The sequence below is a fragment of the Pseudophryne corroboree genome, chromosome 1 (genome assembly GCF_028390025.1).
Source record: "Pseudophryne corroboree isolate aPseCor3 chromosome 1, aPseCor3.hap2, whole genome shotgun sequence".
Classification (NCBI taxonomy): domain Eukaryota; kingdom Metazoa; phylum Chordata; class Amphibia; order Anura; family Myobatrachidae; genus Pseudophryne; species Pseudophryne corroboree.
In genome coordinates this window covers 777,993,882-778,065,970 of record NC_086444.1, presented here as the reverse complement: position 1 = coordinate 778,065,970, position 72,089 = coordinate 777,993,882, and positions in this window count along the sequence as shown.

Below are 72,089 nucleotides of genomic sequence, written 5' to 3'. Positions count from 1 at the left end.
AGACTGTAAACACTGGCCCTGGAGACAGGCCAATGGGGCTAGAACGGTCTATGCTGCCCAACAGGTTGATAATCTTGTGGTTAAATGTTTTAGGTGTGGTATGCCAGGTCATGTTATTGCCAATTGCCCAGTCACGCAAGAACCCATGCAATGTGATGCTGCCTTTGAATGTCGCAGAATGTCTTTCTTTGCTAGGTTAGCCTGTACTGTGGTACCATCACCTGAGCTGGAAAAACAAATGTGTGATGTGTTCTTAGAGGGTAACTGGGTAGAGGCCTTGCTAGATTCAGGAAGTTTAGTTACCCTCGTGAAAGCTGGGTTAGTGAACCCCTTAAAGGTCCAACAAATACCTATTGGGGTAACTTGCATACATGGGGATACCCAACATTATGTCACTGCTGAAGTGAATATAGAAACTTGTTGTGGGTCAGCAATGGTTAAAGTGGGACTGGTCCCCACCTTGGTGCATGAGGCCATAATAGGGAGGGATTTTCCTCATTTTTGGAAACTGTGAGAATCACGTTTATCAACAGATGTGAGAAGTAAAGGGCCAGTTTATAATACCGGTGATTTTATGGATGTACGTGTGTCTTCTGAACTTTCTGACCCTTTGCCTTTTGCTAGTTTGGCTGGGGAAGTGACAGATGGGGAGTCCAGTGAGGACCCTCTTGCTGGGAACAGAGACATAGTAGTTAGAACTGAAAGCGTGCCTGACCTGGAGGTAAAGAAGGATCTGTTTGCGTCTGAAAAGTTAAATGATCCTACCTTGATAAAGGCTAGAGAGAATGTTAAGATTGTTAATGGGGAACCTGTGGTATCAGGTGACAGGGTTACGTATCCCCACATAGCCATCTGTAATGAGCTCTTGTACCACATTGTCAAAAAGGGTGAGGATGTGGTGGAACAGCTGGTAGTTCCCCAGCCTTATCAGAGAACGGTACTAGATTTAGCTCATAGTCACGTTACAGCAGGACATTTAGGGGCAGAAAAAACCACTGAAAGAGTTTTAAAAAGGATGTTTTGGCCAGGGGTTTATAAAGAAGTGTCTGAATATTGTTCTTCCTGTCCTGAATGCCAGTATCATGCCCCTAGACCCCATTTCAGGAACCCACTAGTTCCAATGCCTATTATAGAGGTCCCGTTTGACAGAATAGCCATGGATCTCGTGGGGCCCTTGTTAAAGTCCGCTCGGGGCCATCAGTATATCCTGGTAATTATGGACTATGCCACTCGATATCCTGAGGCTGTCCCTTTATGCACTATCACAACCAAGGCGATAGCTAGGGAGCTGGTGCAGGTTTTTAGTAGAGTAGGATTACCAAAAGAAATTTTGACTGACCAAGGTACTCAATTTATGTCAAGGATCATGAAATAATTGTGCAAATTATTTAAGGTCACTCACCTCAGGACATCCATCTACCATCCCCAAACTGATGGGTTGGTGGAAAGGTTCAATAAAACATTAAAAAGTATGTTAAAAAAGGTTGTTGATAGATATGGGAAAAACTGTGATTGTTTGTTGCCCTACTTGTTAATGGCCATCAGAGAAGTTCCTCAGTCCTCTACAGGGTTTTCTCCATTTGATTTGTCGTATGGTAGACACCCCAGAGGGCTGTTGGACATTGCCAAAGAGATGTGGGAAGGACAGCCCACTCCTTATAGAAGCATTATTGAACATGTAACACAAATGCAGGATAGGATTGCAGCTGTGGTACCTATTGTCAGAGAGCACATGGAACAGGCACAAAGTGCTCAACAGAGGGTATATAACTGGAGTGCCAAGATACGGGAATTTGCTCCCGGAGATAGAGTTCTTGTTTTGGTACCCACTGTGGAAAGCAAGTTCTTAGCTAAATGGCAGGGTCCATTTGAGATTAGGGAAAAAGTGAATGAGGTTAATTACAAAGTATACCAACCGGGAAAGAGAAACCCCAAACAAATCTACCATGTTAACTTAATCAAACTCTGGAAAGATAGGTTGTCTCTGTCAGCGGAGCCTTGCCCTTCGGTGTCTTCACCTCGGTTGCTTCCCGCAGTAAAGGTGTCAGAGACATTATCAGCTGATCAGAACAATCAAGTTAAAGAATTTCTCATCCAAAATAGGGAGATATTTTCAGAGCTGCCTGGCCGAACGACCATAATAAAACATGACATTGTCACAGAACCAGGGGTCAGGGTCCATTTAAAGTCATATAGGATTCCTGAAGCTCAGCGAGAAGCTGTTTCTAAAGTTAAACCTTGTTAGAACTTGGAGTCATAGAGGAATCTAACAGTGAGTGGTCCAGTCCCATAGTTCTCATCCCGAAGCCAGACGGTAGCATACACTTCTGTAATGACTTTCGTAAGTTAAATGAGGTGTCCAAATTTGACGCATACCCCATGCCACGTGTGGATGAGCTTATAGTAAGGCTGGGAACAGTTAGGTTTCTCACCACGTTGGACCTGACCAAAGGGTACTGGCAAATACCTTTAACTGATAACGCAAAAGAAAAAACAGCCTTTTTGGTTACGGAGGGGCTATACCAGTATAAGATGTTACCCTTTGGGTTGCATGGGGCTCCAGCAACCTTTCAACGGGCGATGGATAAAATTTTGAGGCCCCATAGAAAATATGCAGCTGCCTAGTTGGATGATGTGGTAATTCACAGTACAGACTGGGGGTCCCATTTGGTTAAAGTGCAAGCAGTACTGGACTCAATCAGAGAGGCAGGGTTAACTGCTAACCCAAAGAAGTGCTGCCTCGCAATGGAGGAGGTCAAATACTTGGGCTTCACCATAGGCAGAGGTCTGATTAGGCCACAGTTGAATAAAATTGATGCTATTCAAAACTGGCCTCGTCCAGTGAATAAAAAACAGGTAAGGGCTTTTTTGGGAATAACTGGGTACTATAGATGGTTTATTCCCAATTTTGCGACCACAGCAGTGCCGTTGTCAGACCTTACCAAAGGGAAGCAGTCAAATATGGTGAAATGGAACCCTGATGCAGAAAAAGCATTCCAAACATTAAAAGTGGCTTTGTGTTCACAACCGGTATTGATGACACCAGATTTTTCGAAAGAATTTGTTGTACAGACAGATGCCTCAGAGGTAGGGATAGGGGCTGTGTTGTCCCAAACCAGAGATGGGGACGAACACCCTATCATTTATTTGAGTAGGAAACTCATTGAGCAGGAAAAAAGGTATGCCATTGTGGAAAAGGAGGCTTTGGCCATTAAGTGGGCACTAGATACCTTGAGATATTACCTCCTGGGTAGACAATTCAGACTAGTGACAGATCACGCCCCTTTAAAATGGATGTATGTAAATAGAGGTCAGAATGCTCGGGTAACTAGGTGGTTTCTAGCATTGCAGGATTTTAAGTTTACTATTGAACATAGACCGGGTACACAATTGGCCAACGCAGATGCATTGTCCCGCATCTTCTGTTAGGGGGCTACAAGTGTTCCGGCCCCTAGGTCGAAACAGGGGAGGGGGATATGTGACAAGAACACTGGAATAGTGTTTGAGGGCAGGTATGTTTGTCCCAGGTTCTTGTCTTACCTGTATTAGAAAAATGAAAACTTCTAGAAAAATGTTTAGTTTTGTCAGAACCTTTTCAGTTTATTGGAAAAGCTGGATAAGGGCCCTGAAAGAAAGATAGGGCAAGTTCCAGACATTGGGCCCAGTTCGGGTCTTTGGCCTCACAGAGGGCTAATCAGGGTTTCAGCTGTGTAAGTGGGTTATAGGGCTGCTAGCCTGATTAGTGTGTGCAGACTGCCTGGGAAGACTGCAGGATCTCTGTGAGAGAAATATGCTTCCTTATACAAGTGAGCCATACAGTGTTGACTGGAAAACTCTGTGGTTTTTTTGTTTAGAGACAGTTAGGAACGTCTTGTGTTTAGTTAGTGCCGGACAGGCAAGGTATTTTCTTTTGATGTTTGTTTTGTTTTCTGCTTAATAAAACTGGTCGTGGCCAGTTGCACCACACATTGGACTTGTGTGATTCCTCAGCTGCTGCTTGCTGCCATTTACGCCACGAAACGGCACCTTGTTCCCTTACAGTGTTACAATATATATATATATATATATATTTATATATATGCGCCCCCACCTTCTACTAGTCCCCCTGGTACCAGTACAGTGTTGGTTCAGTGGCCACTGTGGAGGAGCAGCATCAGTATGCAGCCAGTAATAACAGCAGCAGGAAATGGTGCCTTCCAGCCGCTGGTCCCGCTCTCTGGGAAACCCCACCCCCTGAATGGCGTGCGGTCCCTATCAATTATACTGGTTTGTACTGTGTGTAAAAAGCAAAGGTAATGTAAAAAAAACCAGAGAGAACAACACCCTGTTTCCTTAGCCAGTGTGGGTCCGTGACGGGCACCGCAGCTCGTGGCCCATGACCGCCGCGCCCTTATTCCACCATTGTAACCGGGACCCCGATGTAACACTCACCACACCACGTCTGTCTTTGGCATCTGTTAGGGGTGGCAGCATGCTGCCAGTGTGGGCTCACACTCTGGGAGTGTGAGACACAGCACCCCAGGAGCTTACTGTCCTGTCAGCGGGGATACGAACCATTAACTCTATATTAAGTTGCTTCGGTTTCCCCCCTAAGTTCCTCAATGCAGGCAGACTAGTTGCCAACCAGTGCTGCCTTAAATAATCAAACTAAATCAAATTCTGAAGAAAAACTGTGAAACTCCAGAGAAATGCCCCCGGCTCCTTGGGCACATTTTCTAAACTGAGTCTGCTAGGAGGGGCATAGAGGGGAAGAACCAGCACACACTAATTCATTCTTAAAATGCCTGGTTGAAGTCCTATCCATTCCACACCAATCAGTGGCGGAACTAGCAAGCGGTGGGCCCAGGTGCGACAAAATGCTTTGGGCCCCCCCCCCCACATCCCCCGCCACACACATCCCATCCAAGTCCACCCCCTCACCCCTGGAGAGGATCTGGTGAGGGGGACCTGCTCAGGGCCAGAGAAATGGATACCTAGCAACAGTGCCGTAACTAGACATTTTAGCACTGTGTGCAAGAAACGGCATCGGAGCCCCACCCCTGTATGCTAAACGGGCAGTGTGCGCCGTAGGCGCGCGCAAAAATACATAGTGGCGTGGCTTCGTGGGGAAGGGGTGTGGCCACAAAATAATACCAATTCATAAAACGGTACACTGTAGTCTCCATTATTCAAATTACGCCGCACAGTAGCACCACTACACCAGGTAGAGACCCTTTTACACCTTACAGCGGACAGATTCCTCTTTTTACACATTACAGCAGACAGCGTGCACTTTTTACAAATAACGGCAGACAGCGTGCCCTTTTTACACATAACGGCAGACAGCGTGCCATTTTTACACATAACGGCAGACAGCGTGCCATTTTTACACATAACGGCAGACAGCGTGCCCTTTTTACACATAACGGCAGACCGCGTGCCCTTGTTACACATAGCGGCAGACAGCGTACACTTTATACACATAACGGCAGACAGCGTGCCCTTGTTACACATTACGGCAGACAGCATCCCCTTTTTACACATAACGGCAGACAGCGTCCCCTTTTTACACATTACGGCAGACAGCGTGCCCTTGTTACACATTACGGCAGACAGCGTCCCCATTTTTACACATTACGGCAGGCAGATTCCCCATTTTTACACATTGCGGCAGGCATATTACCCCTTTTTACACATAGCGGCAGGCAGATTACCCCTTTTTACACATAGCGGCAGGCAGTCCCCCATTTTTACACATTGCGGCAGGCTGATTCCCCCTTTTTACACATTACGTCAGGCAGTCCCCCCTTTTTACACATTGCGGCAGGCTGATTCCCCCTTTTTACACATTACGTCAGGCAGTCCCCCCTTTTTACACATTGCGGCAGGCTGATTCCCCTTTTTACACATAGCGGCAGGCAGTCCCCCATTTTTACACATAGCGGCAGGCAGGCCCAAGAAAGAAAGAGAAAGAAAGAAAAAGAGAAAAAGAAAGAAAGAAGAATTATACTTACCCTCTCCGCCGGCTCAGGCTCCTCGGTGCAGCCGCGTCAGACGATTCCCGGGCAGTAGAGGAGGTGGAGGACGGAGGTGAAGAAGGGAGCCGCAGCAGCGGGATCCGGTCAAGATTGGAGGCGCTGCTGCCCCTCTGCTTCCCTATAGGCTGTTCTCGGAAGACAGCCTATAGTGAAGCAGAGGGGCAGCAGCAGCAGCGCCTCCACCAGTAACAAAGCGCTGCTGCGGCTCCCTCCTTCACCTCCCTCCTCCTCCTTCCCCCGTCAGTGCCGCTGCTCCTCTCCTCTCCGGGCGGCTGCGGGCAGCGGTTGCCCGCAGCGCACAGCGGCATGTAATGAGTCAGTTTGACTCATTACATGCTTGGGCCCCTGGACAGAGGCGGGCCCCAGTGCAACGCACTGCTTGCACTGCCGGTAGTTCCGCCTCTGACACCAATATAGAAGTGGAGATGAAAGCCTGTGTCTTGTTCCTGATTACGTGTGCCTCTCTAATTTTTAATCACCTTTTTCACACTGTCCTCTCCCTCTTGCCTCTTCTCATAATGTGAAAAGTCATTCAACATGGAGGTGGTATGTTTGAAGCTAGCTATGATTCGGAGAACTTGGCAAACTTTTTCCAGGGGGATCACCTGTCGCTGAAATGATGGGTTTATTAAACTGGCATGTCCTGTTTAAACAACATAAGGGTGGGTGGGAGGGTCCCCGTCTTGCACCTCTTATTTCTCTATCGTCCTAAGTGGATGCTGGGGTTCCTGAAAGGACCATGGGGAATAGCGGCTCCGCAGGAGACAGGGCACAAAAAAGTAAAGCTTTACTAGGTCAGGTGGTGTGCACTGGCTCCTCCCCCTATGACCCTCCTCCAGACTCCAGTTAGATTTTGTGCCCGAACGAGAAGGGTGCAATCTAGGTGGCTCTCCTAAAGAGCTGCTTAGAGAAAGTTTAGTTTAGGTTTTTTTTCTTTACAGTGAGTCCTGCTGGCAACAGGATCACTGCAACGTGGGACTTAGGGGGAAAGTAGTAAACTCACCTGCATGCAGAGTGGATTTGCTGCTTGGCTACTGGACACCATTAGCTCCAGAGGGATCGAACACAGGCCCAGCCGTGGAGTCCGGTCCCGGAGCCGCGCCGCCGACCCCCTTGCAGATGCTGAAGCGTGAAGAGGTCCGGAAACCGGCGGCTGAAGACTCCTCAGTCTTCATAAGGTAGCGCACAGCACTGCAGCTGTGCGCCATTTTCCTCTCAGCACACTTCACTGGGCAGTCACTGAGGGTGCAGAGCGCTGGGGGGGGGGCGCTCTGAGAGGCAAATATAAACCTTATACAAGGCTAAAAATACCTCACATATAGCCCATAGGGGCTATATGGAGATATTTAACCCCTGCCTGACTGGAAAAATAGCGGGAGAAGAACCCGCCGAAAAAGGGGCGGGGCCTATCTCCTCAGCACACGGCGCCATTTTCTGTCACAGCTCCGCTGGTCAGAACGGCTCCCAGGTCTCTCCCCTGCACTGCACTACAGAAACAGGGTAAAACAGAGAGGGGGGGCACATTAATGGCTATATATATATATATTAAAGCAGCTATAAGGGAGCACTTAATATAAGGATATCCCTTGTATATATAGCGCTTTGTGGTGTGTGCTGGCAGACTCTCCCTCTGTCTCCCCAAAAGGGCTAGTGGGTCCTGTCTTCATTAGAGCATTCCCTGTGAGTTTGCGGTGTGTGTCGGTACGTGGTGTCGACATGTATGAGGACGATATTGGTGTGGAGGCGGAGCAATTGCCAAATATGCAGATGTCACCCCCCAGGGGGTCGACACCAGAATGGATGCCTTTATTTGTGGAATTACGTGATGGTTTATCTTCCCTTAAACAGTCAGTTGAGGACATGAGGCGGCCGGACAATCAATTAATGCCTGTCCAGGCGCCTCAAACACCGTCAGGGGCTGTAAAACGCCCTTTGCCTCAGTCGGTCGACACAGACCCAGACACGGGCACTGATTCCAGTGACGACGGTAGAAATTCAAACGTATTTTCCAGTAGGGCCACACGTTATATGATTTTGGCAATGAAGGAGACGTTACATTTAGCTGATACTACAGATACCGTAAAACAGGGTATTATGTATGGTGTGAAAAAACTACAAACAGTTTTTCCTGAATCAGAAGAATTAAATGACGTGTGTGATGAAGCGTGGGTTGCTCCTGATAAAAAGTTGATAATTTCAAAAAAGTTATTGGCATTATACCCTTTCCCGCCAGAGGTTAGGGCGCGCTGGGAAACACCCCCTAAGGTGGACAAGGCGCTCACACGCTTATCCAAACAAGTGGCGTTACCCTCTCCTGAGACGGCCGCACTTAAGGATCCATCAGATAGAAAGATGGAAGTTATTCAAAAGAATATATACACACATGCAGGTGTTATACTACGACCAGCTATAGCAACTGCCTGGATGTGCAGTGCTGGAGTAGTTTGGTCAGAATCCCTGATTGAAAATATTGATACCCTAGATAGGGACAATGTTTTACTGTCGTTAGAACAAATAAAGGATGCATTTATCTATATGCGTGATGCACAGAGGGATATTTGCACACTGGCATCTCGGGTGAGTGCTATGTCCATTTCAGCCAGAAGAGCCTTATGGACACGACAGTGGACAGGCGATGCGGATTCAAAACGTCACATGGAGGTTTTGCCGTATAAAGGGGAGGAGTTATTTGGAGTTGGTCTATCAGACTTGGTGGCCACGGCTACTGCCGGGAAATCCACTTTTTTACCTCAAGTCACTCCCCAACAGAGAAAGGCACCGACCTTTCAACCGCAGCCTTTTCGCTCCTACAAAAATAAGAGAGCAAAGGGCTTGTCGTACCTGCCACGAGGCAGAGGAAGAGGGAAGAGACACCAACAGGCAGCTCCTTCCCAGGAACAGAAGCCCTCCCCGGCTCCTGCAAAAACCTCAGCATGACGCTGGGGCCTCTCAAGCGGACTCGGGGACAGTGGGGGGCCGTCTCAAAAATTACAGCGCGCAGTGGGCTCACTCGCAGGTAGACCCCTGGATCCTGCAGATAATATCTCAGGGGTACAGGTTGGAATTAGAGACGGATCCTCCTCATCGTTCCCTGAAGTCTGCCTTACCAACCGTCTCTTCCGAAAGGGAGAGGGTGTTGGAAGCCATTCACAAGCTGTACGCTCAGCAGGTGATAGTCAAAGTACCCCTATTACAACAAGGAAAGGGGTATTATTCCACTCTATTTGTGGTACCGAAGCCGGATGGCTCGGTAAGGCCTATTCTAAATCTGAAGTCCTTGAACCTCTACATAAAAAAGTTCAAGTTCAAGATGGAGTCACTCAGAGCAGTGATAGCGAACCTGGAAGAAGGGGACTTTATGGTATCCTTGGACATCAAGGATGCGTATCTACACGTTCCGATTTACCCCGCACACCAGGGGTACCTCAGGTTCATTGTTCAAAACTGTCACTATCAGTTTCAGACGCTGCCGTTCGGATTGTCCACGGCGCCTCGGGTCTTTACCAAGGTAATGGCCGAGATGATGATTCTTCTTCGAAGAAAAGGCGTATTAGTTATCCCATACTTGGACGATCTCCTAATAAGGGCAAGGTCCAGAGAACAGCTGGAGACAGCTTTAGCACTATCTCAAGAGGTGCTAAGACAACACGGGTGGATTCTGAATATTCCAAAATCCCATTTAATCCCGACAACTCGTCTGCTGTTCCTAGGAATGATTCTGGACACGGTTCAGAAAAAGGTTTTCCTTCCAGAGGAAAAAGCCAAGGAGTTATCCGATCTGGTCAGGAACCTCCTAAAACCAGGAAACAAGAGTCCTGGGAAAAATGGTGGCTTCTTACGAAGCAATTCCATTCGGCAGATTCCATGCAAGAATATTCCAAAGGGATCTGTTGGACAAATGGTCAGGGTCGCATCTGCAGATGCACCTGCGAATAACCCTGTCACCAAAGACAAGGGTGTCACTTCTGTGGTGGTTGCAGAAGGCTCACCTATTAGAAGGCCGCAGATTCGGCATTCAGGATTGGATCCTGGTGACCACGGACGCCAGCCTGAGAGGCTGGGGAGCAGTCACACAAGGAAGAAACTTCCAGGGAGTATGGACGAGTCTGGAAAAGTCTCTTCACATAAACATTCTGGAACTAAGAGCAATCTACAATGCTCTAAGCCAGGCGGAACTTCTCCTGCAAGGAAAGCCGGTGTTGATTCAGTCGGACAACATCACGGCGGTCGCCCATGTAAACAGGCAGGGCGGCACAAGAAGCAGGAGTGCAATGGCAGAAGCTGCCAAGATTCTTCGCTGGGCGGAGAATCACGTGATAGCACTGTCAGCAGTGTTCATCCCGGGCGTGGACAACTGGGAAGCAGACTTCCTCAGCAGACACGATCTTCATCCGGGAGAGTGGGGTCTACATCCAGAAGTCTTCAACATGTTAATAGACCGTTGGGAAAGACCAATTGTAGACATGATGGCGTCTCGCCTCAACAAGAAACTGGACAAATATTGCGCCAGGTCAAGAGATCCACAGGCAATAGCTGTGGACGCACTGGTAACTCCTTGGGTGTACCAGTCAGTGTATGTGTTTCCTCCTCTGCCGCTCATACCAAAGGTATTGAAGATCATACGGCAAAGAAGAGTAAGAACAATACTAGTGGTTCCGGATTGGCCGAGAAGGACTTGGTATCCGGAACTTCAAGAGATGCTCACGGACGAACCGTGGCCTCTACCTCTGAGAAGGGACCTGCTACAGCAGGGTCCCTGTCTTTTTCAAGACTTACCGCGGCTGCGTTTGACGGCATGGCGGTTGAACGCCAGATCCTAAAAGGGAAAGGCATTCCAGAAGAAGTCATTCCTACCTTGATTAAGGCACGGAAGGAAGTCACCGTGAAACATTATCACCGCATTTGGCGAAAATATGTAGCGTGGTGCGAGGATCGGAGGGTTCCGACGGAGGAATTCCAACTGGGTCGTTTCCTACATTTCCTGCAATCAGGATTATCTATGGGTCTCAAATTTGGATCCATTAAGGTTCAAATTTCGGCCCTGTCAATATTCTTCCAAAAAGAATTGGCCTCTGTCCCTGAGGTCCAGACTTTTGTCAAGGGAGTACTGCATATACAGCCTCCTGTGGTGCCTCCGGTGGCACCGTGGGATCTAAATGTAGTTTTAGATTTCCTCAAATCCCATTGGTTTGAACCATTGAAAAAGGTGGATTTGAAATATCTCACATTGAAAGTGACTATGTTACTAGCCCTGGCCTCTGCCAGGAGAGTATCTGAATTGGCGGCTTTATCTTATAAAAGTCCTTATCTAATCTTCCATTCGGATAGGGCAGAACTGCGGACTCGTCCGCATTTTCTCCCTAAAGTGGTATCAGCATTTCATCTGAACCAACCTATTGTGGTGCCTGCGGCCACTAGCGACTTGGAGGACTCCAAGTTGTTGGACGTTGTCAGAGCCTTAAAAATATACATTGCAAGGACGGCTGGAGTCAGAAAATCTGACTCGCTGTTTATATTGTATGCACCCAACAAGTTGGGCGCACCTGCTTCTAAGCAGTCGATTGCTCGTTGGATTTGTAACACAATTCAACTTGCACATTCTGTGGCAGGCCTGCCACAGCCTAAAACTGTAAAAGCCCACTCCACAAGGAAGGTGGGCTCATCTTGGGCGGCTGCCCGAGGGGTCTCGGCATTACAACTCTGCCGAGCAGCTACGTGGTCGGGGGAGAACACGTTTGTAAAATTTTACAAATTTGATACCCTGGCAAAGGAGGACCTGGAGTTCTCTCATTCGGTGCTGCAGAGTCATCCGCACTCTCCCGCCCGTTTGGGAGCTTTGGTATAATCCCCATGGTCCTTTCAGGAACCCCAGCATCCACTTAGGACGATAGAGAAAATAAGAATTTACTTACCGATAATTCTATTTCTCGGAGTCCGTAGTGGATGCTGGGCGCCCATCCCAAGTGCGGATTATCTGCAATACTTGTACATAGTTATTGTTAACTAATTCGGGTTATTGTTAAGGAGCCATCTTTAAGAGGCCCTTTCTGTTGTCATACTGTTAACTGGGTTTAGATCACAAGTTGTACGGTGTGATTGGTGTGGCTGGTATGAGTCTTACCCGGGATTCAAAATGCCTCCCTTATTGTGTATGCTCGTCCGGGCACAGTACCTAACTGGAGTCTGGAGGAGGGTCATAGGGGGAGGAGCCAGTGCACACCACCTGACCTAGTAAAGCTTTACTTTTTTGTGCCCTGTCTCCTGCGGAGCCGCTATTCCCCATGGTCCTTTCAGGAACCCCAGCATCCACTACGGACTCCGAGAAATAGAATTATCGGTAAGTAAATTCTTATTTTTTCTTTGCATTATGTGCTCTTTGGGGCCTAGTTTTTAAAACTGCCATCCTGTCTGCCACTGCAGTGCCACTCCTAGATGGGCCAGGTGTTTGTGCCACCCACTTGTGTCACTTAGCTTAGTCATCAAGCGACCTCGGTGCAACCTTTTGCCCTAAAAACAATATTGTGATGTGTAAGGTGTACAGAATAGACTGGAAATGAGTGGAAATGAATGTTATTTAGGTTAATAATACTGTAGGAACAAAACAAAACAAAATTCTGTGATTTTAGCTGTTTTTATGGGGTTTTATTTTAAAAAAAAATCTAGATCCAAAACCAAAACAAAACCCCAAAAGAGTGGTTTTGGCAATACCTATCCAGGTCCAAAACATGAATGAAGATCCAGATCCAAAACCAAAATACAAAAAGTGTCCGGTGCACATTTCTAGTTTGCACTGGCACCCTGCAAACTTTGTGCCTAACTATAAATAAGCTCATCACATTTCGTTATAATGTATGTATTTAACATATGCTTTACTTACAACTAAGGCTTGTCAGGGCCCAAAATTTAGTTAAAAAGCCATAGGTTGCCTCTACATTGGCTGAACAATTACATCTCCATGTTTTATGCATCATACTATGAGGTCTGAAAATCCAGGGTGACATTTTTTTATCCTGTGCTGCACTGCATGGAATAGTTCCCAACCCCCATCCCCACTGTACAGTAAGCATGTGCAGAAGAGGATCTCGTTCTTCTCTGTTCAGAGCACCGTATCCTCCACCATATTTTGTTATGGAGCCTGGTGATACACATTGCCACTCCTGATCCTGAGAATATGTAAGTCTGTTTTACAGATGGTCTCTCTTATAAATGCAAACATCAGCATTGGGAGAAAAAAAATATTCAATATTTATTTACACAGCTCAGAATGCAACATGTCCTTGACTTTACGGACTATGGATTATATAACTAAACTAGTAAATGTAAAGAGACGGTTAAGAATGAGTGACAGCTGAGTATGCTTTTTTATATACTGTATATATATTTACACAGCTAAAACTGAGTAATACAGTATGTTTACAGAAGTGTTAGAATGTAACTTTTAAAAGGATAGAGAACAGAGTATGCATAAGACTGTACATAAAATCTTTAATTCCAACACTGACTACAGACTCTAGTATTTCCACGAATTTTAATTATTGCCCTTTTCCTTTACTGTAAATCGCTGCTTGTCTCACCTAATTGAAACTATAGCCTAACTCTAAACGCCAGGGGACATTGGTGCTAATTTTGAGTTGGCAGTAAAGCAAAAAACAGCAAGTAACTTTTCACCGTGCAGGAGGGGCAGGTGTAAAATGTGCAGAGAGATTTAGATTTGAGGGTGTGTGTCATAAATCCAATCTAAATTGCTGTGTTTTATTTGCAATAAGACTTATGTTGCAAAGCAAGGGTTGCAAATACATTTATAGTTTTTGCATGCATGGTAAATAGTATACTCTGTGGTTTTGCATGTGGTCCACAAATGCTGGACAGGTTTTAAAGCATTTCAGGGCTACTTGCAAAAGCAGCCAGAATACTATTTGCCCTACATGTAAAAAAAAAAAAAAAATGTATTTGCAACCCTTGTATTGCAACACTGGTTTGTCCAAATGCACAGTACTGTACTTTCTGGGTTTTTTTTTTTTTTTTTGCTTGATCCACACAACAGGCCCATAGCGATGTCCTATATTTATGTGTCAAATATTTAAAACAATATAAAAAAAAATGAAAGACAATGGGCGGGATTCAATTATTTTCACCCCTTTACACACCCGTTCTGTTTCTGCCCTCAGCGACGTTGTATCATTATTTCAGCTCGCTATCCTCACGCGATAACGGAGATAATTTTTTAAAGGAAATTGGGCGTGATATAGCATTTGAATCTCACCCAATAAATATCATATGCATAAACAAAATAAAATAGATTCATTCACCTATACGTCTGGCTAGCATATAGGAGCAGTTTAAAAGAGGGCCCTTGTGCATGCTGAGCCAGGCTCTGTATGGGCCCCTAACTTTCTAGCAGCACAGTAGACTCCGGCTTTGTATGTGCATGCGTAGGTCTCTGGAATATGGTGCCTATACTATATTACCGGTGACATCTCTACTGCGCATGTGCAGATCTCAGGGAAAATGTCCAATGTGCCATTTCTCTGTAAGCCATCTGACGCAGCACTCCAGAGAGATACTGTTTGTATAATTACATAGGTACAGGGTGTGCAATATGGGGCCCCCAGGATCCAGAGTCCCATGTGCACCCCACACTGCATCCAACTATTATAGTTGCACAGAAAAGTTCAGTTAAGGTTGCCAAGTAGGGCATCAATGTCATTTGGGAACATTATATAAAACCTAGCAATCCAAATTACAGATCAAATAATATAAGTGTATGGTACCATAGTGTTCCTGTCCTTGCTGATGATGATTATATCAATGTTAACTGCATTTTAACTGAATTTGCATCTAATAACTCTGTAATGCAAACATTGAGCTTTCAATAATTATCAATAATTGATTTTCAAACCAGCTATAGTTATAATCACCAACCGTAACTGATGGAAGTATTACATTAATGTAAATGGTACAGCAGGACTTTGCCTAAACTCACACCTGGCTAAACAAAAAATCAAGCTTTAGAAGCATTACCCTTCAAGTTATTGATGGTGTTTAAGTGGGAAAGAAAGTACCTAGTCTTTATTATTTTCCACTAAACACGTACTTGCTTTACATGCTGCCTGAAAATATGTGCTCATACATACATTTTCACGTTGCAACTTTAGGTGTAACCAGGGTTGCCAAGAGAAATCCTGGGCCCCGGTACAACAACTTCCCGGGCCCTATATAGAAATAGAAATATACTAACACTAATGGTAATGTATGGATGCATGTATTATAGAATATTTATATAGAACTTATAAGACACAGTGCTGTTTCTGGCACTCACAGTTCTCTGCTCACAGAGTCTTACCCTAACAGACTAGCTCCCGACGAGGTGACAGCCCTGCCGCTGATTCTTACAACTGAGCTGAGCTGCACTACTTCTTAAACCCATGGGCCACACTCAGCCAGCTGCATGCCTGTCCATCCCTATCCCTGCCCACCTCCTGGAGCTTGCTGTTTCTGAAGAGGCCATCCAGAGCCGGCTACAGAGATTGACTCACGAGATGATGATATCATCTAGCGAGAACCTACCGGTGGTGCAGCTGCTGGAAGTGGCTGTGAGGGATGTCCACAACAAGGGATAAACAGCCAGGTGACACACACACAGCCCCCCTCCTGGCAGTCCGACCCACCGCTCGCATTCCCGCCCACTGATTTCAAATAACGAGAAAAAAATTATCTCACCAACAAAATGCCCATTGGTGTGCTCTGGCATGCCTGGGCCCGGGTAATCTGTATCCCCTCCCCACCTCTCTCGACACCACTGGGTGTAACATATTTATTACATCTGCATTTAAAATGTGGATTGTGAAAAATATTCCCCCTACTATACATGAGCTAGCTGCTTGATATGCTTACATAGCTATTGAAACAAAAGAGAGAAAAAAACTGAGTTACTGTACACTGAGGGCTAAATATATTTAAATACTATAATCTTTATTGAAACCTAAAACCACAATTTTATTGAGTTAAATCATTGCTTTGAGATCCTCTAAGGATAAGCAAAAAATTGAAAACAAGTTATGGTCATGAAGGAAAGGACTGTAAGTGATCTTAAAAACTGTTGTATGCTGTACTTTTAAACAATATTGGGGGTGATTCCGAGTTGATCGTAGCCCTGCAAAATTTTGACCATAGACATGCAAGGGGACGCCCAGCACAGGGCTATCCCGCCCCGCATGTCAGTGCCACCCCCCCCCCCCCCCCCACAGAAGTGCAAAAGCATCACACAGCAACGATGCTTTTGTACTTTAGGAGTAGCTCCCGGCCAGCGCAGCTTTAGCGTGCTGGACGGGAGCTACTCGTCGCACCCCGGCCCACAGCGGCTGCGTGTGTCATCATGCAGCCACTGCAGCCCGCCCCCCGCCTGCATGGTCCGGCCACACCTGCGTTAGCTGGACTGTGCCCACGAAACGGCGGCCAAACACCACCGTTCTGCCCCCCCGCCAAGCGACCGTCTCTGCCTGTCAATCAGGCAGAGGTGATCGTAGCGCAGCAACGGCCTTCGGCCATCTGGCATGCACTGGCGCACTGCGGCGCCAGTGCATGCGCAGTTCTGACCCGATTGCACCGCTGCGATAAACTGCAGCGTGCGATCGGGTCAGAATGACCCCCATTGTCAGTAATGAATATCATACAATCATGGCTCCTTCACATTCATTCATCTCTGTGATTTTTCATTTGTGATTATACAAATCATAAATCAAAAATCACTGTGATTAAACTGGGGATCATCATTGACTTGAACACATTTAAGTAATGTTGAAGTTTTACCATTCCACCTTCCGTTTGCTTAGTCTAAACCAGAAATCAAATAAATAATTGCATTGTTTAAATCACAAAATTAAGCACTGGTTATTCTCCAGATAATTTGAGATTGTAAAAGTGACATCTGAGAATGTCTGGAATGAGGAATCCCAGCAACTGCTGTCACCACCATCTCAATGATCACATATGCATCTGAAATCGATTGAAAAGTTGTTTTTTTGCTTGTGGTGACCCAACATTCTTCTTTTGAGATGAAGAAATATTCAGCAATGAGTACAGACCAGATTCTATAAGATATTGAACATGTACAATTTATTTTGTTAGCATTTTTTTACATTTTCAGCCGAGCCTTCTTGAGATATGACTTGAAAATTTAGAAAGTCATTTACCCACTTGGAACATTAAGTTTAAATGTCTCTTTAGATCCTAGTATATACTTGTTGCTGAATATTTCTTTATCTCTTTCTGTGGTCACATTCTGGGCCAGATTAAGGGAGGGGCGACGGGCCATCGTCCCGGGGCCCCCAAACATTAGGAGCCTCCACACACAGCTGTTTCAACTGGAGTAGTACCCCTCTGGTGGCTGAGCTGTTCATTAACAGTGGCTGCCGAGGAGGTCACCCGTCTCCAGTGAGTCAGGGTGAGGTGAAATCCCGAATGACAGTGTTTGTAAACTGGCCATGTGTGCTGCTTAAACAAGTAGTAAGGGACCCTAGGGTTCCAGGGGGCAGTCACACCAGCCTGCTGTTCCCCTGATCTAAGCTCACTCCTAGGCTACCGCTGCTGCCCACAGCAAAAAGAGCTATAGCTGTAAACATTAAAGGCAGTAGTAGGAGCCTGAGGAGGTGACAGCGGAGCCAGGCAGTTGTTGAGAGCAGGCAGTGCGGTGTAGCTCTGTGGCAGCTGTACTTGCTATAGTGGTTGTGTGGTGTACAGTCTGAGAGGGGTATAGTACGACTGCACGGCTGTCGGGATCCTGGCGCCCAGCATACTGGTGCCAAGATCCTGACCGCAGGAATGCCGGCAGCGGGGTGAGTGTAAATGAGCCCCTTGCGGGCACGGTGGCGCGCTACATGCACCACACTATTTATTCTCCCTCCCGGAGTGTCGTGGATACCCAGAGAGGGAAAATAGTTGTCATATCCGGCAGTCAGGATCCCGGCGCCAGTATGCTGAGTGCCGGGATCCCGACAGTCGGTATATCAAGTACCTCCCGTCTGAGAGGCCACTAAGGCCAAGACGCCGCCTGTATGTCTCGAGTACAAGGAAGCAGATGCCAGTACCGATGCGGATGAGGGAGGCGGTACAACTTTACTACTTTTCAGCATTACAGCATTACTGCTTTTCAGCATTACAGCCAGGGGTTACTGAATTTCCCGTGAGGCACGTGCCTAGGGGTGGTACTTGTTTGAGGGTGGCACTTGGTTGCTTGTGTTGGTACTGTCAGCCCAAAATGTACCAATAAATGAAAAATATTTCCACTGTACTGTACCATATGCCATCTTGAATGGAGTGTAAATGCATAGGACCTGTACATACTGTCCTTGTAAGCTGTCGGTATCCGTTCTCTAGGTTGAAGCTGTCTAGGACGACACACATTAGGTTGACACCTATTGGTTGACATTAAGTAGGTATACACCGAAAATAGGTTGACACTACCATTAGGTCGACTTGAAAAAGGTCGACATGGAAAAAGGCCAACATGAGTTTTTAAAAAAAAAATCCAATTTTTTGAACTTTTTAATACTTTACGATCCACATGGACTACACATGGGAACGGTAACCTGTGCCAAGCAAAGCTGAAGCGAAGGGATGCACCTTGTCTGTAACATGGCGAGCTATGCGAGGGGACAAGGTGCACCAATTGGGGTTCCCCATCACTTTTTGAAGAAAATAACACAAAAAAACCCCATTAAGGATGGTTAGTAGGTTGAAGGAGGTTTTAAAGGAACTTTTAAACTAGGAGCCTGGGGGGAGGGTTTAGCTAGAAACTATGGGTCACGCAGCGAGTATAGTAGGGATGGTGGTAGTGAGATAAATGGGGGTGAAGAAGTGGGGAGGGAAAGTGCAGCCGGTAAGGGTATTTACATGGGTTCTATTAAGGGTGTCAAGAAAGGTATTGCTAAAGCATTAAATAATAACAATTATGGGGGTAATTCTGAGTTGATCGCAGCCTCAAGTTTGTTAGCAATTGGGCAAAACCATGTGCACTGCAGGGGAGGCAGATATAACATGTGCAGAGAGAGTTAGATTTGGGTGTGGTGTGCTCAATCTGCAATCTAATCTGCAGTGTAAAAATAAAGCAGCCAGTATTTACCCTGCACAGAAACAAAATAAAACACACAAATCTAACTCTTTCTGCACATGTTATATCTGCCTCCCCTGCAGTGCACATGGTTTTGCCCAACTGCTAAAAAAATTCCTGCTGCGATCAACTTGGAATTACCCCCTATGTGTCATCATTACAGCCTATAGAAAATGTTGTACGGGACTTAGGGGAAAATACTTATGGCAGGGCAGTGAATTTAGATGGGAACATTGGGTTGACCAAAGAGAAAAGTAAGGTGGGCAATACTAAGTACGGTGGGGTTGGAGAGGGAGCGAGAAGGACAGTCTGTATCAGTAACTCTACGGATGCACTAGTTAACCAGGATGGGAAATCTTTAGGAAAACAAACAAATAAAGGAACCGATAAACTAAAATGTATGCTTGCAAATGCAAGAACTCTAGCAGGTAAAATGGGGGAATTGGAATTGTTAGCATCAAAGGCTGAGTATGACATTATAGGTATTACGGAAACATAGTGGGACGACTGTCACGACTGGGTTGCTAACTTGGAGGGGTATTCTCTTTTTAGGAGGGACAAGGCTAACAAAAGAGGAGGAGGTGTATGTCTTTATGTTAAACCATCACTCAAACCATAGCTAAAGGAGGTTATCTATGAGGAGACTGGCGATAATGTGGAGTCACTATAGGTAGAAATCTCAAGTGGGGGAATTGATGCAAAAAAACTAGTCATAGGCACGTGCTACAAACAGCCAGATATTAGCATACATGAGGAAGAACAACTATTGCAGCAAATCAAAACGGCTGCGGGATTGGGGGACATCCTTGTGTTTGGGGATTTTAATTACCCGGATATAAACTGGAGTAACGGTTCATGTGCTAATGCGAGGGGCAGCAGGTTCTTAAATATGTTTTGGGTTCACTACTTGTCTCAATTAGTTGAGGACCCAACTAGGGGTAAAACTACCCTGGATCTAGTAATTACTAATAATGTGGACATTATATCAAACACTAAAGTTGGGGAGACTTTGGGTAACAGTGATCACTATATGATCACATTTGACATCAGTTTCAGGAAACATAGCTACAGGGGTTCCACCAAAACTTTTAACTTTAGGAAGGCTCATTTCAGTATGCTTAGATGTGCACTTAATGACATAGAGTGGGAGGTTCTATTTAATAACAAGAACACTTCGGAAATGTGGGATGTTTTAAAAGGGTTGATGTATAGCAATATTCATAACTTTATTCCCATGGGCAGTAAACGCAGGAGTATTAAACTCAAACCAATGTGGCTTAACAAGAAGGTTAAGGCAGAAATGGATAAAAAAAAAAGCGGGCTTTCAAAGCATTTAAATCTAATGCAAGGGAGGGGTCTTTCAAGTATTACAAGGAGTGTAATAAAAAAAAGCAAAAAAGCAATAAGAGCAGCTAAAATGGAAAATGAAAAGCAAATCGCTATAGAGAGTAAAACCAATCCTAAAAAGTTTTTTAAATACATAAACGGTAAAAGGTTAAAAAAGGAGAATATAGGTCTATTAAAAGATGAATTGATAAATAATGACAAAATAAAAGCGGAAATACTGAACAAATTCTTTTCATCAGTATTCACCAATGAAGAACTGATGGTGGGAGCAGAGCATAGCAATTGTGGCAGTAATGATTCATGGTTAGATACTTGTTTAAGTGAAGAAGTAGTCCGGGAGAGACTAAGCAAAATTAAGATTAATAAATCACCTGGTCCTGATGGACTTCACCCGAGGGTTCTTATGGAGCTTAGTTCACAACTAGCACGAACCCTATACTTGATTTTCAATAGTTCAATTAGATCAGGCATGGTACCGAAGGATTGGCGTATAGCTGAGGTAGTGTCATTATTTATAAAGGGATCCAAAAATCTTCCGGGAAACTACAGACCAGTTAGTTTAACATCTATAGTGGGGAAAATATTGGAAGGAATTCTAAGGGACGTCATACAGGAGTATCTAAAGTCCGCTAGGATTATTAGCAAGAACCAGCATGGGTTTGTGAGGGACAGGTCATGTCAGACTAACTTAATTAGCTTCTACGAGGAAGTGAGCAATAATCTTGATCAAGAAAAAGCAGTGGATGTGGTCTACCTAGATTTTGCAAAAGTCTTCGATACAGTTCCTCAGAAGAGACTGATGATCAAATTAAAGGAGATTGGCCTAGAAAAAACTATTTGCACATGGATGAGCAGCTGGTTGGATAGCAGGGTACAGCGAGTAGTGGTCAATGGGAAGTCCTCAACCTGGCCCCCAGTAGTCAGCGGAATACCACAAGGGTCCGTACTCGGACCACTACTGTTCAACATATTTATCAATGACCTAGAAATAGGCCTGGAAAGCACAGTGTCAATCTTTGCAGATGATACTAAACTGTGTAAGGTAATTAATTCAGAATTGAATGTGGAGTCCTTGCAGAATGATCTATCTAAACTTGAACTCTGGGTGTCTAAATGGAAAATGAGGTTCAATACAGACAAATGCAAGGTTATGCATTTTGGGACTAAAAACAAACTTGCATCCTACATATTAAATGGGGAACGCCTAGGGGAAACAGAGTTGGAAAAACATTTGGGGGTATTCATTGATAATAGGCTTAATAACCATACACAATGTCAAAACCCAGTAAAGAAGGCAAGTAAGGTGCTAGCGTGCATAAAAAGGGGAATTGAGACAAGGGACTCGGATGTAATCATGCCGCTGTATAAGGCATTGGTACGTCCGCACCTGGAATATTGTGTTCAGTTTTGGGCACCATTGTATAAAAAAGACATCAGTGAACTCGAAAGTGTTCAAAGGCGAGCTACTAAATTGATTAAAGGCCTAGAAGGACTGGACTATAAGGAAAGACTTACTAGGCTGAATATGTATACACTAGAAAAGAGGCGCCTAAGAGGAGATATTATTAATATCTTCAAATATGTAAAGGGACATCACAAAGAGTTATCAGAGGAATTATTTATTAAAAGAACACAGTATAGGACACATGGGCACTCGCTGCGATTGGAGAAGAGAAAGTTCTGAACGCAACGGAGGAAAGGGTTCTTCACTGTTAGGGCAATTAGGATGTGGAATTCCCTGCCAGGGAAGGTGGTAATGGCGGACTCTGTAATTGGATTTAAAAAAGGAATGGATAAATTTCTGAATGAAAAAGCTATCCAAGGTTATAATACTTAAAATATCAACGTGGTTAATCCGGGGGTAACATGAGTTATAGTAGCTAACTAGTCATAAAACATTATTCAGCAAGTATGTAGAATCATCACAACTTAAAACAGGTTGAACATGATGGGCAATTTGCCTCTATTCAACCTCAAATACTATGTTACTATGTTACTATGTATTAAAAACTCATGTCAACCTTTTTCCATGTCGACCTTGTTCATGTCGACCTAATGGCCATGTCGACCCATTTCCTGTGTCGATCTAGTCACTGTTGATCAATAGGTGTTGACTTAATGTGTCTCAACCTAGACACTGTCGACCATGAGTCCCATACCCAAGCTGTCCTGCTTTCATCAAATGAGGGTCTATAACCAATCAATAAAAATAATAAAATTAGACAGGCGGGGCGTGCCCGCTACTGTTGTGCATATAGCGTCCTCACCCCTAAATTTGCCCCTGATTACAGCCATCCCTTGCTGCCCATTTCAGTAGGACAACCTCATTGTCCCTGGATCCCCACCAGCCTCAATCTGGCCCTGGTCACATTTATTTCCACTCTACAAAAATACTAGAATGTTAGTTCTGGACAAGGATATCTGGAATTCACCATTTCAGACTGAATGCATTTTGGTACAATTTACAAATTGTTATTCGTATTTAGGGAAATGAATATTATAGCTTGCATGTCTCCTATAAATGCTCCATAATAAATACTACCACATTTCACAGACTTCCACTGTTTAGTTAAGCTGCATGGAAAATGGCACAATGTTGCTGGTGTTTACATAAATATGGTCCTACATTTGCAGATACTTTAAAATCATAGTAAAAATGTATCTAATGTATGAAAGGCAATAAAGTACAAAGCCCAAGAAAATAATATCCCAATAAACCTTCTGTACACACAGTTGACTGCATGTAGTATCAAAAGTAAGGACATACAGTACGTTCCATTCACCCGAGTGATCTTTCATTCCCACCACTGGATAAAGCTCCTGCCAAATGACTGCTTTACAAGAAAAATAGGTTAAGAGTTTACTGCTACTAGGTCAATACATCTTTCGTAGATGCCATGTTTCCATCTAAAATGAAAAAGAGAGTAAACTACTGTACATTGCATAAATTCTTTCAACAGGCCTGTTCTTCCGTTTCTAAGAACCAACTCAAACTAGTCTTAATTCTGCATTTTAAGACATGTACTGTATATACAAAGTAAAACACTCTGTGATATTCTGCAAATCTGAAAGCAGGAGTTCTGATATAGAGCATCTGAAATCATGCATTAATTAAAAAAACAATCATATAAGAATTACCTGAATTTTCTTTCCACCAGAATATGTTACCTTGTTCCATTGAGAACTTCATATATACTGGATCATCGTAATTTTTTGTGTGTGGTATGTGAGATAGAATAGACTTACAGTAGGTCAGCAGTGTCTAGGTTGACCACTATTGGTCGACAGTTAGTAGGTCGACATGTTTTCTAGGTCGACAAGAAAAAAAGTTGACATAAGGTTTTTTTTACATTTTGGTGTCGTTTTCTTCGTAGAGTGACTGGGAACCCTAATTAGTGCACCGTGTCCCCTCACATGGCTCGCTTTGCTCGCCAAGCTTCGAGCAAAGTGCCTCGCTGTGCTCGGCACATGTTACCGTTCCCAATTGTAGTCCACGTGGATCGTAAAGTATGAAAAAGTAAAAAAAAATGAAAAAAGTGATAAAACTCATCTCGACCATTTGTCATGTCGACCTAGTACATGTCGACCTAGAGTCCCTGTCGACCTAGAAACCATGTTGAACTACTTACTGTCGACCATAAGTGGTCAACCTAGACAGTGTCGACCTAAGTCTTGTCGACCTAGAGAACGGATACCTAATTTTTCTGCAATTTGCGATATAAATAAATAAAATGCTAGCCCATGCAACTACAGAAAGCCGACGTGTTTTACTTTTACATCTACACAGCCATGTTGAATTATTATTATGTAATAAATATCCCATAATGTACATAGAATTAGCAATAGTCACAGCCTGAATTTTTTTTTACTTTTACTTTATTATAATACATTTTTGGCATTTTGGTACCATTCCCTGTCAGAATTTTTATTATCTCATCTTCCCCCCTATTTTTGCCATACCAAATACAAATAACTATTATTATTATTATTATTATTATTATTATTATTTATTAACAGTTTCTTATATAGTGCAGCATATTCCGTTGCGCTTTCAATTGGAACAACAGTAACTGGGTTACATTCTATAGGGAATTAGGTATTGATACACAAGGATAGATGCTACCTATTGTATAATAGTACATTACAAAGGTTCTTAATGGGCTATATGAAGTGGTCACCCAGAGCCGGATTAAGGAGGTGCTCTGGGGGTAAGTACACTGGGTCCCCTTGTCTGGAAGGGCCCCCTTCCACCGGCCACAGATCGGATCTCTATTACCGATCTACGGAATGGTGCTGTGCTCCCCACTGACAGCCGTTGTACTACTCACACTACTGTCTCAGCCGCCAGCGCTGCGCAGCACCTCCTCTTGCCTAGTAACCAATGGGAAACGCGCACCCACACATGATGGGAAGACATCATGCCGAGCGCTCTTCTACTGCCACTCTCTCCTGTACCCGCTCTCTCCTGATTGCTAAACTGCGTTTTCGTACAGCGGACAATCAGGTCTAAACTGCACATGCGTATGCACCGCAATGTGCAGGCACGTCGCACTGGTACAAAGCGGATCACCGTTCAGCGATGGGTTTGTGCAAAGGATCCATTTGCATGGGCGTTTGCAAGGAGATTGAGAGGAAGAAGACGTTTGTGGTTGGCAACTGACTGTTTTCTGGGAGTGGTTGGAAAAACGCAAGCGTGTCCAAGCGTTTGCAGGGAGGGTTTCTGACATCAATTCCGGTCCAGGACAGGCTGATGTGATCGCAGCGACTGAGTAAGTCCTGGGCTACTTCAGAGACTGCACAAAATCTGTTTGTACAATTCTGCTACACATGCATTTGCACACTTGAAAAGCGAAAATACAATACCCTATGGGCGGCGACTATGCGAAAGCAGGACTGCAAAAAAAACCCTAGCGAGTGTACAGGTCTGAATTAGCCCCAATGTCTCTTGACAGGCCAAAGAATCTTTATGCTGAGTATGAGGAAATAGTACTAAATTGACAAATTAGATCAGTTTGTTTTGCATAAAAAAAACACAAACAATGGTGGTCATTCCGAGTTGATCGCACCAAGCAACTTTTTGCTGCTGCTGCGATCAACTAGTACACGCCTATGGGGGAGTGTATTTTAGCTTAGCAGGGCTGCGATCGCTTGTGCAGCCCTGCTAAGCTAAAAAAATATCAAGCAGAAGAAGACCAGCCCTATACCTACTTACCCTGTGCAACGTTCTCTGCGATGCTGGGGCCGGTTTGACGTCAGACAACCGCCCTCCGTTCTGCTGGACACGCCTGCGTTTTCCTTACCACTCCCCGAAAATGGTCTCCAACGGTCCGGATCTGTCCAGGTACGCCTTCTTCTTGTCAATCTTCTTTGTGGTCGGCTCTGCGACCGCTTCCATCGTAGGACACGACGTAACCCGGCGACCCCTGTCGCCGGGCAACGTCGCGCATGCACATTGCGGCTGCCGTGCATGCGTATTCCGGACCCATTTGCACCGCAACGATAAACCGCTGCGTGCGAATGGGTCGGAATGACCCCCAATATAACAAAGTACTGTAGAAATGAAGCACAACAAGGAAAAAAGAATACAAGGATAAAAGAATGATCACTTTTCATCTGACTCAGTAGTCAGTATCTGTAGGCAGTTGATACTAGTTTGTTACATTGAAGGGAGAATTCGTACCTCTTGGTGAGTTGGTTACAAAGTGATCATTGGGCTTGTAGATACAATTCTTGTCAATTTTTTAAGAAGCACAAAGGGATATTAATTTTTACAGGTCATAAATCTTGACAACCAGTGCTCTGAAACATGCATATAAAAATTGTAGTATGCAGATAATAAACTGTAATCAGTAATGGTAATTCCTGTAATCGATCCCGTAGGGCTGTAATACTAATACACAGTATAAGAAAATGATTTTGTGAAAAAGATATTGCAGCAAAATGAAGTAAGCTGTTTAGAGAGTATTGGCACCTCCATGTCTCAGGTACTAGGCTGAATCATACAGTAATGATTAAATATATCAGTTAATAGATAATAACATAATTCAGAGCCCCGTCCTAATTTGTGGTTCAGTCATGCAGCTGCTATTTAGTCATTTACAAAGGAACAAAAGCAAAGTTTCTGCTTTTAGATTTACTGTATGGGTCCATGGCAGTCTTGATGTTTAAAGCAGTGCAAGACTGAATACAGGGGTTAGGTCTCATGAGAGAACTCTGAATCAGAAAAAAGGTTCTTGAGAGAGTTGAAAAAGTATTACCACATTTACACCACCAGCTTGTAACACAGCTTATTGCACATGAGCGTGCATAATCCGTGTTGCTCTGCAGTGTAAATGGGCCCAGTTGGAAAAATCTGGGTCGAGTGACCCAGTATTCTAACTTGGATAGCTTGCAGCTTTGAACACGGATTCAACCCAGCAAGCTGTGCTGTGTAAACGGGAGCCTGGCTCCTGTTCACAGCATATGTACGGGCGGTGCTTGGAGATCATGTGATCTCCAAGCTCCGCACCCACCGCGTCACCGCTGACGTCACCAAGCCGGTTGGAAAGTGCAGCCTTGAGGTGCCTGAGGCGGCAACCTGCTAAAATTGTTATAAAAGAGGTATAAGAGAGGTGCAGCTCCAGGGTTTGTGACCGATTGCTGCTGTCAATTGTGTGTGGATAATGCCACAGTGAACAGTGGTAAGCATGTCCACACACAGTCCCAGAGTTTGCTAAAGAAGAGAAGAGGTAGCCGGCAGATGTGACAGTCAGCGTGTGTCCTGATACCGGAGCATTGCAGGAACATCCAACCACTTCAAAGGTACTGCGCTGTCAGCCGACCATATTTGAGAAAAAGGTACCTGTGAGTGATAAGTGCAGCAGTGTGTGAGGAGGGTGCCAACGGACTGTCATAGAGGGCAAGAATGGGAAAAGGGGGTAGCCACTTGTGCACAGTGGGAACCCCACTTAGGTCTGAGGTGTACACTTCACCAGGGCTTCATCAGTCGGGATTGTTCCATGTTGACATGATAGCATTAAATGGGTAGTGCACATATGTTGGCTGCATAGTCATTCTGCATATTCCACCACATCACAATGTAGTGGCTTGTGATCTGGTGATTGTGGAGGACATTGGATTACACTGAACTCATCATATTCGTGGAAGCATAAGATGACATGTGCTTTGGAACATGGTAAGTTTTTCTGCTGTTTGTAGCCATTAGAAGATGAGTGGATTGTGGTCAAAAAACATTGTAAATGTTCAGCAACAATACTCAAGATAGTCTATGGCATTTAAACAATGCCACGTTGGTATTACATTTCCTTTCTCAAAATAGATCAACATCATGCTCATATTAATTATGTAAAACAAAATAAACTAGAACTGTATAGTATGATATTCATTTTCAAGGACCATTCAGTTTTGACTATAGACGTTCACAGCACATTCCATTGCACATGCACTTAGGGATAAACTAAACCACCTGAGGGCAGTCTCTAGAATCACTTAGCAGGTGTGTTTGGCACTTATTTAACGGCAATAATTATCCCACCCAATCTCTTCCCATATTATCACATTTTCCATCAATCACCCTAACTCCCTCATTTATCTTTGACCATGCAGACCAATCAATAACAATGTCAGCTCATCTCAAATTGTCAACACAAATAATCTTGCTGGTAATCATAGAGATGGTGTCCCACATTAGGGTGTGATGGGCATGCCAGGCACACCCTGTGCTTACATGGTGTTTAAATATATTTTGTTTGGTGGCCATTAAGATTTGAGGCTACTGTGTATTGGTTAGCATTACTGCCTCACAGCACTGAGGTCATGGGTTTGATTCCCATCATGGCTCTAACTGTGTGGAGTTTATGTATTCTCCCCGTACTTGCTTGGGTTTCCTCTGGGTACTTCGGTTTCCTTCCACAATTCAAAAATATACTAACTTGGTGCAGAAAATCATATATTTTTTTTAGAGTTGAGGTTTGTTTCTCGGAGAACACGGGTGTTGTGAAAATAAAGGAGTGCTGGCACTGTCCACAGTTGTTATGTCTAGGCCTGATCTTCACAACACCATATGGGAAGAGGAGGATCCCACCACCGTTTGAAAGTGCAGTCCAGTTGCTGATATTAAGATTGAGGATGTCACTGTAGAAGTACACAAGGATGAGGAGGATATTGGTGTAGCTGGTGCTGAGGAGGAAGTTGATGATGAGGATTCTGATGGTGATGTGGTTTGTTTGAATAAGCCAACAGTGGAGACAGTTATTGGCCATGGGATGAAAAAGACCATTGTCATGCCTGGTCAAAATACCAAAAAAGGTGTGGAATTATTTCTCCACAAATCCGGACAACAGGTATCAAGCAATGTGTTGCCTTTGTCAATCCATAATAAGTAGGGGTAAGGATGTTAACCACCTAGGAACATCCTCCCTTATACATCACCAGCAGCGCATTCATCATAAGTCATTGTCAAGTTCAGAAACTTTGGGTAATAGCGTAAGCAGTCCACTGACACCTAACTTATGTGGTTTGTTTGAATATTATTTCTCTGAGAGGATGAGGATGTAAACACTGAAGGAGGAGGGAATCTGATGAGGATGGCATCTTGCCTCTGTAGAGCCAGTTTGTGCAAGGAGAGATTAATTGCTTCTTTTTTGGTGGGGGCCCAAACAAACCAATAATTTTAGCCACAGTCGTGTGGCAAACCCTGTAACTGAAATGATTGGTTTGTTAAAGTATGCATGTCCTGTTTATACAACATGGGTGGAGGGCCCAAGGACAATTCCATCTTACACCTCTGTTCTTTGTCACATCATTCCAGGGGTGCTGCCATATATGGGGTGCTGCCCCTCTGCCCTATCAGTCCAGGGGTGCTGCCCCACTTCCGGTTAAGTCCAGGGGTTGCCTGTCTGCTGTGCTGTGTAATTCTCTGCGGGTGCTGCCTATGCTGTATGAATCCAGAGATGCTGCCGTATAATTCCAGGGGTGCTGCTGTACGTGATCCTAGCTTTAAATTAAAGCCTACAGCAGATATTAAACAAGCTTCAACATCACAAACAGATTTGTAAAAACATAGCCACAAAAGTGGAAATGGAAATTGCAATTTTGACGAAGTGTTTTCCAATGAGACCACATTTGTGGCCAAAGTCAGTCAATATCAGAAGATACAGAATCATAATCCAGCGCAATTGAGAGATTTTCTGCTAGAGCATGAGAGAGAGATTCTTCTCACTTATTTCATGTTAGGGACTCACTCAAATGAATGGCTCCAATTATTCAACCTTAATTTTGATTTATTATTAATGTTCCACATTTTGGGATTATTTATTTACAAAATGCATATTTGTTGTACAGAGTTCTATTCCTAAGGGCTGCGTAGGGTTATTGCAAGACCTCGCGATGTTAGAAGAACATAGCCGCAAAGGTGGAAATGGAAATTTCAATTTTGACGAAGTGTTTTCCAATGAGACCACAATGGTGGCCAAAGTCATTCAATTTCAGAAGATACAGACTCATAATCCAGCGCAACTGCCGGAGAGATAAAATAGAGATTTTCTGGCGGAGCATTAGAGAGAGGTTCTTCTCAATTATTTCTTGTTAGGGACTCACTCAAATGAATGGCTCTAGTTAGTCAACCTTAATTTTGATTTATTATTAATGTTCCACATTTTGGGATTATTTATTTACAAAATGCGCATTTGTTGTACAGGGTTCTTGTACTAAGGGCTGCGCAGGGTTATTGCAAGACCTCGCAAAGTTAGAAGAACAGAGTTTCAGTGATCTTGCATTGCATCAGCTTTCTATTGCACTGCAGCAGGGCCAGGAGCTCCTGTGAGGCACAAACAGTTACTGAATAAGGCCCAGTATGGAGTCTCATGGTGGCTTACAGCCAGGAAGATGTCTGGCTTGCCAGGCTGAGGCATGCTGTGGGCACAGAGGTTAGCATTACTTCCTCCTGTTCTTTATGCAAAAGATCTGAGCGGGCGATGGCAATGCACGGGGCCGCGCATCGACATCACTATGGGGTGTACACACGGAGCGATCCGTGCTTAATTTCTAAGCGATCTAGACAGATCACTTAGTAAAATAGCCAAAAATTGCCCTGTGTGTATGCCCCATTAAGTTAAGTTACCACTTAACTCCAGCACTGATTACTCATATGGGGAATCATCTGTCATCCAACCACTATTACCCCTTTCAGATCTCCAATGCAATGTCCCACCTGGGAATTGGAAACAGGTTCTTCCCGGGTGGGATCCACCATTGGATACTCTGCTGCCCCTTTCACTGGCTTCCAGACCCGGCAATATGCCAGCTCGGTTGCCATAGCAGCGGGGGCGGACCCGGCAGCGGTGGCAGAGTCGGAGGCGGCACTGGGATATGAGCTCATCTCCGCACTGCCTCTCCCTATCTAGTAAATGGGCCCCGGGTTGCATCGACCCAGGAATCCATTTACGCAGCCACTGACCCGGTATTCAACCCGGGAATAACCTTTCTTATAACCCGGGTTGAATTACCAGGTCAGGCGACCCGGGAATTCCGAAATGGCGGCTTTCACACCGCACACTGACCCATGTCAACCCGGCAATATGTCGGGTCGATACTGGGTTATTTGTGCGATGTGAAGGGGGTATATAAGAACTTGCTCAGTGCATCTGACCAGTGCCTAAGTATCAGTTGTAATATTACATTGATGCTCCCTGCTTCAGAACTTTACTTAATAATAGAGATGTGCAGCAGCCATTTTTCGTGTTTTGGTTTTGGATTCGGGTCCGCGGTCGTGTATTGGATTCGGACGCGTTTTGGCAAAACCAACCTTTTGGGTTTTGGATTCGGATGTCTTTTGGATTCGGGTGATTTTTTAAAAAACCTCAAAAACAGCTAAAATCATATAATTTTGGGGTAATTTTGATCCTATAGTATTATTAAACTCAATTACCATAATTTCCACTCATTTCCAGTCTATTCTAAACACCTCACACCTCACAATATTATTTTTAGTCCTAAAATTTGCACCGAGGTTGCTGGATGACTAAGCTAAGCGACCAAAGTGGGCGGGACAAACACCTGGCCCGTCTAGGAGTGGCACTGCAGTGTCAGACAGGATGGCACTAAAAAAATTGTCCCCAAACAGCACATGATGCAAAGAAGAAAAAGAGGTGCAAGATGGAATTGTCCTTGGGCCCTCCCACCCACCCTTATGTTGTAAAAACAGGACATGCACACTTTAACAAACCAATCATTTCAGCGACAGGGTCTGCCACACGACTGTGGTTGAAATGACTGGTTGGTTTGGGCCCCCACCAAAACAGAAGCAATCAATCTCTCCTTGCACAAACTGGCTCTACAGAGGCAAGATGTCCACCTCATCCTCATCCTCCGATTCCTCACCCCTTTCACTGTGTACATCCTCCACCTCACAGAGTATTAATTCGTCCCCACTGGAATCCACCATCACAGGTCCCTGTGCACTTTCTGGAGGCAATAGCTGGTAAATGTCTCCATGGAGGAATTTATAATTCATTTTGATGAACATCATCTTCTACACATTTTGTGGAAGTAACCTCCTACGCCGATCGCTGACAAGGTTACCGGCTGCACTAAACACTCTTTCGGAGTACACACTGGAGGGGGGGCAACTTAGGTAAAATAAAGCCAGTTTGTGCAATGGCATCCCAATTGCCTCTTTTTCCTGCCAGTATACATACGGACTGTCTGACATGCCTACTTGGATGCTGTCACTCATATAATCCTCGATCATTCTTTCAATGGTGACAGAATCATATGCAGTGACAGTAGACATGTCAGTAATCATAGGCAGGTCCTTCAGTCTGGACCAGATGTCAGCACTTGCTCCTGACTGCCCTGCATCACTGCAGTGGGTGGTTTTGGAAATGTTATCCTTTTCCTGGCAGCTCCAGTGGTGGTAGAAAATGAAGGAGGAGCTGTTGGCGGGTCACGTTCCACTTGACTTGACAATTGTCTCACCAGCAGGTCTTTGAACATCTGCAGACTTGTGTCTGCCGGAAAGATACAACGTAGGCTTTAAACCTAGGATCGAGCACGGTGGCCAAAATGTAGTGCTCTGATTTCAATAGATTGACCACCCATAAATCATGGTTAAGCGAATGAAGGGCTCCATCTACAAGTCCCACATGCCTAGCGGAATCGCTCCGTTTTAGCTCCTCCTTCAATCTCTCCAGCTGCTTCTGCAAAAGCCTGATGAGGAGAATGACCTGACTTAGGCTGGCAGTGTCTGAACTGACTTCACGTGTGGCAAGTTCAAAGGGTTGGAGAACCTTGCACAACATGGAAATCATTCTCCGCTGCGCTTGAGTCAGGTGCATTCCCCCTCCTTTGCCTATATAGCAGGTAGAAGTATAGGCTTGAATGGCCTTTTGCTGCTCCTCCATCCTCTGAAGCATATAGAGGATTGAATTCCACCTTGTTACCACCTCTTGCTTCAGCTGATGGTAGGGCATGTTCAGGAGTGTTTGCTGGCGCTTCAATCTTCGGCATGCGGTGGCTGAATGCCGAAAGTGGCCCGCAATTTTTTTGGCCACTGACAGCATCTCCTGCACGCTCCTGTCGTTTTTAAAAAAATTCTGCACCACCAAATGAATTGCATGTGCAAAACATGGGACGTGCTGGAATTTGCCCATGTGTAATGCACACACAATACTGCTGGCGTTGTCCAATATCACAAATCCCCAGGAGAGTCCAATTGGGGTAAGCCTTTCTGCGATGATGTTCCTCAGTTTCCGTAAGAGGTTGTCAGCTGTGTGCCTCTTATGGAAGCGGTGATACAAAGCGTAGCCTGCCTAGAAATGAGTTGGCATTTGCTAGATGCTGCTACTGGTGCCGCCGCTGTTGTTGCTGCAGGAGGCAATACATTATGAATGCCATTTTTAGATTTCTCACAAATATTTAAGATGCCCGCTCTAATATATATATACATTGTAAATCCCTGCACATCTTATTACCAAAATCCCATAAATGTGCACTTGCATCGCACAACACCTCATAAGCATACCACAGCATCCCATAAGAGAAAATGATACACCCACACATTATCTGAGTTCCAAAGCTCAGTGAAGTATATATTTCTTGTTAAAAGGATATGGATACAATATATATTACAAAGTACAGTATATCTATAATTACATGGTTACACACACACACACACACACACACACACACACACACACACACACACACACACACACACACAGAAAACAGTTAGAACATAGTTAAAACACAGTTACATATAGTTATAGTTAAATGCCTGCGATACATTTACCAGATCCTTCTCATTATTAGTTTATCTCTCCATATGACTCTGTCTTTCTCTCTTTCCTCTTTAAAATCATGCAAAACCTCCATCTTCCTCTGAGTCCACCAGCAACTGCCCTCCTCTCTCCCTAGCCAGCAACAACTTTCCTGTTTTTCCTAGTTCCTGGGGGAGGGGTCTCTACTACACAATTCTCTTATGTATATGCTGATCAGGTTCAGCCCTGAAACTGCCAAAAGGGTTGGCTTGAGTTCCCTGTTCACTGTATCATTTATTGTTCTAACAAAGTGATTTTAGCTTTTATACATTCAATCATAACTATCCGCTGCAATGTCCTACAACTTAATAACAAGTATCAAATTAATCTACGCATTGAGCTGGTTGTTTTAATAGTAAATATGACCGGTGTATCTGGTTCCGTTCCAATAATACACATTCATGACATTAATTCATTAGCTAATTTTAAATCTCCATGATGTCTGGTGCTTGATATTATTATAAATATGTACTGTATGAAATAAGTGTCGAATCCATCTCTGTGCCATGTCCGAGTAAATGCGTGTGTTACCATATATTGCTGTGCTCGCTGCGCATATTTGCAAGTATAGCGACTTAAATGTGTGCAGTTTGTATGTTCTCTCTATGTAATATTTTTGACTTTGACAGTCCACCCTTTGGCAGTCACCAATAACTGCCACTTCCTAAAACATTTCAAAAAGAGAAAAATATATGTCATATGTAAATACATTTCTATGATTGGGTAAGGGAGGAGAGAAGAAGGTGGGAAAAGGGTATGACCTAGTGAGATAGCGGAAGCATGTGTGTATGAATCCATGTTTGGGGGGGTCGTGTATCATCGTGCCGTACGTGTTGTACATCAAGCTTCGAGGTATTGCGAAGTATACATTTGAATTCCTTCTTATCCCGTGGTACGGGTCTGTGGATGGGCTGTCAAACTTTACCGAGCTCTTTTCGGCTGTGGTTGTAACAAAATGGGGAGCACATTTTAGTTGATGATACATGAATGGGGGAATATGTGATTGCTGATATCTGTGCCTGTATTCCCTATCGACTATGTGTGTAATTACCTGAAGGTTGTAGAGATGAAGAAAAGACATAATTACGGTAAATGCAGTGGTATTCTATGTCAGGTTAATGTACATTTGTCGGTTGAGGTCTTGTTCGGTGTCTGTTGATTGCAGTCTTCTTTGTGCTTTTGCCCATAAGGTGCGAGCAAAAACTTTGTCAATGTCCATAGATTTACAAAAGTGTTGGGCTAGCGTAATTTTAAAATTTCTAGGGAAACTGGGGATCTATGGCATAGTTCATCAAAAATCTGTGTATAAGGTTGTCAAAACTTCTTCTTTAATCCATCTGTTGTCTGTATATCGGCTCATCAAATTCCTCGTCCAAGTGGGTCTTTTTACCTTGGAGAAAACGGAAAAACAGGTGAAAGAAACGGACCGTAGAAATCGCATTTTCATCACATCATTGTTTCTACATTTGGGTCATAAATCAAATCCATTGGAATTACAATTTCCTCACTCCTTAAACTCATCACCCTAGTACCTCGTTTGCACTTCATTAAAGCCTGACCGCATCTAAATATCAAGCCAATCGTTATGATAACACCTAAGATACATAGGAGAAACTTCCCTACATCCATTATGACTCCGTGAGCCCATTCTCCTAAACCAGAGAACCAATTTCGCGGGTTCAACCATGACACCCAACCAGTCAGCTCATTACCTACAGCAGCAAGAGTGAGATTGTGTCTCCTGCGAAATTCCCACTTCAGTTGGAGAATATCGTCCATCTTTTGGTCTATGACCTCGACCGGGTCCTCGGTACTATTTGTAATATATGTGCAACATTTCACGCCGTACTGCGTTGCCAGTGTGACACAATATCCACCTGTTACTGCCGTGAGATAATTGAGAATCATTCTATGCTGAACCAGTTCTGTTTTATAAGCTTGAAGTTCTCTTCCAGTATACCTAAATGTGTCATCATGCATTTCTGTGATATTATCTAACAAATTTGCGAGCGCAGATATGTATTTATAATTCAACACTCCTCTAGCGGTGCGAGTGATATCTAACGCGATTAGAAACTGAATCCCGGTGGATTCATGGATCATGTCAGAGGCCGGATGCTCTGTTCTTTCTATCAGGTGCCGTTTAACTACGTGCTCGTAATGGGTGTGAGTATAAGGAGCTTGGGCAACACGGTGTATATCTTTCATTTTGGCATGTGATACAGTCATTACTTCTGGCAGTACTTTTCCAATATAACACAATCCTTCAGAGTTTGGGGCAAGCCACTTATACGCCTTCCTCCCGCATATGAAATATGCATCATCGGGGAGAACATATGGGACGGAGTAAGACATAACCATATTACACATCCTCCATGTGAAATCTCCTACCCCTAATTCTCCCATTTGTTTAGTACACGTATCAGTTTGTACGATATGTGCGCAGTATCCTGGTGATACCTCTCCAACTCTCGTAATCCTACCTCCTAGGGTATACCTATATCGGAAAGATTTTTTCTCTACTGGCTATGTGGCGTATAAGCTCTGTATCTGTAGGCATTCTATCTGCTCTATATGAAAAGGTCATGGTTTGGTTGCTCCATGACACTTCCCAACTTCCCGGCTTTCGGGGATTGGTAATGTTAAAACATATTAGGGATCTATCCACATGATATTGGTGGAGCTTCAAACTAGGAGGACTGGAGATATTAAACCTCCTGTCCACCGGTCTCCCACCCTTTAGCTTAAGTACCTCCCCTACCGTTAAAGGAAATGGTACTAGTCCTGATTTGCTATGACCTTGAGGTACTTGAGAGCATACCCAACAATCTGTTTGATTTAACACTCACTACCCACTAAGGAGTGATAGTCACTCAATGGATGCCGGTCCATGTGGATATTAAAACTGGATTGGCATTTCTTAATGCACCCATCCTCAACTACGTTGTCACAGAGCCTACAGATACAGTTTTCTTCAGCTAACAATCCAAAAAAAAATGTTTACAAATAACATGGCTGTTAGATTGTTTCCGGTACTCGCCTTTGTTCGGTGCTTGTGTTGCTATTGGAAATTTACACCTCCGTCTTAGTCATTGGAACCTTTCTGGTGTCAAAACTTCTTTCTCGACCTTACTGGTACTCTCACCGAAACAGACTGCTCTGGTCAACATCAGGGTCAACAGGAAAATCCATATCACAGTCTCTTGTGGCAAGTCCATCTTACAGGAGGAGAAAAGAAGAAATTTGTAATGGGGTACAGAAAAACAGTTTGAGGGGGAGAGAAACTTGTTACGATAATTAAGTTCTCTAGTCTTGTTGTTCTTCTTTTTCTGCTGTCATCTCAAAGGTGCTGTCTCTCAGTCTTCCAAACGAACATTCCGGTGATGCAATATTTCTTCCAAACCAGCGACCTTTCTGTAAGGAGCAAAAATCTTGCATTACCATTTGTCTAGCTGATGTATGACATACCATCTTTAAACCATGAAAACATGAGTGAGAAGAGAGGAAAATAAAAAAAAACAAAAGAGAGAGAACAATTCATATGCATATATATATTACATAAATCAACAATAACCAGCAATAGGAAAAGAGAAAAAAACATTTTTCAAACATTTTTTTTTTTTAAACATTGTCAGATCATCAGGCTGTCATATCTACATGTCCAATGGTTTCCTTGCGCAGTCCCTCCCCACCAGCACCTGCATTACTCCACTGTCTGTATCTGGCCAGGATACATTGATGCGGATAGGTCATGCTGGGGTTTGGTAGACTTCTGCAAAGACCAAGCGGATATGCAATGTTTGAGTCCTTACTAATAATCGTCAGAGATGGGGAGAGAGAGAGAAAAAAAACATTTTTCACAAATACATTTACAACGTTTCACCTTGTCATTCCTGTGTCTTCAGTGAATGACCTCCCAATTTATTAACCGTTACCTCAGGCTTACCATCAGTCCTAATGATCACCTTTCCTGACTACATATCATGGGTGTGGCCCAAAATTCTACCTAAAAGATCCCTGATTATAATTGTGTGTGTTATAATTTTGCTCATTTCTTGGTCTAGGGGGTCTGACTTTATGTGGGTTATTACAGTTGCTGGCATAATGCCCTTCTCTTCTACAATGATAACAAATCCTTGGCTTTCTCCATGTGCTAGGGGCCTGGGGTTCCGGTCGACTTGATGCCTCCTCTAGTGCTTGGATGCTCAGTACCATCAACCGCTCTCCCTGTGCTTCCCTGGTTCTTTGGATATTTTGGTCATGCTCGATACCGGACTCTCTTAATGCAGCCACCGAGATACCTCTCCAATGAGGTATAGAGGTTTGTACCCTAATTTTTAGTGTGTCTTTTAAGCTGTCCATTAATACAGACACAACTACCTCTCTGTGGTGTACGTTAGTTTCAATGTCATCTATACCAGTGTACCTAGCCATATCCTGCAGAGCCCGGTGAAAATACTCTGATGCGGATTCACCTTCTTTTTGTTTTATTGTAAAGATTTTATTCCACTTTACTACTGTAGGAAAATATACTCCTAACTGTAGATTGATTCTTTTTACATTATCTTGGTTATACTTGTCTGTTAGTGGTACTTCCTCATCTAGCTTACAATCAGCGATAAATTTCAATGAATCAACATCGGGGGGTAAACATGCCCTCAAAACTGTCCTCCAATCTTTGTTATTTGGCTCTGCAGTGTTTCCTAGCACTCTAATGTATTTTTGACAAGCAACTAAGTCTTTCCTGGGATCAGGAAATTCAGACAGAATTGTTCTTAATTCTGTTCGGGAAAAGGGGCAGTACATGGCGATGTTCCTGACAGGAGTGACTCCTGAAGAGTCAGTTTTCCCATTTGGTACTGCAATTACCTTGACAGGATTAAGTCCAGTAACGTCATTCTGAATTGATTCCACGATATGAGGTACATTTGTTTGTGCGTGATGTATAATACCATACGTACCTGTGGACACGACCTCACCTGACCCTCCGTTAGGGGGTTTGATTACAGTCTTTACCGATTTGGTCGCGTCCACCTGGATGTCTTGTGTGATGGCTGCTGGAAAAGGCTCCGACATTGTGCTGGGCTCATTTTCTTGTTGGTGTTCCTGAGGAAAGTTTAACAAGGGGTGCGACTTGCATGGGTTAATAGTTGTACATTTAACACTTTCATTTTTATAAACCTTATTACGTTTGTTACATTCATTCTTAATATAGTTACTAAGTGCACTTTTATCGCACCCCATCGTGCCTTTCTCCGCAACCATAATCCTCTCCATTGCCATGTCTCTCCTCTCAGGATGAAAGTTAGGTATGTAAGTTACATTTCTTTGCATGTCACTTTCCTGTAGCCATATCTGTAAACAATCATTATGTTTAACTCGTTGTTTCCAGGATTTTATGAGACAGATCCTTCGCCTTAAATTATGCAATACCTCTAAGTCAAAACTACCTATCCCGGGAAATGGTGCCTTATCCCCCGCAGTCATTCGTGTCCATTCATCACAAAAGGTCTCAGTGTGGGGACCATACCTCCTCCACATTACTAACCGAGCTGACCCTCGGGGTCTGCAAGCCTCTGCAGTCTGAACCCTGACTGCTGAACGTCCCTGTGTTGTGCACTTGGCTTCCATTGTGGACCTTTTTAACACAGAAAAACTTCCTAAAATGCACCAAACACAGAAGTCTACGGTGGAAATCCTTAAAGCTCTTCCACTGAACTCCTTCTGCTCCGAGTACAACGAATCCGCCCCTTTTAGCAGACACGTGTAACCGTTACAGGCCCTATCTCTAGAGATTTTCCTGAGAGACCAGTGAAAATTCCCTTCTTTACACAAATCACGCTTGCATGTGCTCCCTACAACACGTATGAGGGCAAGATTTACGCATGGATATACTACCTCATATCACGTTGCGTTATTGGTCACACATACAACCGTGCGGTCCAATCGTACCACTTATAGACACTTGTTGCCCATAAATGGTAGGATCATTGGAGTCTCCCTACTGTGCTCCAAAACAGCCAGAGCGTAATACAACGAAAACTTTATCACACTCTGTTGCATGTTTTCACTCAGACCGTGCTCATCACGTTCCACCAAAGATCACCCAGATCACTCAGTTCACAAAGCGGGATTCAATACACTCATACCGTTTTCAACCCACTATCATTCTTATAGTTTTCTGATCAGAAAAATCATTTCCCGTAGTCTGATAGCTGTCCCCAGAGGCATTACAGTAAAGTAAGGTATTTAAACTAAGTTTTGGAAAAACTGAAATCAATTTGTGCTATTATCACGTGGCTATGCTATACCGCCCCCACTAAAACAATGCTATTGTGCGATTTGAGTTTCAGTGGGCGTACCCAGACGCTCCGTTGCGTAATATACGCTGCGTGCGTCGGCCTTTGTGTTGCGTTCGCGAGTCTCAGCCTTTTGTTAGAGACACGTGTACGCTGGCCATACAAAAATACAATTAGCACGTTTATCAATGTAGATGATCTTTAACTGTAATCATCTACCAAGCACCACACAGGTCTTTCCTTGTATCTCAGGCGAAGCTGTGCGTGTGTTTTACAAATTACCCCTTAATGTATCGTTTTTACTCTTTAACTACCAATAGCAACAAATCTTTCTCAGTACGTTTATCAATTATACAATGGCAAACAGGAAGGTGAGATATGTGAAAGTACACAGATGAAAATGCAATTCTAAATTAATCTAATAACATACATTGATGTAAGCACAGACATATAGACATTACATATATGTACTAATCACTTATTACATATATGAGACCTTATTCAGTGCTTCCAATTCGCATACGAATGTGCTTTCAAACTATCTGTGAAGGCAATCTCCTTCACTGCTGGGAGAGAAAAAAAAACAACAAACCAGTCACACAGGTTCATTTGCATTTCAATGGCCCATCTCACAACTAGCAGAGAATCCTAGAATCTTGGAGGTGAGAGGGGAAAAAGAAAAAAAACAACAAAAAACAAAACAACAACTTTCATTAAGCCCTATCTGAACTATTTATAATTGACTATGACACTGGTTAAATAAATGCATTGGTAACTCATAAATGGTGATATTTTTTTATTTTTTTTGACAATGGATGGCTGATTATTTCCTGAAAATCAGCCATTTTAGGAAAAAAAATTGACCTTCCCAAAATGGCCGCTGCTCCTCCCCCTTCCACCTCCATGAGGGTTACACAAAATGGTGGACAGACCATGCGGCTTTTGTCATAAAGAAAATCACCATGCAAGCTTCTAAAGTAATTTAGGCCTGAGTTAAAAAAAACTATATCAAGGCTATGCAGCAACTTTTAAATGTACTTTTAAACCTACTTAAACAGATAAACAATCTAATCTTAATCAAACACGATATGATCCATTTGAACCTTGTTTTGCAACTATAAAAATACATTTTAGCATCTTAAATATTAAGAGAAACGCCTTGTCCCTTAAAATTTCCTATCAGCGTCTTACTGATACCACAATACATTAACGTGGATGTTTTTTTTTTTTTTTTTTTTCCTCAGCATTTCGCTTGATGTCCGTCATTAGCCGGTCAATTACAGCCGCGTTTGTAATGTACAGTGCATCATTAAGAACGTGATATCGCAGACCAGAGCCCCCATCTATGAATGCCATTTTTAGATTTCTCACAAATATTTAAGATGCCCGCTCTAATATATATATATATACATTGTAAATCCCTGCACATCTTATTACCAAAATCCCATAAATGTGCACTTGCATCGCACAACACCTCATATGCATACCACAGCATCCCATAAGAGAAAACGATACACCCACACATTATCTGAGTTCCAAAGCTCAGTGAAGTATATATTTCTTGTTAAAAGGATATGGATACAATATATATTACAAAGTACAGTATATCTATAATTACATGGTTACACACACACACACACACACACACACACACACACACACACAGAAAACAGTTAGAACATAGTTAAAACACAGTTACATATAGTTATAGTTAAATGCCTGCGATACATTTACCAGATCCTTCTCATTATTAGTTTATCTCTCCATATGACTCTGTCTTTCTCTCTTTCCTCTTTAAAATCATGCAAAACCTCCATCTTCCTCTGAGTCCACCAGCAACTGCCCTCCTCTCTCCCTAGCCAGCAACAACTTTCCTGTTTTTCCTAGTTCCTGGGGGAGGGGTCTCTACTACACAATTCTCTTATGTATATGCTGATCAGGTTCAGCCCTGAAACTGCCAAAAGGGTTGGCTTGAGTTCCCTGTTCACTGTATCATTTATTGTTCTAACAAAGTGATTTTAGCTTTTATACATTCAATCATAACTATCCGCTGCAATGTCCTACAACTTAATAACAAGTATCAAATTAATCTACGCATTGAGCTGGTTGTTTTAATAGTAAATATGACCGGTGTATCTGGTTCCGTTCCAATAATACACATTCATGACATTAATTCATTAGCTAATTTTAAATCTCCATGATGTCTGGTGCTTGATATTATTATAAATATGTACTGCATGAAATAAGTGTCGAATCCATCTCTGTGCCATGTCCGAGTAAATGCGTGTGTTACCATATATTGCTGTGCTCGCTGCGCATATTTGCAAGTATAGCGACTTAAATGTGTGCAGTTTGTATGTTCTCTCTATGTAATATTTTTGACTTTGACAACATCTACCCAGTGGGCTGTCACAGTCATATAGTCCTTAGTCTGCCCTGCTCCACTTGTCCACATGTCCGTGGTTAAGTGGGCAGTGGGTACAACTGCATTTTTTAGGACACCGAGGACACTTGTTCTGACGTCTGTGTACATTCTTGGTATCGCCTGCCTAGAGAAGTGGAACCTAGATGGGATTTGGTACCGAGGACACAGTACCTCAAGCAATTATCTAAGTTCCTGTGAACTGACGGTGGATACCGGACACACATCTAACACCAACATAGTTGTCAAGGCCTGAGTTAACCGCTTTGCAACAGGGTGACTGCTGTGATATTTCATCTTCCTCGCAAAGGACTGTTGGACAGTAAATTGCTTAATGGAAGTAGTACAAGTGGTCTTCCAACTTCAGCTCTGGGATGATGATCGACTCCCAGCAGCAACAACAGTAGCGCCAGCAGCGCCAGCAGCAGTAGGCGTTCCACTCAAGGATCCATTGGAGGAATCCCAATTAGGAGAGGACTCGTCAGACTTGCCAGTGACATGGCCTGCAGAACTATTGGCGTTCCTGTCTAAGGAGGAAATTGACATTGAGGGAGTTGGTGGTGTGGTTTGCAGGAGCTTGGGTACAAGAGGAAGAAGGGATTTAGTTGTCAGTGGACTGCTTCCGCTGTTACCCAAAGTTTTTTAACTTGTCAATGACTCTGATGAATGTGCTCCAGGTGACGTATAAGGAAGGATGTTCCTAGGTGGTTAACATCCTGACCCCTACTTATTACGGCTTGACAAAGGCAACACACGGCTTGACACCAGTTGTCCGCATTTCTGTTGAAATAATTCCACACTAAAGAGGTGATTTTTTTGGGTATTTTGACCGGGTGCCTGATTTAAACAAACCACATCACCATCAGAATCCTCCTCGTCAACTTCCTCCTCAGCGCTAGCAACACCCATATCCTCATCCTGGTGTACTTCAACAGTGACATCTTCAATTTGAATATCAGAAACTGAACTGTGGGTGCTTCTTCCAGCACTTGCAGGGGGCGTGCAAATGGTGGAAGGAGCCACCTTTTCCCATCCAGTGTTGGGAAGGTCAGGCATCGCACCCACCGACACATTTAGACTCTCCTTGGGGATTTGTGATATAGAACGCACAATTCTTTGCTGTGCTTTTGCCAGCTTAACTCTTTTTATTTTTCTAGTGGGAGGATGAGTGCTTCCATCGTCATGTGAAGCTGAACCACTAGTCATGAGGAACATAGGAGAGGGCCTTAGCCATTCCTTGCCACTCCGTGTCGTAAATGGCATATTGGCATGTTTACGCTTCTCCTCAGACGATTTTAATTTAGATTTTTGGGTCATTTTACTTGACCGTGTCACTGAATGCCTTTCTGCCATTTCATCCTGGATGACATCTCGCCACCTCAAACTGAATATTTCAAAGACAGAGTTAATTATATTTCTACCAGCCAATAGTAGGTACCAACCTGATTTCTCTATCACTGTTGAAAACTCGACTATCTACCCTACCCCACAAGCTCGCTGCCAAGGTGTCATCCTTGACTCTGAACTGTCCTTTGTTCCCCACATTCAATCTGTCTCAAGATCATGTTACATGCATCTAAAAAACATATCCAAAATACGACCATACCTTACACAAGACACTTCTAAAACTCTAATCCACGCTCTCATTATCTCCCGCATTGATTATTGCAATAGTCTCCTAACTGTTCTTCCCAAAACGAGACTCTCACCACTACAATCCATTCTGAATGCAGCGGCGAGGCTTATCTTCCTCGCTAGATGTTCATTGTCTGCAGATCCACTCTGTCAGTCCCTCCATTGGTTACCTGTACTCTACTGCATTCAATATAAAATACTTTTACTCACACACAAGGCCATTAACCAAACTACACCAACGTACATCACTTTGCTTATCTCAAAATATCTCCCAACCTGACCTCTTCGCTCTTCACAAGACCTGCGTCTCTCATCCACACTCATTACTCGCTCCCACTCACGATTGTAGGACTTTCATCGGGCTGCACCCACTCTGTGGAATGCCCTACCACGCACAATAAGACTCTCCTCTAGTCTCCAAACCTTCAAGCATTCCCTGAAAACTCACCTCTTTTGGCAAGCATATCAAATTCCAGAACCTCCCACATAACTTTCATAAACCTTCCTATCAAATTGCATCCACTCTGTATAGTCCACACATATCCTCACGTCTTCTCATTCTATGCAATAGATAGCACCTTTCCTTGTGTACACATGCCTATTTCCCTATAGATTGTAAGCTTGCAAGCAGGGCCTTCCTACCTCTATGACTGTTTGTTATCACCCATTTTGTTATTGTTATTTCAAATTGTAAAGCGCAACGGAATTTGCTGCGCTATATAAGAAACTGTTAAATAAATAATAATAAATAAGATGCAGCACAAGACACTGAGCACTGACTGACACTGAGCAGCACGATGCAGCACAAGACACTGTACTAGTATTAGTAATTTAGTATTACTGAGCACCATGATGCAGCACAAGACAATGAGCAGTGATACTGAGCACTGATGATACTACTGAGAACTGAAACTGAGCAGCACGATGCAGCACAAGACACTGTACTAGTATTAGTAATGTAGAATTACTGAGCAGCACGAGACAATGAGCAGTGATACTGAGCACTGATGATACTACTGAGAACTGAAACTGAGCAGCACGATGCAGCACAAGATACTGTACTAGTATTAGTAATGTAGTATTACTGAGCACAAGACAATGAGCAGTGATACTGAGCACTGATGATACTACTGAGAACTGACACTGAGCAGTACGATGCAGCACAAGACACCGTACTAGTATTAGTAATGTAGTATTACTGAGCACCACAATGCAGCACAAGACAATGAGCAGTGATACTGAGCACTGATGGTACTACTGAGAACTGACACTGAGCAGTACGATGCAGCACAAGACACTGTACTAGTATTAGTAATGTAGTTTTCCTGAGCACCACAATGCAGCACAAGACAATGAGCACTGATGATACTACTGAGAACTGACTGACACTGAGCAGCACAAGACATTGTACTAGTATTAGTAATGTAGTATTACTGAGCACCACGATGCAGCATAAGACAATGAGCAGTGATACTGAGCACTGATGATACTACTGAGAACTGACACTGAGCAGCACGATGCAGCACAAGACATTGTACTAGTATTAGTAATGTAGTATTACTGAGCAGCACAAGACAATGAGCAGTGATACTGATCACTGATGATACTACTGAGAACTGACACTGAGCAGCACGATGCAGCACAAGACATTGTACTAGTATTAGTAATGTAGTATTACTGAGCACCACGATGCAGCACAAGACAATGAGCAGTGATACTGAGCACTGATGATACTACTGAGAACTGACACTGAGCAGCACAATGCAGCACAAGACAATGAACAGTGATACTGAGCACCGATGATACTACTGAGAACTGACACTGAGCAGCACAAGACACTGTACTAGTATTAGTGAGTGCACAAGACAATGAACAGTGATACTGAGCACTGATGATACTACTGAGAACTGACACTGAGCAGCACAAGACACTGTACTAGTATTAGTGAGCAGCACAAAAGCACTCTGGAATTGTCACCCCCCAGATACCACTGTGACTGGAATGATGATGACCGATGCAGTCACAGGACACTACTACCACAGCACCCTACAGCAGCAAGATGCAGCACAAGAGAGACACTGTACTAGTATTACTGAGCAGCAATAAGCACTGATACTGAGCACATATACTGAGAACTTAGCCACGTCCTCTCTGTACTCTCTACAATGACCGAGTGAAAATGGCGGCAACGCACTGCTCTTTATATGGAATCCGAATCTTGCGAGAATCCGACAGCGGGATGATGACGCTTTGGCTCGTTTGGGTTTTTCGAGTCAGGCAGGAATAACTGAGCCAGCCACGGACCCGTGTTTTCCACGTGGAGTTCGGGGGTGTTCGTTCTCGGCGAACCGATCCCGCTCATCTCTACTTAATAGTATCGTTTTAGTCTAGTGTTGTGTCAATTCCTGTGTCCAGTCTCCTTGACAACAGCACATCCATACCTGCATTTACATCTGTGGTATATCCAAGCAGAGGCCTCACACCAGCTAAGAACTCTGTTGTTTTCACAACCTGGGTCTTTACTCAAAAAAAGTAATATCCTCTTGTGACATCCTTGATGTAGTTGGTTGGGATCTTAGATTCTGCACCAGTGTATATGGTTGTTCCAATTCCATCTTTTTGCTTTAATCGCGCGCGTGTGTGTTTGTGTGTGTGTTTGTGTGTGTGTGTGTGTGTGTGTGTGTGTGTGTGTCTGTCTGTATGTGTGTGTATTTGTACTCTGATGCACTTGCTATTTGTTTTGAGCTCCTGGGTTATTGCAACACATCTGTGCCACACATTGCATGCAACATGTTGTTCACAGAGTGCCAACACATCTGCATCTCTTATTGCATGCTACATGCTGTTTCCACAATTGCAATTCCAACTCGATCGCACACTGCACTGCAGCGGCGCCGTGATCGAAGAAAGCGGTCACAGCGGCGACCGCAAGAAGATTGACAGGAGGAAGGTGTTCTGGGGCATCAACTGACCGTTTTCTGGGAGTGGTGCGGCGAACACAGATGTGTCCAGGCATTTGGAGGGCGGATGTCTGACGTCATTTCCAGGACCTACATCTCTGGATCGATCACAAAGAGTAAGTAACTCTTACCCTGGTCTACTTCTACACAAAACTTTTTTGCATAGAAGAGCTACACAAGCGTTCGCAGCCTTGCTATGCAAAAAAGCCCTCCCCCATAGGCGGCATCTAGTTGATCGCACGGGCAGCAAAAATTAGCTACGTGAGATCAATTCGGAATGGCCCCCATTGGCAGCATATATAGTATGTGTACAGTATCTTATTGCACACTACCAAACTCCTACACTTTGTGTACATTCAGTTTTTTTGACTACTGTGTTAAACACCTCATGGTGGGGGTCATTCCGAGTTGATCGCTAGATAAAAATGTTCGCAGTGCAGCGATGATGCAAAAAAAATGCACTTCTGCGCATGCGGCGCAATGCGCACGCGCAAAGTACTTTCACAACGGCCGATGTAGTTTTACACAAGGTCTAGCGAAGCTTTTCAGTCGCACTGCTGGCCGCAGAGTGATTGACAGGTAGAGGGCGTTTCTGGCAACTGACCATTTTCAGGGAGTGTTTTAAAAAACGCAGGCATGCCAGGAAAAACACAGGCGTGGCTGGGAGAACGCAGGGTGTGTTTGTGACGTCAAAACAGGAACTGAACAGTCTGAAGTGATCGTAAGCGCTGGGTAGGTCTGGAGATACTCTGAAACTGCACAATTTTTTTTTGTAGTCGCTCTGCGATCCTTTCGTTCGCACTTCTGCTAAGCTAAAATACACTCCCAGAGGGCGGCGGCTTAGCGTTTGCACGACTGCTAAAAACTGCTAGCGAGCGATCAACTCGGAATGACCCCCGTTATACTGAGGCTACCACCTCTGAAAGCTTTGCAGCTATGGCCCTCATTCCGAGTTGTTCGCTCGCAAGCTGCTTTTAGCAGCTTTACACACGCTAAGCCGCCGCCTACTGGGAGTGAATCTTAGCTTCTTAAAATTGCGAACTAAAGATTCGCAATATAGCGAAAAGACATCTCTGTGCAGTTTCTGAGTAGCTCGAGACTTACTCGGCATCTGCGATCAGTCCAGTGCTTGTCGTTCCTGGTTTGACGTCATAAACACACCCAGCGTTCGCCCAGACACTCCTCTGTTTCTCCAGCCACTCCCGCGTTTTTCCCAGAAACGGTAGCGTTTTTTCACACACTCCCATAAAACGGCCAGTTTCCGCCCAGAAACACCCACTTCCTGTCAATCACATTACGATCACCAGAACGAAGAAAAAACCGTGAGTAAAAAACCTAACTGCATAGCAAATTTACTTTGCGCAGTCGCACTGCGGACATTGCGCATGCGCACTAAGCGGAAAATCGCTGCGATGCGAAAAAATTTACCGAGCGAACAACTCGGAATGACCCCCTATATCTCTTTGGTGTGTTCAACCCATAGAAACAACATCTCACATCTGTGATTTGTGCTTCACATCTGTGATTTGTGTAAAAGTGCTGTTCCTTGGTTTATACTCTATAATGCACATATTATATATGGTATAGAACTACATAAATGTGGCTAATCTCTTATGGATTTCTGTATTTGACCCTAATTGTTCCAGGAATTTTCAGATTCACTGATTATACCAGTATTTGATCTTATTTTAGATGTTTTTATCTACACGTTTGTATTGTGATTTTGTAATTCATGCCAGACAGTTACTTATCTCTGTGTTGAGATTTGGTGCTTTGTTTACCTTTGGCTCACTCTCTGTATAATTCCATTATAATTTCTGCTTCTCTGTCATCTCACTGTTATGTATGTAACTTGTCTCATGCACAAGATCTGGAAGAAATCAAGCACTGGTAAGAACATCAAGCTTCAAGAGGAATGGGAGCAGCTATAGAATGAAGATTTTCATTGCCTCGTTGCTTATAAATGAGTTCCAAATAGACATTATTTTATCACATGCCTGAAAGAAAAAAACTGAATTAAATCCTATTTCTGTACGTTCTGACTGTCCACATTAGAGTGCAGAGTGCTCACTGAAATTTTACCAGAATGATTTTCATGAAAGTGTAGTATTCTTTATTATACTTTAAAACATAAAACAAACACAAAGATTGTGAGACCTTTGGCCAGAGAGGAATATCAGTATTGCAAAAGGGTAACAGAGAGTTAAATTCATCTGCTTTTACCATGACCCATTGCTTGGTATACAATGGACAACAGACAAAACAGTTTATAATTGCCATGTGCATTTTGAATTAAGATATTCAGACCTATACAGCAGAGCTGGATTTAAGGGGGTAAATACACCTGCCACCCCCACTTTTTTTTAAAAGGGCCACCCGCCGCAGATCTGATCCAATCCCAGCTGCCTGTGCGCCTTGCCAGCCACATTTCAGTACAGGACAGCTGAGCGATGACTCAGATGTCCAATATCACGTGAATCAGGAAGCCTGCAACTCAGTCATTGGCTGGGTGCACAGGCTGCAATGAGAAGGAGGGACCCCTGGTGACTTGTGAAGCCAGCAGCGCCAGTGGAGGTCCGAGGTTGTGTGGTGCTTGGAGGACAGGCACCACACTCGCTCTACTCTTGTGTTTACTCTGTGCCACAGCAGCCTGTCAGAGCAAAATGTAAGGCTGGCTGTGCTGAATTGCTGCTACCAACTGAATTAGAATTTTAGACTATATATATCTATATATATCAGTGGCGTGCGGTGAGATCAGTGGCTGGTGAGGCACTAGAGCCATAATGTCCGCCAAGTCCCGCTGATGATCCCTACTGCCGCCGAGCCAATGCTCACTACTGCCCCTGAGCCGATGTCTACTACTGTCACCTTCCCTGATGCCCACTACCCCCGCCACTAATGGCAACCACCCCCAACAATGGATTACAAAATCACCCACCATCAAATGCCCCGACCCCCGCCACTAATTCGCATACAGTACCAGTCCGATGCCACCGAGCAGGTGACAGGGAGATAGTGGGTGATGGAGGTAGTGGGTGACATGGTCAGGGTGACAGGGAGATAGCGGTGACAGTGGGTGACATAGTTAGGGTGACAGGGAGATAGTGGGTGACATGGTAAGGGTGACAGGGAGATAGCGGGTGACATGGTTAGGGTGACAGGGAGATAGTGGGTGATGGAGGTAGTGGGTGACATGGTCAGGGTGACAGTGGGCGACATGGTTAGGGTGACAGGGAGACATTGGGTGACAGGAAGATAGCGGGTGACATGGTTATGGTGACAGGGAGATAGTGGGTCATGGAGGGAGTGGGTGACATGGTCAGGGTGACAGGGAGATAGTGGGTGATGGAGGTAGTGGGTGACATGGTCAGGGTGACAGGGAGATAAGGGTGACAGTGGGTGACATGGTTAGGGTGACAGGGAGATAGTGGGTGACATGGTAAGGGTGACAGGGAGATAGCGGGTGACATGGTTAGGGTGACAGGGAGCTAGTGGGTGATGGAGGTAGTGGGTGACATGGTCAGGGTGACAGTGGGTGACATGGTTAGGGTGACAGGGAGATAGAGGGTGACAGGGAGACATTGGGTGACAGGAAGATAGCAGGTGACATGGTTAGGGTGACAGGGAGATAGTGGGTCATGGAGGGAGTGGGTGACATGGTCAGGGTGACAGGGAGATAGTGGGTGACATAGTGGGTGATGGAGGTAGTGGGTGACAGGGAGATAGGGGTGACAGTGGGTGACATGGTTAGGGTGACAGGGAGATAGTGGGTGACATGGTAATGGTGACAGGGAGATAGCGGGTGACATGGTTAGGATGACAGGGAGATAGTGGGTGATGGAGGTAGTGGGTGACATGGTCAGGTTGACAGTGGGTGACATGGTTAGGGTGACAGGGAGATAGAGGGTGACAGGGAGACATTGGGTGACAGGAAGATAGCGGGTGACATGGTTAGGGTGACAGGGAGATAGCGGGTCATGGAGGGAGTGTGTGACATGGTCAGGGTGACAGGGAGATAGTGGGTGACATAGTGGGTGATGGAGGTAGTGGGTGACAGGGTACACTACAGCAAGGCTCCTCAAACAACCCCCCCCATCCCATCACAGGGGGCATCCCAGCAGCACAGATAGCCTACTACTCCTACAAGTCACAGGGGATGCCTCACACTATTTAGGCAGATCCCCCACCGCAGTCACAGAAGAGGACTCCGTCTCTGCTGCATGGGCAGCCCCCTCTCCTTCCCCCTCCCATCACAGGGGAATCAGTGGATGCAGCATAGTGGCACAGGCACAGCCAGTCTCCTCCCCGTCCCCTTCCCCGCTCACCTCTCAGAAGATCCGCATAGTGGCTCGGGCCGACTCCGGGACTAAGGGACCTCAGGAAAATTTCTCCACAGCTACTTGTCTGGCCGGCGGCGCCCTCCTCTACCACGGTGCACGGGGACGTGGAGGGCTGGCGGGCGGGGACGGCTCTTCCATATGGTAAGAGAAAAAAAAAATGACAGGGTGGACACCTGTGCCTTGGTGTCTCCCCCAAAGCTGCCGCTGCCCAATCACATCTTTCTTATGGACAGGGGCTTTTACTGCCCGATGTTAGGCCCCGTCCCCCGCTTCCGCTCCTTTAATATTGACAGCGGGAGGCACCGCTCTCGGTGCCTCCAAAACACTATTTAAACTTTTTTTTCCAAAGCTAAATATGATTAAAATAATATAGAGGCTAAAACAGATACTTATGAAATAGAATATGTGTCATAAGTATCTTTTTTGTATTATTTTAATCATGAATAGACTGCACGTCCCTGATATATATATATATATATATATATATATATATATATATGTGTGTGTGTATATGTATATATATATATATATATATATACAGATGGGTCCAGTGGCGGATCCGGGGGGGGGCACTCGGGCCCATGCCCCCCTGTCATTTGTGGCCCCATCCGTCGTCCCCCCTCCGCTTTTGTCACTGAGACACGCTGCCGCTCAGTCCAGCGGCAGCGTGTCTCAGCTGTCAGGAGGAGAGCGCGGCTATCTGGCGGCGTGTTGTGGACTTCAAACCAGCCGCCGGTTCGTGAGCCAATCAGAGCTCGCGGACCGGCAGCCAATCAGGAGCCGCTCTGCGAGCTTTGATTGGCTCACGAACTGGCGGCTAGTTTGAAGTCCTACACGCCGCCAGACATAGCTGCGCTCTCCTCCTGACACCCTCAGAGCCGGCAGAGAAGCAGCAGCAGCGGTAAGCAGCTGCAGAACTGCTGTGGGGGCATTTGTATAGTATACCTGCTGTGGGGGCATTTGTATACCTGGCACTGTGAGGGCAATTGTATACCTGGAACTGTAGGGGCAATTGTTTGCCTGGCACTGTGAGGGCAATTGTTTACCTGGCACTGTGGGGGCATTTGTATACCTGACACTGTGGGGGCTTTTTTGGATCTGGCACTATAGGGGCATTTTTGGATATGGCACTGTAGGGGCATTTTTGGATCTGGCACTGTAGGGGCATTTTTGGATCTGGCACCGTGGGGGCATTTTTGGATCTAGCACTGTGGGGGCATTTGTGGATCTGGCACTGTGGGGGCATTTTTGGATCTGGCACCGTGGGGGCATTTTTGGATCTGGCACTGTGGGGGCATTTGTGGATCTGGCACTGTGGGGGCATTTTTGGATCTGGCACTGTGGGGGCATTTGTGGATCTGGCACTGTGGGGGCAATTGTGGATCTGGCACTGTGGGTGCAATTGTGGATTTGGCACTGCACTATTGGGGGCATATGTCAGTGTATCACGTCTCATTTTAATTGGCCACACTCACTAAATGACTGCGGGCATTACTACAGGCAACATTACTACTGGGGGCAATACGGGCATTGCATAAGGGGTACCACTACTATGGGGTCTATATAAGGGGCACTACCAGTACAGTGCATAATGAGCGCTACAACTGTGGGCATTGTATAAGAAGCGCCACCTCACATGCACCAAAGCCGCACGCAAATGTACTTCCCCTTCCATGGTGCCCCCCCCCTATCATTTTCTTCTGGATCCGCCCCTGGATGGGTCCATGTTTAGCTTGGCCTTTAATAGGATTAACTGAGACTGGGCAGTTGGACTTAATCCCCTGCTGTATTGTTCTCTGTATTGTATTGCAGCTGAGAACAATAGATGAAGGGTTTATGTTAATAAATCATGTTGTACCTAGGCGCAGCAAACTAGCCAAGATAACCGTGGACTCATCGGTATATATAATAAGTGTGTGTGTGTGTGTATATATATACTGAGATAACGACATATATATTATATATTATGTGTATATATAGATATATTATACAGATATATAATATAATATATACATATATGTGTCATTATCTCAGTAGGAGAACCAAAAATGTGTGATTTTGAATTTTGGATAAGGGATACTCAACCTGTATATATATACACATGTGTGTGTGTATATATATATATATATATATATATATATATATTTTTTTTTTTCCTATAATGTCTCTGTCTGCCTCTTTATTAGGGGCCCACTGTCAGAAGTGCCCCGGGCCCCCATAGCCTTAATATACCTCTGCTATACAGTATACAGTATAATGTATATAATGTGGATTAAATCAGAATGGGACTCTAACATAGACACAAACAAAATTTGATTACCTAGCTAAGGGGGACATTTACTAAGCAGTGATAAGAGCGGAGAAGTGAGCCAGTGGAGAAGTTGCCCCATCAACCAATCAGCAGCTCTGTATAATTTTATAGTATGCAAATTATAGATGTTACTTTAGTGCTGATTGGTTACCATGGGCACTTCTCTACTGGCTCACTTCTCTGCTCTTATCACTGCTTAGTAAATATCCCCCTAATTCCCGATTTGAAACATGTACGCATATAAACTATTTAATGTAACTTTTTATTCAACATCTTGCTACAAATTAAAAATATCGGTGTTTAGCAACTTTGGCTCTCAAGGTACACTAACAGTATAGGTTTTAATTATACTGTAGCTATACTGAAGAAAAACTTGAAAAAAAATTTCAAGCCCTGGACACCTCCAACTGTGTATTCGGTCCTAACTATTTACTGAATCATTGCTACACAGACAAATGCCAGCTGTGCAGAGATAACGTGAACTGTAACAATTATTGTCTATCAATATTAACATTTGAAACAGTAGTTTAAACCACAGCTAACGTTTCTCAGGCACACACTAACACAGTGCAACTACGGGGGATTCAATTATGGTCGATAGCTGCTGTCTGTCGAAAAGATGGCAGTTTTCGACTTTTTAAGGTCGAATCGTGATTCGACCTATTCAATCCCAGCAGTTTTTATTCAACAAGTCGGGGGAACTTTTGAGGGAAACGGGGACAAATTCGACAGCATTTGGCCCCGTTTCCGACCATCTCAGTTCGACATAAAAAAATGTCGGACTGAGATGAGGGACCTTGCAGGAGGAGAGGGGGGAGAGCTGCGGGCATACAGTGGAGAGCCGCGGGCAGCCAGACCCACCGGCGGGCAGTGCTGGAGACTGGGGGAGAGCAGCACCAGAGACGGGGAGCCGCGGGCAGACGGGGTGAGCAACGCTGGAGGATGTCACAGCCGCTGCTCACAGCAGCGTCCACCCGGCTCCAGCAAGTGAGACGGGGGTGAGCCGCGGGCAGACTGGGGAGAGCAGCGGCTATATAGCCGCTGCTGTAGCGCTGCTCTCCCCAGTCTGCCCGCGGCTCACCCCCGTCTAGCTCCTGCATCTCAATTCAACTTTTTTAAAAGTCGAATTGAGATGACATTGAATAGCCCAGGTCGGATCCATTCCGACAAATGAATGTCGGAACGGATCAGACTTCAATTGAATATACCCCTATGTGTATGAATTCTACATAAAATAAACATTGTATGAGAATTCAGAAACTGATTGTTTGCAGTTCTACACACAGGTTTTAAATCAGATAAATAAACTAACAAAATATTTAACTTCTAATCTGGAAGCAGATTTGTAACCCTGCTCATTAACATCTACTTTATGAAATGACTACTAATTATAACAATATCTTAAGAGTTCATGGGTAGTAGTTGGAATTATGTAATGCAATAACAGTTGTCATAATGAGGACATTTATTAATAGTTATTAAGAAATGTATTTCTTAACTGGGTCCTTAACTGATCAAATGTGAGAATTTATTTAATAAATACTTTTTTTCCTGCCTACTAGTAACTGCTAGGGATGTGCACTTGAAATTTTTCGGGTTTTGTGTTTTGGTTTTGGGTTCGGTTCCGCGGCCGTGTTTTGGGTTCGACCGCGTTTTGGCAAAACCTCACCGAATTTTTTTTGTCGGATTCGGGTGTTTTTTTCAAAAAACCCTAAAAAACAGCTTAAATCATAGAATTTGGGGGTCATTTTGATCCCAAAGTATTATTAACCTCAAAAACCATAATTTCCACTCATTTTCAGTCTATTCTGAATACCTCACACCTCACAATATTATTTTTAGTCCTAAAATTTGCACCGAGGTCGCTGGATGACTAAGCTAAGCGACACTAGTGGCCGACACAAACACCTGGCCCATCTAGGAGTGGCACTGCAGTGTCACGCAGGATGGCCCTTCCAAAAAACACTCCCCAAACAGCACATGACGCAAAGAAGAAAAAAAGAGGCGCAATGAGGTAGCTGTGTGAGTAAGATAAGCGACCCTAGTGGCCGACACAAACACCTGGCCCATCTAGGAGTGGCACTGCAGTGTCACGCAGGATGGCCCTTCCAAAAAACACTCCCCAAACAGCACATGACGCAAAGAAAAATGAAAGAAAAAAGAGGTGCAAGATGGAATTGTCCTTGGGCCCTCCCACCCACCCTTATGTTGTATAAACAGGACATGCACACTTTAACCAACCCATCATTTCAGTGACAGGGTCTGCCACACGACTGTGACTGAAATGACGGGTTGGTTTGGACCCCCACCGAAAAAGAAGCAATTAATCTCTCCTGGCACAAACTGGCTCTACAGAGGCAAGATGTCCACCTCATCATCATCCTCCGATATATCACCGTGTACATCCCGCTCCTCACAGATTATCAATTCGTCCCCACTGGAATCCACCATCTCAGCTCCCTGTGTACTTTGTGGAGGCAATTGCTGCTGGTCAATGTCTCCACGGAGGAATTGATTATAATTCATTTTAATGAACATCATCTTCTCCACATTTTCTGGAAGTAACCTCGTACGCAGATTGCTGACAAGGTGAGCGGCGGCACTAAACACTCTTTCGGAGTACACACTTGTGGGAGGGCAACTTAGGTAGAATAAAGCCAGTTTGTGCAAGGGCCTCCAAATTGCCTCTTTTTCCTGCCAGTATAAGTACGGACTGTCTGACGTGCCTACTTGGATGCGGTCACTCATATAATCCTCCACCATTCTTTCAATGGTGAGAGAATCATATGCAGTGACAGTAGACGACATGTCCGTAATCGTTGTCAGGTCCTTCAGTCCGGACCAGATGTCAGCATCAGCAGTCGCTCCAGACTGCCCTGCATCACCGCCAGCGGGTGGGCTCGGAATTCTGAGCCTTTTCCTCGCACCCCCAGTTGCGGGAGACTGTGAAGGAGGAGATGTTGACAGGTCGCGTTCCGCTTGACTTGACAATTTTGTCACCAGCAGGTCTTTGAACCCCAGCAGACTTGTGTCTGCCGGAAAGAGAGATCCAAGGTAGGTTTTAAATCTAGGATCGAGCACGGTGGCCAAAATGTAGTGCTCTGATTTCAACAGATTGACCACCCGTGAATCCTTGTTAAGCGAATTAAGGGCTCCATCCACAAGTCCCACATGCCTAGCGGAATCGCTCCCTTTTAGCTCCTCCTTCAATGCCTCCAGCTTCTTCTGCAAAATCCTGATGAGGGGAATGACCTGACTCAGGCTGGCAGTGTCTGAACTGACTTCACGTGTGGCAAGTTCAAAAGGTTGCAGAACCTTGCACAACGTTGAAATCATTCTCCACTGCGCTTGAGACAGGTACATTCCACCTCCTATATCGTGCTCAATTGTATAGGCTTGAATGGCCTTTTGCTGCTCCTCCAACCTCTGAAGCATATAGAGGGTTGAATTCCACCTCGTTACCACTTCTTGCTTCAGATGATGGCAGGGCAGGTTCAGGCGTTTTTGGTGGTGCTCCAGTCTTCTGTACGTGGTGCCTGTACGCCGAAAGTGTCCCGCAATTCTTCTGGCCACCGACAGCATCTCTTGCACGCCCCTGTCGTTTTTTTAAAAATTCTGCACCACCAAATTCAAGGTATGTGCAAAACATGGGACGTGCTGGAATTTGCCCATATTTAATGCACACACAATATTGCTGGCGTTGTCCGATGCCACAAATCCACAGGAGAGTCCAATTGGGGTAAGCCATTCCGCGATGATCTTCCTCAGTTGCCGTAAGAGGTTTTCAGCTGTGTGCGTATTCTGGAAACCGGTGATACAAAGCGTAGCCTGCCTAGGAAAGAGTTGGCGTTTGCGAGATGCTGCTACTGGTGCCGCCGCTGCTGTTCTTGCGGCGGGAGTCCATACATCTACCCAGTGGGCTGTCACAGTCATATAGTCCTGACCCTGCCCTGCTCCACTTGTCCACATGTCCGTGGTTAAGTGGACATTGGGTACAACTGCATTTTTTAGGACACTGGTAAGTCTTTTTCTGACGTCCGTGTACATTCTCGGTATCGCCTGCCTAGAGAAGTGGAACCTAGATGGTATTTGGTAACGGGGGCACACTACCTCAAGAAATTGTCTAGTTCCCTGTGAACTAACGGCGGATACCGGACGCACGTCTAACACCAACATAGTTGTCAAGGCCTCAGTTATCCGCTTTGCAACAGGATGACTGCTGTGATATTTCATCTTCCTCGCAAAGGACTGTTGGACAGTCAATTGCTTGGTGGAAGTAGTAAAAGTGGGCTTACGACTTCCCCTCTGGGATGACCATCGACTCCCAGCAGCAACAACAGCAGCGCCAGCAGCAGTAGGCGTTACACGCAAGGATGCATCGGAGGAATCCCAGGCAGGAGAGGACTCGTCAGAATTGCCAGTGACATGGCCTGCAGGACTATTGGCATTCCTGGGGAAGGAGGAAATTGACACTGAGGGAGTTGGTGGGGTGGTTTGCGTGAGCTTGGTTACAAGAGGAAGGGATTTACTGGTCAGTGGACTGCTTCCGCTGTCGCCCAAAGTTTTTGAACTTGTCACTGACTTATTATGAATGCGCTGCAGGTGACGTATAAGGGAGGATGTTCCGAGGTGGTTAACGTCCTTACCCCTACTTATTACAGCTTGACAAAGGCAACACACGGCTTGACAAATGTTGTCCGCATTTCTGGTGAAATACTTCCACACCGAAGAGCTGATTTTTTTGGTATTTTCACCAGGCATGTCAATGGCCATATTCCTCCCACGGACAACAGGTGTCTCCCCGGGTGCCTGACTTAAACAAACCACCTCACCATCAGAATCCTCCTTGTCAATTTCCTCCCCAGCGCCAGCAACACCCATATCCTCCTCATCCTGGTGTACTTCAACACTGACATCTTCAATCTGACTATCAGGAACTGGACTGCGGGTTCTCCTTCCAGCACTTGCAGGGGGCGTGCAAATGGTGGAAGGCGCATGCTCTTCACGTCCAGTGTTGGGAAGGTCAGGCATCGCAACCGACACAATTGGACTCTCCTTGTGGATTTGGGATTTCGAAGAACGCACAGTTCTTTGCGGTGCTTTTGCCAGCTTGAGTCTTTTCAGTTTTCTAGCGAGAGGCTGAGTGCTTCCATCCTCATGTGAAGCTGAACCACTAGCCATGAACATAGGCCAGGGCCTCAGCCGTTCCTTGCCACTCCGTGTGGTAAATGGCATATTGGCAAGTTTACGCTTCTCCTCCGACAATTTTATTTTAGATTTTGGAGTCCTTTTTTTACTGGTATTTGGTGTTTTGGATTTTACATGCTCTGTACTATGACATTGGGCATCGGCCTTGGCAGACGACGTTGCTGGCATTTCATCGTCTCGGCCATGACTAGTGGCAGCAGCTTCAGCACGAGGTGGAAGTGGATCTTGATCTTTCCCTAATTTTGGAACCTCAACATTTTTGTTCTCCATATTTTAATAGGCACAACTAAAAGACACAGAGGTAGCTACAGCCGTGGACTACCGTACTGTGTCTGCTGCTAATATAGACTGGATGATAATGAGATGAAATCAATATATATTATATCACACTAGTACTGCAGCCGGACAGGTAGATATATTTATTATGTAATGACTGATGACGGACCTGCTGGACACTGTCAGCTCAGCAGCACCGCAGACTGCTACAGTAAGCTACTATAGTAGTATGTATAAAGAAGAAAAAAAAAACCATGGGTAGATGGTATACAATTATGGATGGACGAGCGACTGCCGACACAGAGGTAGCTACAGCCGTGGACTACCGTACTGTGTCTGCTGCTAATATAGACTGGATGATAATGAGATGAAATCAATATATATATATATATATATATATATATATATATATAATATCACTAGTACTGCAGCCGGACAGGTAGATATATTTATTATGTAATGACTGATGACGGACCTGCTGGACACTGTCAGCTCAGCAGCACCGCAGACTGCTACAGTAAGCTACTATAGTAGTATGTATAAAGAAGAAAGAAAAAAAAAACCACGGGTAGGTGGTATACAATTATGGATGGACGAGCGACTGCCGACACAGAGGTAGCTACAGCCGTGGACTACCGTACTGTGTCTGCTGCTAATATAGACTGGATGATAATGAGATGAAATCAATATATATATATATAATATCACTAGTACTGCAGCCGGACAGGTAGATATATTTATTATGTAATGACTGATGACGGACCTGCTGGACACTGTCAGCTCAGCAGCACCGCAGACTGCTACAGTAAGCTACTATAGTAGTATGTATAAAGAAGAAAGAAAGAAAAAACCACGGGTAGGTGGTATACAATTATGGATGGACGAGCGACTGCCGACACAGAGGTAGCTACAGCCGTGGACTACCGTACTGTGTCTGCTGCTAATATAGACTGGATGATAATGAGATTAAATCAATATATATATATATAATATCACTAGTACTGCAGCCGGACAGGTATATATATTTATTATGTAATGACTGATGACGGACCTGCTGGACACTGTCAGCTCAGCAGCAACGCAGACTGCTACAGTAAGCTACTATAGTAGTATGTATAAAGAAGAAAGAAAAGAAAAAAAACCACGGGTAGGTGGTATACAATTATGGATGGACGAGCGACTGCCGACACAGAGGTAGCTACAGCCGTGGACTACCGTACTGTGTCTGCTGCTAATATAGACTGGATGATAATGAGATGAAATCAATATATATTATATCACACTAGTACTGCAGCCGGACAGGTAGATATATTTATTATGTAATGACTGATGACGGACCTGCTGGACACTGTCAGCTCAGCAGCACCGCAGACTGCTACAGTAAGCTACTATAGTAGTATGTATAAAGAAGAAAGAAAAAAAAACCACGGGTAGGTGGTATACAATTATGGATGGACGAGCGACTGCCGACACAGAGGTAGCTACAGCCGTGGACTACCGTACTGTGTCTGCTGCTAATATAGACGGGTGATAATGAGATGAAATCAATATATATATATATAATATCACTAGTACTGCAGCCGGACAGGTATATATATTTATTATGTAATGACTGATGACGGACCTGCTGGACACTGTCAGCTCAGCAGCAACGCAGACTGCTACAGTAAGCTACTATAGTAGTATGTATAAAGAAGAAAGAAAAGAAAAAAAACCACGGGTAGGTGGTATACAATTATGGATGGACAAGCGACTGCCGACACAGAGGTAGCTACAGCCGTGGACTACCGTACTGTGTCTGCTGCTAATATAGACTGGATGATAATGAGATGAAATCAATATATATTATATCACACTAGTACTGCAGCCGGACAGGTAGATATATTTATTATGTAATGACTGATGACGGACCTGCTGGACACTGTCAGCTCAGCAGCACCGCAGACTGCTACAGTAAGCTACTATAGTAGTATGTATAAAGAAGAAAAGAAAAAAAACCACGGGTAGGTGGTATACAATTATGGATGGACGAGCGACTGCCGACACAGAGGTAGCTACAGCCGTGGACTACCGTACTGTGTCTGCTGCTAATATAGACTGGGTGATAATGAGATGAAATCAATATATTGTGACAAGAACACTGGGATAGTGTTTGAGGGCAGGTATATTTGTCCCAGGTTCTTGTCTTACATGTTTTAGAAAATGTTAACTTCTAGGAAAAATGCTTTTTGTTTTGTCTGAACCTTTTCAGTTTGCTGTAAAAGCTAGGTAAAGGCTCTGAGAGAGAGATAAGGCGAGTTCTAGACATTGGGCCCAGTTCGGGTCTTTGGCCTCACAGAGGGCTAATCAGGGTTTCAGCTGTGTAAGAGTGATATAGTGCTTCTAACCTGATTAGTAGGGGCAGACTGCCTGGGAAGGCTGCAGGATCTGTGTGTGAGAGACACGCTTTCTGATGCAAGTAAGCTATACAGTATGTACTGAAGAACTCTGTGTTTTGTTTAGTGACAGTTAGGAACATCTTATGTTTAGTTAGTGCCGGACAGGCAAGGTATTTTTATTTTGGGGTTTGTTTTATTTTCTGTTTCAATAAAACTGGCCGGGGTCAGTTGTACCAGAAACTGGACTTGTGTTGTTCCTCAACTGCTGCGTGCTGCCATATTCCCCAGGAAAAGGCACCTTGCACCCCTACAGTGTTACAACTTGGTGGAGAATGCGAGCAGGCCGTTCTGCGCATAAGTGAAAGCAGCAGCTTTGTGAGGCCTGCAGAAAACGGTGGTTTATGCAGATACAGCCCAGTGTGAAGTTACTGAGACTCACCCCTGAGGGTTTGATATATGTCCTGGGTGAAAGCAGCTGCAAAGCCGCCTGAAAAATCTGTTGACATGGAGGATCTGCTTAAAGCCTTGCTGCAAGCTACAGCGGCTCAGCAGGAGGCCAACCGACAGCAGCAGGTGGCAATGGAGGAAAATTGGAGACTACAGCAGGAGGCCAACAGACAGCAGCAGGTGGCAATGGAGGAAAATAAGAGACAACAGCAGGCAGTTGTTGATGAACTTTACAGGCAACAGCGTCAGGATAGAGAGGCCTTAGCAGAAGTGGTGCAGAGACTTGCAGCTCGGGTTGGAGATGTGGCCGTCAGTGCTCCAACCAGCTCTAGTTCTATACGAGCCAGTCACTTCCTGCAGAAAATGACAGAGGCTGATGATGTGGAGGCCTATCTGACCACGTTTGAAAGGACTGCCGAGCGTGAGAACTGGCCAAAAGCACAGTGGGCCAGTCTGCTGGCACCTTTCCTGTCAGGTGAGCCCCAAAAAGCTTACTTTGATTTAAGCCCTGCTGAGGCTCGGGACTATGATAAACTAAAGACTGAGATCCTGACCCGCCTGGGAGTCACGCTGTCAGTACGAGCACAACGGGTGCACCGTTGGCTGTACGCCATGGAGAAGCCTCCGCGCTCCCAGATGCACGACCTTATTCAGCTAACAAAAAAATGGCTGCAGCCAGAGACATTAACTGGTCCCCAGATGGTGGAAAGAGTCGTCATGGACCGCTACTTGAGATCTTTGCCCATGGTCCTGCGCAAGTGGGTGAGCCATGGAAACCCGGGTACTGCTGACCAATTAGTGGACATGGTAGAGAGGTATTTGGCAGCAGAGGAACTACTGATGACCACCCAGCAACCCATAGATCCTCGACAGCGCCCTTCAGTAAAGACTGGTAAGACTGTTCCGTGGGAAAACGTTGCTGGGCGGTTAAGAGAACGCAAGGCTGGAGAGACTGTAAACACTGGCCCTGGAAACAGGCCAATGGGGCTAGAACGGTCTATGCTGCCCAAATGGGTTGATAATCGTGTGGTTAAATGTTTTAGGTGTGGTATGCCAGGTCATGTTATTGCCAATTGCCCAGTCACGCAAGAACCCATGCAATGTGATGCTGCCTTTGAATGTCGCAGAATGTCTTTCTTTGCTAGGTTAGCCTGTACTGTGGTACCTTCACCTGAGCTGGAAAAACAAATGTGTGATGTGTTCTTAGAAGGTAACCGGGTAGAGGCCTTGCTAGATTCAGGAAGTTTAGTTACCCTCGTGAAAGCTGGGTTAGTGAACCCCTTAAAGGTCCAGCAAATACCTATTGGGGTAACTTGCATACATGGGGATACCCAATATTATGCCACTGCTGAGGTGAATATAGAAACTTGTTGTGGGTCAGCAATGGTTAAAGTGGGACTGGTCCCTACCTTGGTGCATGAGGCCATAATAGGGAGGGATTTTCCTCATTTTTGGAAACTGTGGGAATCACGGTTATCAACAGATGTGAGAAGTAAAAAGCCAGTTGATAATACCGGTGATTTTATGGATGTACGTGGGTCTTCGGAACTTTCTGGCCCTTTGCCTTTTGCTAGTTTGGCTGGGGAAGTGACAGATGGGGAGTCCAGTGAGGACCCTCTTGCCGGGAACAGAGACATAGTAGTTAGAACTGAAAGCGTGCCTGACCTGGAGGTAAAGAAGGATCTGTTTGCGTCTGAACAGTTAAAGGATCCTACCTTAATAAAGGCTAGAGAGAATGTTAAGATTGTTAATGGGGAACCTGTGGTACCAGGTGACAGGGTTACGTATCCCCACATGGCCATCTGTAATGAGCTCTTGTACCACATTGTCAAAAGGGGTGAGGATGTGGTGGAACAGCTGGTAGTTCCCCAGCCTTATCGGAGAACGGTACTAGATTTAGCTCATAGTCACGTTACCGCAGGACATTTAGGGGCAGAAAAAACCACTGAAAGAGTTTTACAAAGGTTCTTTTGGCCAGGGGTTTATAAAGAAGTGTCTGAATATTGTTCTTCCTGTCCTGAATGCCAGTATCATGCCCCTAGACCCCATTTCAGGAGCCCACTAGTTCCCATGCCTATTATAGAGGTCCCGTTTGACAGAATAGCCATGGATCTCGTGGGGCCCTTGTTAAAGTCTGCTCGGGGCCATCAGTATATCCTGGTAATTATGGACTATGCCACTCGATATCCTGAGGCTGTCCCTTTACGCACTATCACAACCAAGGCGATAGCTAAGGAGCTGGTGCAGGTATTTAGTAGAGTGGGAATACCAAAAGAAATTTTGACTGACCAAGGTACTCCATTTATGTCAAGGATCATGAAAGAATTGTGCAAGTTATTTAAGGTCACTCACCTCAGGACGTCCATCTACCATCCCCAAACTGACGGGTTGGTGGAAAGGTTTAATAAAACATTAAAAAGTATGTTAAAAAAGGTTGTTGAGAGAGATGGGAAAAACTGGGATTGTTTGTTGCCCTACTTGTTAATGGCCATCAGAGAAGTTCCTCAGTCCTCTACGGGGTTTTCTCCATTTGATTTGTTGTATGGTAGACACCCCAGAGGGCTGTTGGATGTTGCCAAAGAGACGTGGGAAGGACAGCCCACTCCTTATAGAAGCGTTATTGAGCATGTAACACAAATGCAGGATAGGATTGCAGCCGTGGTACCTGTTGTCAGAGAGCACATGGAACAGGCCCAAAGTGCTCAACAGAGGGTCTATAACCGGAGTGCCAAGATACGGGAATTTGCTCCTGGAGATAGAGTTCTTGTTTTGGTACCCACTGTGGAAAGCAAATTCCTAGCTAAATGGCAGGGTCCATTTGAGATTAGGGAAAAAGTGAATGAGGTTAATTACAAAGTATACCAGCCGGGAAAGAGAAAACCCGAACAGATCTACCATGTTAACTTAATCAAACCCTGGAAAGATAGGTTGTCTCTGTCAGCGGAGCCTTGCCCTTCGGTGTCTTCACCCCGGTTGCTTCCCGCAGTGAAGGTGTCAGAGACATTATCAGCTGATCAGAACAATCAGGTTAAAGAATTTCTCATCCAAAATAGGGAGGTATTTTCAGAGCTGCCTGGCCGAACGACCGTAATAAAACATGACATTGTCACAGAACCAGGGGTCAGGGTTCATTTAAAGCCATATAGGATTCCTGAAGCTCAGCGAGAAGCTATTTCTAAGGAAGTTAAAACCATGTTAGAACTTGGAGTCATAGAGGAGTCTAACAGTGAGTGGTCCAGTCCCATAGTGCTCATCCCGAAGCCCGACGGTAGCATACGCTTCTGTAATGACTTTCGTAAGTTAAATGAGGTGTCCAAGTTTGACGCATACCCCATGCCCCGTGTGGATGAGCTTGTAGAAAGGCTGGGAACAGCCAGGTTTCTCACCACATTGGACCTGACCAAAGGTTACTGGCAAATACCTTTATCTGATAGCGCCAAAGAAAAAACAGCCTTTTCGGTTCCGGAGGGGCTGTACCAGTATAAGATGTTACCCTTTGGGTTGCATGGGGCTCCAGCAACCTTTCAACGGGCGATGGATAAAATTTTGAGGCCCCATAGAAAATATGCAGCTGCCTATTTGGATGATGTGGTAATTCACAGTACAGACTGGGGGTCACATTTGGTTAAAGTACAAGCAGTACTGGACTCAATCAGAGAGGCAGGGTTAACTGCTAACCCAAAGAAGTGCTGCCTCGCAATGGAGGAGGTCAAATACTTGGACTTCACCATAGGCAGAGGTCTGATTAGGCCCCAATTGAATAAAGTTGATGCTATTCAAAACTGGCCTCGTCCAGTGAATAAAAAACAGGTAAGGGCTTTTTTGGGAATTACTGGGTACTATAGACGGTTTATTCCTAATTTTGCGACCACAGCGGTGCCGTTGTCAGACCTTACCAAAGGGAAGCAGTCAAATGTGGTGAAATGGAACCCTGATGCAGAAAAGGCGTTCCAAGCGTTAAAAGTGGCTTTGTGTTCACAACCGGTGTTGATAACACCAGATTTTTCAAAAGAATTTGTGGTACAGACAGATGCCTCAGAGGTAGGGATAGGTGCTGTGCTGTCCCAAACCAGAGATGGGGACGAACACCCTATCATTTATTTGAGTAGGAAACTCAATGAGCATGAAAAAAGGTATGCCATTGTGGAAAAGGAGGCTTTGGCCATTAAGTGGGCACTAGATACCTTGAGATATTACCTCTTGGGTAGACAATTCAGACTAGTGACAGACCATGCCCCTTTAAAATGGATGTATGTAAATAGAGGCAAGAATGCTCGTGTAACTAGATGGTTTCTAGCGTTGCAGGACTTTAAGTTTACTGTCGAACATAGACCGGGAACACAATTGGCCAACGCAGATGCATTGTCTCGCATCTTCTGTTTGGGGGCTACAAGTGTTCCGGCCCCTAGGTCGAAACAGGGGAGGGGGATATGTGACAAGAACACTGGGATAGTGTTTGAGGGCAGGTATATTTGTCCCAGGTTCTTGTCTTACATGTTTTAGAAAATGTTAACTTCTAGGAAAAATGCTTTTTGTTTTGTCTGAACCTTTTCAGTTTGCTGTAAAAGCTGGGTAAAGGCTCTGAGAGAGAGATAAGGCGAGTTCTAGACATTGGGCCCAGTTCGGGTCTTTGGCCTCACAGAGGGCTAATCAGGGTTTCAGCTGTGTAAGAGTGATATAGTGCTTCTAACCTGATTAGTAGGGGCAGACTGCCTGGGAAGGCTACAGGATCTGTGTGTGAGAGACACGCTTTCTGATGCAAGTAAGCTATACAGTATGTACTGAAGAACTCTGTGTTTTGTTTAGTGACAGTTAGGAACATCTTATGTTTAGTTAGTGCCGGACAGGCAAGGTATTTTTATTTTGGGGTTTGTTTTATTTTCTGTTTCAATAAAACTGGCCGGGGTCAGTTGTACCAGAAACTGGACTTGTGTTGTTCCTCAACTGCTGCGTGCTGCCATATTCCCCAGGAAAAGGCACCTTGCACCCCTACAGTGTTACAATATATATATATAATATCACTAGTACTGCAGCCGGACAGGTATATATATTTATTATGTAATGACTGATGACGGACCTGCTGGACACTGTCAGCTCAGCAGCACTGCAGACTGCTACAGTAAGCTACTATAGTAGTATGTATAAAGAAGAAAGAAAAAAAAAACCACGGGTAGGTGGTATACAATTATGGATGGACGAGCGACTGCCGACACAGAGGTAGCTACAGCCGTGGACTACCGTACTGTGTCTGCTGCTAATATAGACTGGATGATAATGAGATTAAATCAATATATATATATAATATCACTAGTACTGCAGCCGGACAGGTATATATATTTATTATGTAATGACTGATGACGGACCTGCTGGACACTGTCAGCTCAGCAGCAACGCAGACTGCTACAGTAAGCTACTATAGTAGTATGTATAAAGAAGAAAGAAAAGAAAAAAAACCACGGGTAGGTGGTATACAATTATGGATGGACAAGCGACTGCCGACACAGAGGTAGCTACAGCCGTGGACTACCGTACTGTGTCTGCTGCTAATATAGACTGGATGATAATGAGATGAAATCAATATATATATATATAATATCACTAGTACTGCAGCCAGACAGGTATATATATTTATTATGTAATGACTGATGACGGACCTGCTGGACACTGTCAGCTCAGCAGCACCGCAGACTGCTACAGTAAGCTACTATAGTAGTATGTATAAAGAAGAAAGAAAAAAAAAAACCACGGGTAGGTGGTATACAATATTATATATATATTATATACAATTATATATATATATATATATTAAACTCACTGGTGGTGATTATTAAACTGGTGGTCAAGTCACTGGTCACACTATCAGCAACTTGCAAGTAGTACTCCTAAGCAGACAATCACAATATATATTATACTGGTGGTCAGTGTGGTCACAATGGCAGTGTGGCACTCTGGCAGCAAAAGTGTGCACTGTACGTTATATGTACTCCTGAGTCCTGCTCTCAGACTCTAACTGCTCCCCACTGTCAGTGTCTCCCCCACAAGTCAGATAATACAGTCACACTATCTATCACTTCAGCAAGTAACTACTAGTACTCCTCCTAATGCTCCCCAAAATTACTACTGTGTCTCTCTCTACTGTCTCACTCTCTTCTCTATAAACGGAGAGGACGCCAGCCACGTCCTCTCCCTATGAATCTCAATGCACGTGTGAAAATGGCGGCGACGCGCGGCTCCTTATATAGAATCCGAGTCTCGCGATAGAATCCGAGCCTCGCGAGAATCCGACAGCGGGATGATGACGTTCGGGCGCGCTCGGGTTAACCGAGCAAGGCGGGAAGATCCGAGTCGCTCGGCCCCGTGTAAAAAAAACTGAAGTTCGGGCGGGTTCGGATTCCGAGGAACCGAACCCGCTCATCCCTAGTAACTGCCTAATATAGAAGGTTAATAATATTCATAAGCAATAACATGCAACAACAAAGTGGATATCAGGTCCTACATATCAACTGAAATTAATTGACAATCTGATAAATATTATTGGATGAGGATATAATAAGAATTAATCCTTGGGACCCACATTTTGAATATACAGTATATAATACTTGAACCATAGAAACAGTTAAATGTGTAATCTGATTAAATAGGGGTCTGTTTGCTGTATGGTAGATTGGGGCCATGATCCAGGAGAGATGCCAATACTAAGTAAAAGGATAATAATTAAAATCATATGACCATAATACCATGGCACAAATAAATATGTGATCTAGTAACATAGTAACATAGTAACATAGTATTTGAGGTAGAATAGAGGCAAATTGGCCATCATGTTCAACCTGTTTTAAGTTGTGATGATTTTACATACTTGCTAAATAATGTTTTATGACTAGTTAGCTACTATAACTCGTTACCCTTGGATAGCTTGTTCATTCAGAAATTTATCCATTCCTTTTTTAAATCCAATTACAGAGTCCGCCATTACCACTTTCCCTGGCAGGGAATTTCACATCCTGATTGCCCTAACAGTGAAGAACCCTTTCCTCCGTTGCGTTCTGAACTTTCTCTCCTCCAGTCGCAGCGAGTGCCCACGTGTCCTAAACTGTGTTCTTTTAATAAATAATTCCTCTGATAACTCTTTGTGATGTCCCTTTACATATTTGAAGATATTAATAATATCTCCTCTTAGGCGCCTCTTTTCTAGTGTATACATACAGTATACAGCCTAGTAAGTCTTTCCTTATAGTCCAGTCCTTCTAGGCCTTTAATCAATTTAGTAGCTCGCCTTTGAACACTCTTTTTTTTTTTCAGGATTATATAGAATACTATCATCAATACATACTGTATAATAAATCTTTTGTTGCTGACTGTATGTATGTATGTATGTATGTATGTATGTATGAATGAATCATTTGTCTTTGGTTCTATGAAAACAATTATTGTTGGAAGGCTAAGAAATACATGTGACTGCAGCAATTACTAATAGTATAATAATAAGATAGTACACAGCTGTAATATTTCTGATTTTAATACACATTCTATATCTTTTTTGGGTACATCTTTACACTAATTTCTATATACTATCTTTTTTTTACTTATATTTCACAGTTTTTTTTATTCAACTCTGAATAGTTTAGTAAAATATATAAATAAAAGGGATGTTTTATATTTATTTGTGCATCATTTAAAAACAATTCTTTCCTCTATTTTTGTTTAAGACTGTCAGGAACTCATGATGCCAGACAAATAACCAAGTGCCAAGACCTCAAGATTACCTATATAGAAGACCTATACAGTATACTTTTGTGGTTAAAATCAGAATAGACCAAAGAAAAAGGAATCAGTTACTAAGAGAGTGCACTCAATTCCTACTTAATAAAACGTAAAAGCTATTTTTATTAGATATGCTTTATAACTTGTAAATACCATAATTATACACAGTAAATGCTTATAGGCCGTCATTCCGAGTTGATCGCTCTCTAGCTGCTTTTAGCAGCATTGCAAACGCTAGGCCGCCGCCCTCTGGGAGTGTATCTTAGCTTAGCAGAATAGCGAACGAAAGTTTAGCAGAATTTAGACCTACTCCTAGACTGCGATCACCTCGGTCCGTTTAGTTCCTGGTTTGACGTCACAAACACGCCCTGCGTTCGGCCAGCCACTCCCCCATTTCTCCAGACACTCCCGCGTTTTTCCCTGACAGGCCTGCATTTTTTAGCACACTCCCAGAAAACGCTCAGTTACCACCCAGAAACGCCCCTTTCCTGTCAATCACTCACCAATCAGCAGTGCGCCTGAAAAGCGCCGCAGGATCCACAGCAAATCTACTAAGTTTTGTGTAAATTAACTAAGCGCATGTGCGCTGCGTACCATGCGCATGCGCATTTAGCAACAAATCGCAGCATAGCGAAAAACGGCAAAGAGAGAACAACTCGGAATGACCACCATATATCATAACCTTCCAATGTCTGTATTGAATCAGAATAGGGCTTTAACATATACACAAACAAATTTTGATTACCTAGTTCCCTATTTCAAACATTTATGCATATTAACTATTTAATATAACTTATTTATTCACCTTCTTGCTGCAAAATATAAATATCAGTGTGAACTAGAATTGATTCATAATAATAAATATGCCCCTACTATATGTTCTTAAGCTGGGTATACACTGGGACGATGGGCATCTATTCCGACATCATAACAAATGCATGTCAGCCCAGATTGCCCATACACACTGCAGCGATGTTAATGGAGGACGGAACGACCATGGTGGTCAATCTGAGTTAATCGCTAGCTGCATTTGTTCGCAGCGCAGCGATCAGGCTAAAAAACGGCTGTTCTGCGCATGCGTATGTGGCGCAATGCACACGCGTGTCGTACGAGTACAATGAACAATGGGGGTAATTCTGAGTTGATCGCAGCAGCAAGTTTGTTAGCAATTGGGCAAAACCATGTGCACTGCAGGTGGGGCAGATGTAACATGTGCAGAAAGAGTTAGATTTGGGTGAGTTATATTGTTTCTGTGCAGGGTAAATACTGGCTGCTTTATTTTTACACTGCAATTTAGATAGCAGATTTAACACACCCCACCCAAATCTAACTCTCTCTGCACATGTTATATCTGCCTCCCCTGCAGTGCACATGGTTTTGCCAACCAAATTCCTGCTGCGATCAACTCAGAATTAGGCCCAATGTCGTTTTGCACAGGGTCTAGCGAAGCATTTCAGTCGCACTGGTGGCCGCAGTTTGATTGACATAAAGTGGGTGTTTCTGGATGTCAACTGACCATTTTCAGGGAGTGTTCGGAAAAACGCAGGCGTGCCAGGAAAAACGCAGGCATGGCTGGGTGAACGCAGGGTGGGTTTGTGACGTCAAAACAGGAACTGAATAGTCTGAAGTGATCGCAAGCGCTGAGTAGGTTTTGAGCTACTCTGAAACTGCACAAAAAAACTTTGTAGCCGCTCTGCGATACATTCGTTCGCACTTCTGCTAAGCTAAAATACACTCCCAGTGGGAGGCGGCATAGTGTTTGCACGGCTGCTAAAAACTGCTAGCGAGCAATCAACTCGGAATGACCCCCCATGTTCCATCCTTGATTTATACACAAGGACGCTAGCGATATCATTAGGATTGATGTGTAGCACATAAAACCTAGCAATATTGCTAGCGACCGTGGAAACGCATATTCCAGGCATATACACTGCCCGATATGCTCCATTATAAGCAATATGCCATCTGGTAAGGTGGATTGGAGCACATATTGCTCAGTGTGTTTATACGAATGTATAGCAGTTCATTAAGATTATATTTAAATAAATGTAGTCAACAAATATCATTGAAATAGCTAAACTATAATGAAGGGTCTGAATTTTAAAAAATGACAAAGTGCTTTTTATACTGAATAAAATCTTAAAAACATGAAAAACAGAAATGATTAAGAAAACATGCACAGCATAATATAACAATACAAAAAATGTTTTGGAAACATGGGATATGTTAAATTACGAGTCTGTTTCATGTACAGGAACACC